We start from the raw sequence: 70518 nt of genomic DNA, 5'->3' as shown, positions 1-70518 counted from the left end.
AAGGAAGATATCTGTAATAAAAATTATATTTTCCATTGATTCAGTACTTAACATGGGTCAGGCACAGTGCTAAGCACCTTCTGTACATCACCTCATTTAATCCCCACAATAATCTCATTATTATCTCCACTTTCAGCTATGACACTAACTACCTAATATTCATTCTTCACATCTTCTTTGTTAATAGAGTCCTGGCTTTGTGTAGGGTGAGTATGTGTCCAGCCCTGAATGATGGATTACAATAATCCTGTTCCCTGCATTCCCAGACTCCCTTGCAGCTAGGAGTAGCCATGTGAGCCTATTCAGGACAGTGTAAAAGAAGTAGAGTCTGTTGAGGGGCAAGGTGTTCTAAGAACGCTTCCATTTCTCCCACATCTTTCTTCCTAACTTAAGGTGTTGTGTTGTCTGGAGCCCTGGCAGCCGTCTTCTAACCATGAGAAAACAAGCTCCATGGTGAAAGTCATCAGACCAAATATTGCAAACCAGAAAAAGAGGAGTTCTTTCCTATTCTGGTCACATTGCTAAACAACTGAGCCAACACCAGAAACCACCTCCAATCTTTTTGTTGCATGAATGAAATAAGACCCTATTTGTCTAAGCTACCGTTAGCCAAATTTTCTGTCACTTGCAAGTGAAAACATTCCTAACTAATAGATTGGGTTTCAGATAACTTTGGAAAGAATCAAACCTAGAGAGGAAGATTTCTGTCTGGAGATTGTGACTCGTGGAAGTTCAGCAGTATAATGACAGGAATTTATGCCCACATTTTGTTATGGTGATTGATACTGAAGACAGATGCTGAAGCCATTACTTTTGAGACTACTTCAAAGAGAGAAGAGGATAAAGGTCATATTCACCACTAACCAGGATGTTATGGTGGATTTCCAAAAGTGACAGAGGGAGATCTATAGGAAAAGTTCGATTTAAAATGCAAGGTTTTGCATTCTGACAGGGTATAAAAGAATCAACATTTTTCAGCATTTACTGTGCTCAAGCACTATGTCAGAATTTTTACAGTATCAGCCCATTTGAACTTCCCAATTGCCTTGCAATGCAGAAATTAACATCTCCACATTGCAGAGGAGTGAACTGAGGAAAGCAGTAAAGTAAAATAGCTAAGAGCTACAGAATCAAAGCAATCCTACCTAAAAGCCCAGCAGGATTTTTTTTTTAAATAAATTGACAAGTTGATCCTAAAATCCATATGGAAATAGGAAGGACCTAGAATACCTAAAATAACCCTGAAGAAGAAGTTAAAAGTTAGAGGACTGACATCTGATTTCAAAAATTATTATAAGGCTACCATAATCAAAACAGCATGGCATTGGTTCAAAGATAAACAAATAAATCAGTGGAATAGATATATTCAATATATAGTGATTTTCTTTCTTTTGGATATATACCCAATAGCAGAATTGCTGGGTCACATGGTAGTTCTATTTTCAGTTTTTTGGTAAACCTTCCTACTGCTCTTCATAGTGGCTATACTAATTTACATTCCCACCAACAGTGTATGAGGGTTCCCCATTTCTCCACATCCTGGCCAGCATCTGTTATTCTCTGTCTTTTTGATAAAAGCCATTCTAACTGGGGTGAGATGGTATTTATTACGGTTTTGATTTGCATTTCTCTGATGATTAGTTATGGTGTGCATCTTTAAATATTCTTATCGGCCATTTGTATGTCTTCTTTCGGGAAATATCTATTTGGATATCACCCATTTTTTATTCAGATTATTTGTGTTTTTTTACTAGGATGTTTGAGCTCCTTATATATTCTGGTTATTAATCCCTTGTCAGGTGGATAGTTTGCAAATAGCTTCTACCGTTCTTTGGGTTATCTCTTCACTTTATTAATTATTTCCCTTGCCGTGCAAAAGTTTTTAGCTTGAGGTATTATTATTTGTCTATTTTTGCTTTTGTTGCTTGTGCTTTTGATGTCTTGCACAAAAAATATTTGCCCACACCAATATCATGGAGCTTTTCCCCTAACATTTTCTTCTAGTAGTTTCATACTTTCGGGTCTTAGATTTAAGTCTTTAATCCAGTTTGATTTGATTTTTGCATATGGTGAGAGTTAGGGGTCTACTTTCATTCTTCTGCATATAGTTATCCAGTTTACCCAGCACCATTTCTTGAAAAGACTGTCCCTTCTCCATTCTATATTCTTGGTACCTTTGTGAAAAATGAGTTGGCTGTAAATGCGTGGATTTATATCTGGGTTCTCTACTTTCTTCCATTTATCTATGTGTCTGCTTTTATTCCAGTACCATACTGATGTAGTTACTATAGCTTTTTGAAGTCAACTAGTTTGATTTCTCAGCTTTGTTCTTTTTGCTCAGGATTGCTTTGGCTATTCAAGGTCTTTTGTGGTTCCATGTAAATTTTAGGGTTGTTATTTCTGTTTTTATGAAGGATGTCTTTGGTATTTTGATAGGGATTGCATTGAATCTGTAAATCCCTTTGTGTAGTATTGTCATTTTAACAATATTAGTTCTTCCAATCCATGAGTGTGGAATATTTTTCCATTTTTAAATGTCTTCTTTAATTTCTTTCATCAGTGTTTTATAGTTTTCCCTAAAGAGTTAGTTCTTTCATGTCTTCGGTTAAGTTGATTCCTAGGTATTTTTTATTTTTTGTTGCTATTGTAAATAAGATTACTTTCTTGATTTCTTTTTCAGATTGTTGTCCGCATATGTAAAGCTACTAATTTTTGTATGCTGATTTTATATCCTGCAAATTTATTGAGTCCTTTCATCAGTTTTTTGGTGGAGTCTTTGTGTTTTTCTAAATATAAAATCACATTGTCTGCATACAAGGCTAATTTGACTTCTTCCTTTCCAATTTGGATGCCCTTTATTTCTTTCTCTTGCCTAATTGTTCGGGCATGAACAACAGATTTTTTTTTACAAAGGCTCGAAAGTAATGCAGTAGAGAAAGAATAGCCTTTTCAACAAACAGTGCTGGAATAATTGGAAAAGCATATGCAAAATAGAGACTACAATAAAGAAGAAGAGGAGGAGAAGGAGGAGGAAGAAAAAAGAACTTGGGACAGGTGCGGTGGCTCACACCTGTAATCCCAGCACTTGGGAGGCCGAGGCAGGGGATCACCTGAGGTCAGGAGTTTGAGACCAGCCTGGCCAACATGGAGAAACCCCATCTCTACTAAAAATATGAAAATTAACCTGATGTGGTGGTGGGCACTTGTAATCCCAGCTACTCGGGAGAGTGAGGCAGGAGAATCGCTTGAACCCGGGAGGTGAAGGTTGCAGTAAGCCAAGATCACACCACTGCACTCCAGCCTGGGTGACAGAGTGAGACTCAGTCAAAAAAGAAAAAGAGAAAGAAAGAAAGAAAGAGAAAGAAAGAAAGAAAGAAAGAAAGAAAGAAAGAAAGAAAGAAAGAAAGAAAGAAAGAAAGAAAGAGAGAAAGAGAGAGAGAAGGAGGGAAGAAAGGAAAGAAGGAAAGAAGGAAGGAAGGAAAGAAAGGAGGAAAGAAGGAAGGAAGGGGAACTTGGAGTCACTCTTTTTGCCATTAATAAAAATTAACTCAAGATGGATCATAGACCTTAATGTAAGAGCTAAAGCTATGCAATTCTTAGAAGAAAACATAGGAGTAAATATTCATGACCTTGTGTTGGTGATTGGTTTCTTAGATACAACACCAAAAGCATAGTCCATAAAAGAATAAGTGGATAAATTGGACTTCATCAAAATTTAAAACTTTTGCTCTTCAAAATGCTCTATTAAGAGTATAAAAGAGACAAGCCACAGCTGAAAGAATACATTTGCAAAGTATGTGTCTGATAAAAGACTTCTTTCCAGAACACAGAAAGAATTCTTAAACTCAACAATAAGAAAAAAAAGAACCCAATTTTAAAGGGGGATAGGGACAAAATATTTGAACAGATACTTTGCCAAGAAGATGTAAAGTTGGCAAATAGGCACATGAAAAGATGCCCAACAGCATGAACCACTAGGGAAATTCAAATTAAAACCACAATGAGATACTACTACATATCATTTAGAATGGCTGAAATTAAGACTTACTATACCAAGCATTGGTCAGTAGGCAGAGGCAGTGATACTCTCATATGTTGTGGGTGAGAATGTAAAATAGTACAACCAGTTCAGACAGCAGTTTGGCAGTTTCTTTAAACGTTGACATATGCCTTCCATATTAACCAGTCATTTCTTTCCTGGGTGACTATTCAAGATAAAAGGAACTATATATCCATACAAATACTTGAACATGAATGTTCCTAGGAGCTTTATTTGTAATAGTAATGATTCTGGAAAAAAAGCCAAATGTCCATTAAAAGAGAAACGAGTAAACAAATTGTGCTCCATCCATACAATGCCATACTACCTAGCAATAGAAAGCAATGAGCTATTGATACACACGACATGGATGACTCATCAAGGGAATTATGCTAAGTGAAAAAAAAACAAAAAACCAGACCAAAAAAAAGAGCCTACTGAATGATTCCTCTTATATAAACGTTTCAATAAGGTAAACTAATCTATAAGAACAGAAAGATGATCAGCGATTGCCCGGGGATGGGGTGGGGGAGAGGGGTGGAAGGGAAGGACTGAAATGCTGAAATTAACAAACTGTTATATGTGGTTTATGTCCATAACAGTAAATAAGACTTGTTGTGTTTTTTGTTTGTTTGTTTGTTTTTTGGGTGTTTGTTTGTTTGTTTGAGACGGAGTTTCACTCTTGTTGCCCAGGCTGCAGTGCAATGGCATGATCTCAGCTCACTGCAACCTCCGCCTCCTGGGTTCAAGCAATTCTCCTGCCTCAGCCTCCCGAGTAGCTGGGATTACAGGCATGTGGCACCACACCCGGCTAATCTCTACAGACGGGGTTTCGCCATGTTGGCCAGGCTGGTCTCAAACTCCTGACCTCAAGTGATCTGCCCGCCTGGGCCTCCCAAAGTGCTGTGATTACAGGCGTGAGCCACCGTGCCCTGCCAAGACTATTTTGTTTTGTTTTGTTTTGTTTTTTGGAGACAAGTCTGGCTCTGTCGCCCAGGCTGGAGTGCAGTGGCGCAATCTTGGCTCACTGGGTTCACGCCATTCTCCTGCCTCAGCCTCCCTTATAGCTGGGACTACAGGTGCCTGCCACCTTGCCTGGCTAATTTTTGTATTTTTAGTAGAGATGGGGTTTCACCGTGTTAGCCAGGATGGTCTCGATCTCCTGACCTCGTGATCCGGCAGCATTTAAGAAATACCCAAGAGTACACAAGGGGTCAGCGGGGAAGCCAGGGTCCTTACCAGATCCCCAGAGCTCAGGAGCACAAGCTCAGGTCACGGTCGTGGGCTGCCCCCCAGATGGCCAAAGTCTGTTGGCAGGGGCTGTGTGTGAAAATTATGGGTGGAATAGCTGGAATTCTTTACATAAATGCCAGGAAATCCAGGGGCTTCTGGGTACCATATGAAAATGTAAGAAAGAATAAGAGGCTCATTTTGTGAGCAAAATGAAGGATACTTTACAGGGTCACGGAGCCATGGAAACGTCCCTGCCAGCCCTTCTTCTCGGTGCTTGTTGGGGCTGGGTGGGTGTTGGGAAGAGCAAACCCCAGTTCTGCCTGCTCTTTCCAGCCAGGGTCTCACACAGAAGCAAACCATGGTGCCCACTGAGGCTGGCAGGAGGGCAGCAGGGGAGAGGGGCTATCCATGGGCATCCAGGGAGGTGAGGCTCAGGCTGTGCAGAGGTGCAGCGCAGCGGAAGCCCCAAACTCAGAGACCTGGGAAGTTACACCATTGAGCAGAGTCAGAACAAGAGCACAGATGTACCCCTGAAGGAGGCCGGTGTCACCTGCAGCTTTCCCTAGTGCCCCAGCTGAGGTGAGGGTGTTCCCCACAAGAGCAAGCTATTCTTGGCAGGTAAAGACACACTCATACCTTACACAGCTACGCTGGCTGTGGGCATGGTAGCAAATTGACTGCTGGTTCTCCTAACCAGTTCAAACTCGGTCAGCAGAGCTTGTCACTTTGAAACCAGGCCTGGACCATATTATCTACTCCTTCTTCCACCCAATGGATATTTATTGTGCCAGGCACTCTTGTAGTCTCTGGAAATCCTGGCACCTGGAACTTACATTCCAGCCAGGAGAACAGACCATATGCAAGACAAATAAGTGAACATACAATGTCTTAGGTGTCGGTAAAGTGTGGTGGAGAAAAATAGAGTTGGGACAGGAGACAAAGAGACAGGAAGTGGTATGGACAGAGCTGGGAGGGACAGGGAAGGAAGTTGCACAGAAGTTCTAGTGTGACCCTGCTCTTATTTTGTCTCCTATGATGGTTTTCCCCTAATCTTGTAGCCGACAACAAAGAATCAGGGTGCACTTTGTTGTTCCCCTGGCAGCGGTATCCAGGAGCCCAGAGATGAGCTAATATCACCAGAACTGAGTACTTTCCTCATCTCTCTTCCAAAAGCCAGTCCTGCTAATCCTACCTCTTAACCTTAGAAAGGTCCCATCCAGAAGTCTGTCATTATTCTACCTTCTGTGTATTCAGGTCTGCTTCTCCACACATGATCACGCTTCAGAAATTCCCATGGCCCTGCCTCTTCTGCTGTGTTCCTCACCTATCATGCCCACCTCCTCCTCAAACACTTCACACTCAAAGGTGAAACTCTAACCCATCCATTTCCAGACTCCCTCCTTGCCCACGTCAGCCCTGTGGACTCTCTTCCTGATCTCTGATAGCACAGTATGTCTGAGCCCCATGATTGAGGCAGTGGTCTCCTGACTGTTGATTTGGTCCCTCCAGCCGTCCTGGTTGTGCCTCCTGTGTTTTCATCTCTTCTGTGTCCCTGAAATGCAAGTTTATGTGAGCTTACAAAAGGTACACCACAGATATAGCTCATTTATCCCTTAGAAACAAGGCTTTGCTTTGTCTAAATGTTCTCCTCTCCATCTGAGAAATGGAAAGGTTTGGAAAATTCCAGCATGGGAGTGTTCAGCCTTATTTGAGTTGTGCAAGTGGGAAAAAATGTGCTTTTCCCAAAATTAAAAAAATTTCCCCAGCTTTTCCTCTGAAAGCAATTCACAAACCTCTGAGCCCAGTATGTAAGCTTGCCAGTTTCTTCACCTCTCTGAGGAATGAATTGTCCTCCCATTTTTATGTCATGGACACGCATGCATTTGTGGGCAAAAGAGGAGGATGGAGTCAGAGTGGAAGTTAACCAATCTTGAAAATGGAGCATGTGACAAGTGGAAAAGGCAAGCTCTTTGACGCCCAAGTCCTCTGGCTTTCCAGTGTATGAAAGAACCCACTGCTCAACAGCAGTAACCCCTGCCTGTTTTTATTCTTCCTCTCCATCTATCCCAATGTTTCTTCCTTCTGATGAAGGTAGCTGCCATGTTGCGAGTTGCCCTATGGAGAAGCCCATGTGTCAAGAAACTGAGGGTGGGCTGGGCATGATGACTCACACCTATAATCCCGGCATTTTGGGAGACCATGGCAGGTGGATCACTTGAGGTCAGGAGTCCAAAATCAGCCAGGCCAACAAGATAAAACCCTGTCTCTACAAAAAAAAATACAAAAATTAGCTAGGTATGGTGGTGCGTGCCTGTAATCCCAGCTACTCACGAGGCTGGCTGAGGCATGAAACTCACTTGAACCTGGGTGATGGAGGTTGCAGTGAGCCAAGATCACACCACTGCACTCCAGTCTGGGTGACAGAGTGAGAATCCATCTGAAAAGAAAAGAAAAGAATAGAAAAGAAAAGAAAAGAAAAGAAAAGAAAAGAAAAGAAAAGAAAACAGAGGGTGACTTCTGGCCATTCAAGGAGGACCTGAGGCCCTCAGACTTCAGATCCATGGTAACTGTAAGTTAGTAAACATTGTTGTTATAAGCCACTAAGGTTCGGGATAATTTGTTATGAAGCAATAAATAACTCATATGCCAACTCTGTGCCAGGTACTATTCTTGGCTCTGGGGACAGAGCAGAGGACAAAACATACAGCATCCAGTGCTCATGTAGCCGATGTCTAATGAGTGAAGGCAGATGATAAAACACATTGACTGCTTTAGTGTCCCCCAGAATTCATGTATTGGAAACTTAGTCTCCAATACAACAGTACAGGGAGTTGGGGGCTAATGGGAGGTGTGTAGTTCATGAGGGCTCCACACTCTTGAAAGAATTAATGCTGCTGCTGTTTTTGTTTGTTTGTTTGTTTTGTTTTTTTTTTTTAAAGGCTTGCAGGCCAGGCACAGGGGGTCATGCCTGTAATCCCAGCACTTTGGGAGGCCGAGGCGAGGGATCATGAGGTCAGGAGATGCAGACCATCCTGGCTAACATGGTGAAACCCCGTCTCTACTAAAAATACAAAAAATTAGTCAGGTGTGGTGGTGGGCGCCTGTAGTCCCAGCTACTTGGGAGGCTGAGGCAAGAGAATTGCTTGAACCCAGGAGGTGGAGATTGCAGTGAGCAGAGATCGCGCCATTGTACTCCAGCCTGGGCGACAAAATGAGACTTGTCTCAAAAAAAAAAAAAAAAAAAAAAGGCTTGCAGACGTGGATTCACTCTCTCTTGCCCTTCTACCTTCCACCATATGAAGACACAGTAAGACGGCCCACACCAGAAGCCAGAGTCTTGATCTTGGACATCCCAGACACCAGAACTGTGAGATAATAAATTTATGTTCTTTATAAATTACCTAGTCTAAAGTATTCTGTTATAGCCGCACAAATGGAGTAAGATAGTGACAGAGAAAAATAAAGCAGTGGAGGGACCTGGGGAATTGCCAGGGTTTAAGGGTGAATGGTGAGGTGGGGATGATAGTGGTTGTAGCTTTAAATAGGGTGAAGAGGAAAGACCTCTGAGAAGGCAGCATTGAGCAGAGACCTGCAAGTAAAGGAGTGAGCCATGAGCTATCTAGGGAAAGAGTGTTACAGACAGAAGGAACAGTCTAGAATGAGTTTTTGTTTTACTTAGCAAAACAAATTTTAGAGAAGGAAAGGCTCTTGGCTCCTCTGTTTAGCCTGTAGAAAAAAATAGCTAAGCACTAGCAGCTCACCAAAGCTGCATTCTAACTTCGCTCCTGCCCACAGAGAGAGTCAGAGTTCAGAGACAAGTTGTGCTTCGTTTTCTTTCTTTCCTACATCCTCAATATAGGCAGTTACACACCTTGGCAGGGGGGCCTCTGTGATTTTGAGGTGGGGAAAGAAGCAGTCTAAGGCCTTCTTGTCCTACCATTTACCTTGGTGTGGTTTTCCCACTGAGTTGGAGTAGAGAATGTAGGGATTGGGGAACTAGGGCCACAAGCTACAGGAATACCAGCTGGAGAAGCCTTGAATGGCCCAGCTCACTCTGGGATCCTTGGGTCCACCCATTCACATTGGGCCAGATGGGGTCTAAGAAATCCAGCCAGGACCGCTCTAGCTGCCCAGAGATGGTCAGAGCCAGGGACACTGACGACCATTCACTTCTATCCAAACAGGCCTGAGGCTTATCTGAGGAATACAAGGAGACAGCAGTTTCCAAATGAGTTGCGCTTGGAAAAACATAGGCCTTAGAAAGTTATTCCATCATGTAGGTGAGAAGGCAGAGTTTGGGTTGGCCCGCTGATCCTCCTTCTCCACACCACCATGCTCAGAGTGAGGCTGGACACTGAGATTCTGACGCCACAGCTGCCTAGGGGAAAATCTGATGTGTAAGAGGAACAGCTAAGAGCAGTTCCCCTTTGGAAATTGGACCAGAGCCAGATCTGACTTTTTGGTCCAAGTCAGAATCAAATAGCTGCCTGTGACTTCGGCCAAACACTGGCTTGACTTGATGCCTCTCATGCCCAGGAAAAAAGAAATGTGAACTTTCCATCCAGCGCACATCCTCCAGCTCTTCACAGTGTCCTACCTTGGAACCCATGGTACTCTGGTTCTTCGCAAATGGCGGAGAAAGTTGCAATAAAGACCTTTTCCAGCCAACAAAAATGGGAAGCTTTTGTTATCATCTAGATATAGGAAACACAGAGCAAAAGGGAAATGACCCCAAATGGAAGCACGGAGATGTAGGAAGGAATAGAAAGCAATAAAACGGGTCAATAGATGAGTAATTCCAAATGATTTACTCATTACAATATGTAAAAGAATAGTAATAATATTTTGTGAGGTTTAAAATACGTATATAACTAGGCTGGGCACTGTGGCTCACACCTGTTATCCCAGCACTTTGGGAGGCCAAGGCTGGCGGATCACTTGAGGTCAGGATTTCAAGGCCAGCCTGGCCAACACAGCGAAACTGCATCTCCACTAAAAATACAAAAATTAGCCAGGCATGGTGGCGCACTTGTAATCCCAGCTACTTGGGAGGCTGAGGCAGAAGAATCACTTGAACCTGGGAGGCAGAGGTTGCAGTAAGCCAAGATCATACCACTGAAGTCCAGCCTGGGTAACAGAGAGCAAAACTCAGTCTCAAAATAAAATAAAATATATATGAAATTAAAATACATGCCAAGAACAGAAAAGATGGGAGGGGAGTGAGTTAAAGTATTCTCAAGTCTTTACATTGCCCTGGAAGTGGCAAAATTATTAATTTATATTAGACTTTTTGTTGCTGTTGAGACAGGCTCTCTCTCTGCTGACCCAGCTGGAGTGAAGTGGTGCAGTCACGGCTCACTGCAGCCTCCAAGTCCAGAGCTCAAGCAATCCTCCCAATTAGCCTCTTGGGTAAATGGGACTATAGGCATGCACCACCACACCTGGCTCATTTTTAAATTTTTTGTGGAGACGAGGTCCCCCTGTATTGCCCAAGCTGGTCTCAAAGCTGGTCTCAAACTCCTGGGCTCAAGCAATCCTCCCTCTGTGGCCACTCAAAGTGCTGGGATTATAGGCTAACACTTTAATAAGTCAAGGCTACATGTTATAATCTCTAGAGTGACCATGGAAAAAAAAATAGGAAAACTATAACTAATAATCTAAATGGGTAGGAATAATAAAAATACTTAATCCACAAGAAAGCAAGAAAGAAGGAAAACAAAATATGTAAAATCAATAAAAGACAAATGGTAAGATAGTGGATTTGAACCCTAATATATTAATAATTTCACTAAATAAAAATGGGCTAAATGTCCCAATTAAAATCAAAGATTACCAGACTGGGTCTTTTTTAAAAGAGACTAACTCAGGGCACCCTTTTGCCTGCTCTGCTTAATCTTGGCCCTCTTACTGCTTGAAGGCTGACTTGACAGCTGGAAGTGCAGTGGTTATCTTAACAACCATCAGGCTAAGTCTAGAAGCTGTGGGCAAAGAAAGGAGGAACAGAAAGATAAAAAGAGCCTGGGACACTAAAGATGCCATGGAGCTGCCACACCAGTCCCAGTACCCACCAGCAGACTTCATGCATTATGGAAGAAAAATGAATCCCTAACTTAAGTTTAAACTACTCTTAATGTGGTATCCAATACTCATGGCCAAACATGATTCCTAATATACAAGGCTTAGGACATTACATCTGCAAAACCCACTGATTGTTTGATACTAACCTCACCCCAGTTAAATCCACTGGGTTGCATTCTACCTGCAACTGATAATAATCACAGTGTGACCACACTGCAAGATATGAGACCACTGGACCAATCAGACCACAGAAGAGTTTAGCAGACCGGGACCAGCCACATGCATACCCTGTGAGTGCCCGCTTCTCAGACTCAGAGGGATATTGCTAGGGTACTTTATAAGCACTTAAATGAGTTGGGGGGGGGGAAAGTGGCTTCCTGTAGGCAGCCACCAAACAAAATGTTATATGGATCACCCCATGACAAAAACAAATGTCCAAGAGTTCATTTCACTCCTTCAGCAAATTTTTATAGAGCACTTACTTTGTGTCAAGCATTATTCTAGCCATCGGGGAGACAGAGACAAACAAAACAGGCAAAACTCCCTGACTTTGTGCTGTTTACATTACAGTGGGGAAGACAAACAACAAAACAATAAATAAGTGAGATGAATAATAGGTAGAATGGTAGTAAGTCAGTGGAGGAAAAAAATGGGGAAAAAGGACAGTACTACAGTGTGTTATTATTTAAATAAGGTGACCAGGGAAGGTTGTGCTAAAGGATGATGTTGATAAAAGACCCAAGGGAGTGAATAATAGACAAAGACAGGGACAGAAAGCTTCAACCTTCTCATCCTAAAGCAAGAGGAGATATTCCCAGAGAACACGACTCATCCTCATGAACAGCTTTGGCAGGGGGTGCTGCTGGCTCAGAACTGCCGTTGAGTCTTAGTGAGGGAAACCTGGCACATGGGAGGTCCCACTGCGGTGAAGAGAGGTGAGAATTTAAAGAACTGCTCCATGAGAAGGTAATTATTGAGCAGGTGCTGGAAACCATTAGATATACAACAATCTTATCTATGAGCTAAGTTCTATTACGATGCTTATTTTGCACAAGATGAGAGTGAGGCTCATCTTTTTGTTCCAGGTGGAAAAGCCAGTAAGAGAAGAGAGAAGCTTTCCTGAGTTGTTCTCAGCACCTTACAATCCCCCAACCTAGACCCATCCCACCATTTCCAGTGACTGCTTATCAGACTAACATGCAGGCAATAGTAGGAATAGAAGAGAGTACCTTCAGCTCAGAAGTAAAAAGAAAAGACCCCTAAGAAGAGTTGGCTCCTCTTGGGAGCCCTGGGCTGAGCATTCCTCCTCCTCTGACTATGTCATTGAGAGGGGCTTTGGGGGCCCGGGGGTGGGTGGCAGCTGCAAGTGTAGGGGGAAATGAGCTGGCCAGGTCTCCAGCATTAAAGGCTTTGCAGTTGCAGACACCAAGGTCTCTCTCCCCTTCCCCCATCCCATTCTACCCCCCAACTCACTCTCCATCCCCTGACCTTCCTTCCTTAGCCATTGTTCTTCATGGAAATGAGGCGGCAGGGAAGATGCCGTCTTGGCACCGCCTCCCAAGGGAGCAGGTCTGGAATGTGCTGGGGACATTAGATCTCCCAGGGAACCCCAGCTGGAGTCTGACTGCTCAGCCACTGCAGTCTGCTGGCTATAAACAGGACAGCCACCAGTATAGGGTGGAGACTGGACCCCAGCGTGTGTCAGGACATGAAGACATACAACTAGGGCTGACCCTGGGTTTCAGATGTTCCCCAGGGCTCCAGTCCCCTGAATGGCGGGGAGGGAGGGAGAGCAAACGAATTCCCCAGTAAGTGTGCGGGGAAGAGGCTGTGTTCTCTTTCTCTTTCTCTTTCCCCATTAATCATGTGCTTTTTTAGTGCCAGGCACCAGGATAGTATTTACATATGTTATGTTGTTTCATCTTCATAACAGCCCTGTGAGGGAAAATCCATCTCACAAAGGAGGGGCTGAGGCACAGAGACGTGAGTGATCGCATGCCCGAGATGACACACCACCAGGGTTGACTGAGGCAATGACCCTGGCTCTTCACCACTGTGGCGGTTAAGAGCCTCTCCCTCCATTTGCCCCTTCCTGATCTGTTATGCTTCCCTCCATCTTCTTCTTTTCTTCCCTTTCTTCTCTTCCTGCCTCCCTTTCTGCTTTGTATTCGTTGATCCAATAAATATTTATGTCAATGTTACATGCCTGGCACTGTGCCTGGCACTGGGAACAAAGCAAAGTCCCTCCTAATCAAGTTGACATTCAGTTGAGGGTAGATTGACCATAAAGAAACAATCCCTCACATAAATAATTAGTTACTGATGAAATGACTTGTTTCTATGCAGAGAACAGGAAGAGTGGTGTGCCAGAGAGTGCCCGAGGCTGGGGATGTTTTAAGCTGGGTGGTCATGGGAGCCTCTCTGAGAAGGCGATATGCGAGATCAGACAGGAAGGAAGAGAAGGCACCAACCATGAGAAGATGTGGAGCCAGAGTCCTAAGGCTGGGAACTGCAGGTGCAAAAACCCTGCAGTGGGCGGGATCTTGGCAGGTCTGGGTCCAAAAGGCCAGTGTGGCTGGAGCCCAGTGACCAGGCAAGAGAGCTGTAGGAGAGGTGCAGAAAAGGGTGGATTCTGGATGGGATTCCAAGAACCTTGGGAAGTTTTGAAGAAGAGGAGCAGTCTAATCTAAGTCATGTTTCTGAAAGAGCACTCCAGCTACAATGCAAAGAACAGGCTGAAGTGTGGCAACAGTGGAAGCAGGGAAATGAGTGAGGACACTATTGCAGTGGCCAGGAGGGAGAAAGTGGTGGTTTGGACCAGGGTGGGGACAGTAGGGGTAGAGAAAAATGAGTCTTTACTGACAGCTACTAAGTGCCGGGTGCCAAGAGATGAGAAAGGCCCAACCCCCTCTTTGCAAGGCATCTAGTAAGAAGTTGGTCAAGGAAACAAGATCACTGAAATCCTGTCCTGGGTGTGAAGACAGAGGTCTACAAGGGCACAGGGGACCCAGTTGTGAAGGATCAACTCCATTTCAGGAGGGAAGGGAGATTGTGGAGAGAGCTTGGTCTCTTCTGAGCCTCCACCTATTGCAGATGCAGATGACATTCCTGCAGCTAGCTTCAGGGCCATGCTGGTGGATCGTACCCATGAGACCAGCGGGGTCCTACAGAATGAAAGTTATTAGTGTGTGCCAAGGGCTCTGACATTTCCTAAGTCAACCTGAAAGCTGTCATTGAAGCTATTTAGGAACTCAGCAAATGGAATTACTCCCAACAGGCAGCTGGCTTTTCCAAAAGTTTAGTAGACTTCCTCCCAGTGAGCACCAAGCTGAGACTTTAAGGATACACTGAGCTTCCCAGGCAAAGAAAGGGGCGACTCAGGGCATTCCCCAAAGATGCATGTTCAAAGAGGAGAAAGGACTGGGGCTTCAAGTCAACAGCCAGCAGCGCCCACCTGCTAGCAACGTGAGTGAGCCACCTAGGAAGTGGGTCCTCTAACCTCAATGAATACTTCAGATAACTGCAGCTCCAATCAACACCTCAACTGCAACCCCCTGAAAGACCCCACGGCAGAACCCCCACCAGCCAAGCCACTCTCAAATTCCTGATCCAGAGAGTCTGCGAGCTATAACTATTTATTGTTGTTTTAGCCGCTAAGTTTTGGGATAGTTTGTTACACAGCAGCAGATAACTAATATAGAAAGAAGGTGAGTGTTGAGACAGTATAGAAGAGAATGAGGAAACCAAACCAAGAGCAAGTTGCTAAGGGTATCCTTACCACATTTGCAGGCTGTATGCCCAGGGGTCTCCCCTCTGTCCGTGGCCCCTGATCAGTCCAGTGGCACATTCTTTCCACCCACAGCCATCCCCATATGGCTGCTTCTTATGGCTGCTTACACACATAAGGACACTTGTAAAACTAGCTTATTAACACACAGAAACTGCTACGTGCCAGCTCTAAGCTAAGGGCTCTCGCATATAAGTTTTTGTTAAATTTTCACAACAAAACTTGGAGGTGAACATTATCATCCCCAGTGCCCAGGACAATATCTATCACAGAGTAAATACATGTATTAGCATGGAGTAAGACTAGTAATAAACAGACCCCAAAATTTCAGGGCCTTAAAGAAAAGAAATGTATTCCTTTTTCACCAAAATCCTAGGAGAATGTTGCCTGTAATGTGAAAAAATAGTTAATATAAGCTTGGCCACTGTATTAATCAGGGTTCTCTGGAGAAAGAAAACCAATAAAATGGGGAGAGAGAGAGATTTTAAGGAATTGGCTCACGCAGTCGTCGAGATTGATTGGTCTGAAATCTGTAGGGCAGGCTGGCAATTATATGTATGTATATATACACATATATATTTTATTTATTTATATAATGTAATATTATATATAAGGAGTAAAAAAGTGTATATACTTATATATAAAGAGTAAAAAATTATATATATTTATACATATAAAGAGTAAAAAATTTCATGGGGGAAGAGAATAGAAATACAACTTCAAGGAGAAAAAGAACTAACTAGAATTTCTGATTCTTATTTAAAAAGAACTCCTTCATGTATTGTTTTTCTAAAGCATAAGGATGGGTATTAAATTGGGATGATATTCAGATTCCCTATGATACATTTAAAAGAGCAACTGAACAGCCTTATTTTTAAATGTTTTTACTAAATATTATATCATTTGCAATGATTTAAACTTCTGAAATAAAATTATTAGTTATTCCAGTGACTTTCCAGCTTAAAATTTAGAGGCAAATATTCCTTAAGAGGATATCAACTATCAATATTTTCAAATGTTGATAAGCTGTTACCTCATAATTTCTGCAAATTTATAATTTAATATTATACCACATACTCAAATTGTCAACTTTTCACAGCACATTACCAAAGTTATCAGGAAAACTGGACTACCGTGACCAAAGATGTTCCCGAGCGCACACTATTCTGACACGGAGTGCCATCATCAAGAAGCGGTTTTCTTTAACAATTCTACTTATAAACAACGTGGGAATAGAAGAAATTTAAAATGTTTAAAAAGTAGTAAATGCACGACTGTGACTGCAAATTGCATTTTGGACGCTTTGTATTATAGGGTATAGACAACCCATCCCCAACTATGGAATGTTAAGCTGACAACCAAGACAGTCAAAGCCCTCTGTAATCAATATGCCACTATTATCTGGCCATACCGAAAAATAAACAATCAGCAAATTACTTTACCTTTAAAAAAAAAAGCGTTTACACTTAGAAGTTGAATGAGAAGGGATTCCCTCCTTCTTGAAAGTGTTTCTGGAGCTGCTAAAAAACTTGCATTTATAAAATAGTTAATAAAAATATTCCTCTGGATTGTACAAGAAGAGGGACAGAGACCACTGCTAGGAAAGGGAAGATAATATCAATCAGAGTCAGCTTCTTTCTCTGGGCTTCATCAGAGCCTGGGCTCTCCTCATTTTTTTAGTTCTTCATTTTCTGCAGGTAAGCTTCTTTGGCTTCTTGGTTAGCCACCTCATCCTGTTTTCCCTTTTGTTTGCTCTTTTTTGTCTGAAGATTTCTCCTTTCCTGCTGCCTTTTTGGGCTTCCTTTCCACTTTAGGGTTAGCTGACAACCTTGCAGGTCTTCTCTTGGGCTCTTCCTTCACCACCCTTTGGCTGAGCTGAGCTAACCTTCCTCTTGGGTGTCTTGGTGGCGGAGAGGGTGCGTGCCAGTTGCCTGCAGCAAGTGGTGCCAAGAGCCTTGGTGAAGCAGGGCTGCCTGGCTGCTGCAGCTCCTCTGGCTTCCTGAGCTGCTGGTACCCCTAAGCAACATTTTAAATTCTTATTTTACACATGAGGAAAACAAGGCTTAGAGAAGCTAAGTCACAGTCACTTGTCCAAGGTCGCCCAGAGAGTAAGTGGCCCATCTCCAACCCAAAGGAAAAGGCAAGCCAGAGACTGGGAGAAAATACTTGCAAAACATACATCTAATAAAGAGCTTACATCCAGAATATATAAAGAACTCTCACAATTCATTAAAAACAAAACAACTCAATTTTCTTAAAATGGGTAAAACAAGCTCAAGCCTGTAATCCCAGCACTTTGGGAGGCCGAGACGGGCGGATCACGAGGTCAGGAGATCGAGACCATCCTGGCTAACACGGTGAAACCCCGTCTCTACTAAAAAATACAAAAAACTAGCTGGGCGAGGTGGCGGGCGCCTGTAGTCCCAGCTACTCGGGAGGCTGAGGCAGGAGAATGGCGTAAACCCGGGAGGCGGAGCTTGTAGTGAGCTGAGATCCGGCCACTGCACTCCAGCCTGGGCGACAGAGCAAGACTCCGTCTCAAAAAAAAAAAAAAATTTAAAGTGGGTAAAACATTTGGACAGATACTTTTTTTGGTTTTGGGGTTCTTTTGAGACAAAGTCATACTTTGCCCTCTAGGCTGGAATGCAGTGGCACGATCTTGGCTCACTGCAACTTTCACCTCCCGGGTTCAAGCGATTCTCCCGCTTCAGCTTCCTGAGTAGCTGAGACTACAGACGCACACCACCACGCCCTGCTAATTTTTGTATTGTTTTAGTAGGGACGGGGTTTCACCTTGTTGGCCAGGCTAGTCTTGAACTCCTGACCTCAAGTGATCCATCCATCTTGGTCTCCCAAAGTGCTGGGATTACAGATGTGAGCCACTGCACCCGGCCTGGACAGATATTTTATAAAAGAAGATGTGTGAGTGGCCAATAACCACAGGAAAAGATGTTCAATATCACAGGTCATCAGAGAGTTACAAACTAAAACCATAATGAAACACCATTACTTACCCACTAGAATGGGTAAAATTTAAAAGGCTGACAATACCAGGTGTTGACAGATGAAGAGCAACTAAAACTCTCACACGTTATTGATGGGAATGTATAACAGCACAGCACTTTGGAAAATCATGTGGTATCTTACAAAGTTAAGCATACACTTTCCACATACCCAGCAATTCCATTCCAAACTATTCACAAAAATAAATGAAAATATAGTCTGGGCCGGGCACAGTAGCTCATGCCTGTAATCCCACCACTTTGGGAGGCCGAGGTGGGTGGATTACTTGAGGTCAGGAGTTCGAGACCAGCCTGGCCAACATGGTGAAACCCTGTCTCTATTAAAAATACAAAAATTAGCTAGGCGTGGTGGGGGGCACCTGTAGTCTCAGCTACTCAGGAGACTGAGGCAGGAGAATCCCTTGAACCTGGGAGGCAGGGCTGGAGGTCAAGGGAGGAGCTTGCCTGCAAGCGTAACAAGGAAACTTTTAAATAGATGGAGAAGCTGGGCGTGGTGGCTTACGCCTGTAATCCCAGCACCGTGGGAGATGGAGGCAGGTGGATCACTTGAGGTCAGGAGTTCAAGACCAGCTTGGCCAACATGGTGAAACCCCGTCTCTATTAAAAATACAAAAAAATCAGCCGGGTATGGTGATGTGCACCTGTAATCCCAGCTACTTGGGAGGCTGAGACAAGAGAAGTGCTTGAACTTGGGAGATGGAGGTTGTTGCAGTGAGCCGAGATCACGCCACTGCACTCCAGCCTGGGTGACAGAGTGAGACCGTGTCTCAAAAAATAAAAATAAATAAACAAATAGATGGAAATGATCTAAATCTTTATTATGGTTGCGGTTATACAATTGCATATAATTACCAAAATTTCTCAAATTATACACCCAAATGGTTGAATTTTATTACACCCTTTTATATTGTCACAGCTTACTAAAAATGCAGGTACAACACCATCCAAAAATATTAATAATTGCGGCCAGGTGCGGTGACTCACGCCTGTAATCCCAGCACTTTGGGAGGCCAAGGCTGGTAGATCACGAGGTTAGGAGTTTGAGACCAGCTTGACCAACATGGTGAAACCCCATCTCTACTAAAAATACAAAAATTAGCTGGGCATGGTGGCATGTGCCTGTAGCCCCAGCTACTCAGGAGGCTGAGGCAGGAGAATTGCTTGAATCCAGGAGGCAAAGGTTGCAGTGAGCCAAGATCGCGCCACTGCACTCCAGCCTGGGTGACAGAGCGAGACTCAGTCTCGAAAAGAAAAAGAAATACTAGTAATTGCTCTTACTCCATGGTCCCTGTCTTTCCCATCTTCCTGTGCTCTCATCTCTGCCTAGCCTACGTTTCTCTGATACTTCCCTCTGACTCCTAGGACAAAACTCTGTGTGCCTCTCCAGGGCCAACCCCTCTATGCAAGTGCTGGATTCCATTTCTCCTCCTGCGCCAGTCACTTTGGATTTGTGCTGGGGTGAGCAAGATGGGTCCTGCCAAAAAGGTCTGAGAAAGCAAGCTGGGGAACCAGGAAACACCAGAGCCCCAACAGAGTTTAGCCAATGACTATCTTAACTAAGACTGCAGTATTCGTGGTCTTCAACACTGGAGCCATCTTATTCTCTACTAGGATGTTAGGCTCCGTACTCCAGTTTGTCTCTTGCTTGATATCCTTTAAGATCATCTAATTTATTTCAGTCTGTCTTCACTTATGTGGGTGCCTTAAACAAAATATGTGGTTTCCTTCCTGCAGGAATTTTCAGCCTCTTCATAGAGATCGATGTCATTGTGAATCTCTAAAGAAGAACACTGATTATGGAATCTCCTTGGTATTTTAAACCAGTGCCCACACAACACACCGTGAGGGCTTCTGCACAAAATAAGCAGACATTATCGTATCTCCTAAGAGACACTCCAGCCCCAACCCTGCCAGGTCAAAGAGCAGAACTTTCCCAAAGGGGCTGAAGCGTAGCTGTGCCCTCAGAAGACAGCAAAAGGTGGGCCTGGAGTAGGCAGAGCTCTCTCCCACCGCCTTCTCCTACGAATACGAAGAGGAAAGGTTACCCAATTACACCCAAAGGCAGCTCTGGGTCAGCCTTTTCCTGGATAAGCAGGTTTGGTGAAGACAAGGTGGTGTCTGAAGGGAGCATCATGCTCCCCCTGGGGTCCTAGGATTAGCCCTGGGCCTCTGCAACCCAGGACCTCAAGTTTTTCTTTGGAAGGTCTTGGCTTTGGCCCTGGAGTGCTGAAGCACAGAGTCCATCCAGTGTACTGCCTTCACAGAAGCATCCCCACCCCTGGGTTTACCCTTGGCGGATGTATGGGAGCCCAGCCCGCAGCATGGAAAGCAAGCCCTGAAGTGGCAGAACCAGATGAACAGCCCTGAGCCTGCCAGCTTCCTGGCCCAGGTGCCCACACCAGTCCTGACAAGGCCTGGAATGAGCCACCTCAGTGGGAAAAAGAAAGAGGAAGCTAAACCGAGCAGTGAATACCTTCACCCTGGCTCTGCCCCAAACTCCGCCTGCTGGAAGGCAAGAGATGAAAGAAAAAGCCAAACCCTTCGGCGAAAGAAGGCAGGAGAGGAGAAGCAGGAGAGGGATGTCAACAAAATTCTGGAAAGGGGGAAGCAGAAAAACGAGATTCTTTCCTCTCTCCCTGCTGAACGTTTAGGGAAGAATCTCCAACAAGCTTAGGAGGCACCAGACACCTCTTTGAAGTGGGCCACGGTGAGATCCAAAACAGGGCTGTGAGTAAGAACCTGAAGAAGGGGAGCACGCTCCAAGATCCTCTCCCTCACTTCATGAAGGGAAGATCAACCCCTTACTCCGTATCCCTCCTCGCTGCCAAATTGGAGAGTTATCATCTGGAAAGCCTAAAGGCAGGGATGGCAGTGGTGGGGTCCTGGTCACGCTTATTCCTTCCAACCCCCTTCATCGCCCCCTCCTCACTCTGCTTCATCTGCCAGCCTCCAGGCAGGAGGCTCACAGGATTCTTCACTGGAAATCTTGCTGGCCCAAGGGAAACGACCTACATATTCTGCTACTTTGGGGTCCCCAATATTAGGGCCAGAATCCTATCCCACCCTTTTTCTGTGAAACCCTCCAAGAATCCAGCTCTGCTCCCACACAGGGCTTCCGTCAGCTGCTAACTGCCTCATTCTTAAATAGGATCAGACAGCCAAGAATCAAAGTCATTTGAGGAAAGCCTTAACTACAAAAAAACAGAAACCAAAACAAACAAACAGAACATAATGAACTTTAAGGAAACAGAGAAAATGTGAAGATCGGAATAAGAAAATAATTTTCATTATAATTACTACCCCCAGAGGGATAAGAGAAGATAATTAACTCAGGAAACAAGAAGATGATGTTATAAAAAAGAACCCTGGACAAGAAACAGCTCTTGAAAATTAAAAATGACAGCAAAACTATAGAAGGGTTCAAATTAAAAAGGGAAGAAATTTCCCAGAAAAGATAATAGGAAAAAAATCAAAAGTTGGAGAATCATTTGGGGAGGTCTAATATCCAAATAATTGAAGTTCCAAAAGAGAGAACTGATAAATTGGAGAAAAGTAACAACTCAATCATCTGAGAAAATTTCCCAGAGCTTAGGGACATGAGATGCCAGATTGAAGGGCTCACCAAAGACTCAGAATAAAGGATAAAAACATATCAAGGCACATTACTGGGAAACTTCAGAACATCAGGCATGCAGAGAAAATCCTGTGAGCTTCCAGAGAAAGAGAAAACAGTTTATATCCAGAGATCATCAGTCAGAAGTACATTATTTTTCTCAATAGCAACACCAAAAGCAAGAAGACAATGAAGCAACTCTTTCAAAATACAGAGGGAGAATTCTTTGTCACCTAGAATTTTATACCCAGGCAACTATCAACAGTGTATGAGGGTAGAATAAAGCCACTTTGAGACACAAGTGGTTTTTTAAAAATTTGCCTCTTGCAGATCCATTCTCAGAAAGCGACTAGACAAGTAAACCCAGAAAGAGGGAGAAAACGAACCCAGGAAATGAGGAACCACACAGAAGAGAATTGAGAGGAAGGGCCACAGTGAAGATGGAGGGCGATCTGAGGATGAAAGCTGTTTGGTAGGACCAGAGAGTGTATCATCCCAATTCTCCAGGTGGGATGCCACGAGAGATAGACCTGATACAACACCAGTGGGTCTACATTCATTGAGGGAAACTTAGAGTTATGTGTGTCGATTTTGGCGCAACTTAATGCTAAATATGTAGAACACCAAGCAGATGAAAAATGAGGCCAAGTTTAACTTCAATCAAGACAAAAGTTGTGTAAGAAAGAAAATTTAATCACAGCACAGTATATGATTCTGTTCTTAACAATGTTTACATAGTCACAATAATATAAACATTGGATAGTAACTTAACCAAAAATGTTGTGTAGCCATGTCAAGAGGATGAAGGAAAGATGTGTGTGTGGTGTACAATCCTAATCTTCTATAGCAGGAATGAGGTAGATAACACCTAAAGCAAAAACATACTAAGAGAAGAAAAATAAGAATATTCTATAGAAATTCAAATGTAAACATAGAACATCTTAAAAAGTTTAGGCCAGGGCATGGTGTCTCACACCTGTAATCCCAGCTCTTTGGTAGGTCGAGGTGGGCAGATCACCTGAGGTCAGGAGTTCGAGACCAGCCTGGCCAACATGGCAAAACCCCATCTCTACTAAAAATACAAGAATTAGCCAGACGTGGTGGTAGGCACCTGTAATCCCAGCTACTTGGGAGGCTGAGGCAGGAGAATCGCTTGAACCCGGGAGGCAGAGGTTGCAGTAAGCTGAGATCGCGCCATTACACTCTAGCCTGGGTGACAGAGCGAGACTCCATCTCAAGAAATAATAATAATAATAATAATAATAATAATAATAAAATTTTAAAAATGTTTAAAGCAATTGTCTCTTTGGAATGGAATTTGGTGGAGGGGGGAAGAGTAAAACAGGGGATTGCTTTCTTACATTATAGAACTATTTGATTTTTTCCCCTTTTTCTTTTGAGGTATACTTAATATATAATAAACTCACCTATTTAAAATGCACAGTTTGATTGGTAAGTTTTGTCATATGTACACCACAGTCAAGAGAGTAAACATATCCAGCACCCTCCACTCAAGTTTCCATGTGCCTTTGTAGTCCTCCTTCCCTCCAGGATTACTCCTAGGCAGGGACATATGGATGACTGGAGATCAATGGCCATCCAAGAATGGTTCAACAGTTCCTGCCATCCAAGAATGGTTCAACAGTTCACTGTTTTAGTGAACCAGGGGTCTGTGCTTCTAGTGCAGGTTCTCCAGATGCCAGCCTGGGGAAAACACCTCACTGTTCAACTTGGCCTTCAGCACTCAGCTTGAGAAATACCTCCTCCAGGAAGCCCGTCATGACTGCCTCCCTGTGCCCATGCTCCCTTCCTTCAAGGTGTAACTCTCCACTTTGTAGTGTACTTGTTTCTTTTTCCCCTGCACCCAGTGGGCATTCCCAGCCCTGCAAGAAGGAAAGCCCCCTTTGACTCACAGGGGCTGGCTCAGAGCAGGTGCGCAGGGAATATTTGTTGATTGAAGGTATAAAATACATGACGGAATAGATATATGGAAGGGTGAACGGGTGAGTGAATGCAAGGTGTTTTCCCACGTCAATGATATGAGGCTGTTTATATTAAAGATGGTATCTCTTTAAAGACCACATGAAAACCCAGCAGAGGCTGAAATGGGAGGAAAGTGCCGAAACACAACTGGAGCCATGAGTCCATTCTTGGAGAGGTCTGAGAGACACCTGTCCCAGGATGAAATCCTGTCCCAAACATCCCTTCCCCTCCCCCTACCCTCACCCCCAACCTCAGACCCAAGACCCACCCAGGGAGCCCTGGGCTGAGCTGACCCCAGCAACTGGAGATGTGACTCACTAGGGGGCACTCTTCCATCACACCAGCCCTGCCCCAGAAGGCACAAACCCTGCCCTAGGCCCTTTCCTGCAAACTCAGGGGCCTCTTCACATTCCCTGCTGCCTCTTGCCAAGAGCAGAGGATCTTTCCAGGCAGCAATGGCACATCCACAATATCAGTATTCACTCAGTATAAGGTAGCTTTGCAGAAAAGGCAGGTGTCTGGGGTTACACTGATATTTCAAAATGGTCTTTCTTTATTCACCCGCCAGAATGTGCCCATTCTTAGATCCTCACCCCATTCCTTCCCAGTCTGATGGCGACCCACACAAAAATAAACTCAAGTGTGCGCTCCTGCATTTCATCCAAGTATTTGCCAATATCCAGACAAGTCTTCCATGCAGGACTGGAAATTGTGAAGGCCCTGGGCAGTTACACACCCTAGAAAAAGGGGAGGAAATGGGAGCACGGTTCAGAGCTCCCTGCCCATTGTGTAACCTCACCATTCATAGGAATCCTCTTAGCCCTGGGCCGGCAGGGGCACCAGAAGGAAGAAAAGGGCCACAGAGGAAGGCCAGGGGCTCAAGGAATGTGTGCAGTTTGGAGAGGCAGGGCTTCTTCTTCCTTTGTTTTTGTTTTTGTTTTTGTTTTTGTTTTTGTTTTTTTGAAACGGAGTCTTGCCTGTCACCCAGGCTGGAGTGCAATGGCGCTATCTGAACTCACTGCAACCTCTGCCTCCTAGGTTCAAGCTATTCTCCTGCCTCAGCCTCCCGAGCTGGGATTACGGGCATCCACCACCATGCCTGGCTAATTCTTGTATTTTTAGTAGAAACAGGGTTTTGCCATGTCAGCCAGGCTGATTTCGAACTCCTGGCCTCAGGTGAGCCATCCGCCTTGGCCTCCCAAAGTGCTGGAGTTACGTGCCTGGCCGCTTCTTCATTTTTTAGGACAACATTCTCTTACCTAAACCATTGTGGGGCCTAATTTCATAAATGCTCCAACTCCAGAGGATTTAACCCCTAAAGACACAGACCCCGTGAGGCCCTTTGTGCTTAATGGAGATTCCAGACCTGAAGCGTGAGAGTGAAAGGGAGAGGGGGCAGCAGTGGAAGGAGAAGATTTGGGGGAGAAAACCTAGAGGGAGTGATGAAGGGAGGGGTGGAGAAGGGAGTGAAGGGGGGACAGGGGTTTGCAGGAGGACAAAGAGAAGAAAGTCCCCCACTTGGGTCTTCTGCTCTTGGAACTGGAGCACTAGAACTTCCATCCTAATGTTCAGATTCTTCCTATGAATTTGCTTCGTGCTCCAGTAGGCTTCTTGTTCCCATAACCTGTCAGAGGGAGTGTCCAGAGGAAGCTGGAAAAGTGAATTTCACAACTAACAGTCATCCTTTGATCTTGCCACCTGCACCCTGGAGCTCTCCTCCACTAAGCAAGCATTTGGGAAGTAAGGGGAACATTTCCTTCCCAGCTGTATGAGAGGAGGCTACTAGGGTCCCACCAAGAGCTCACTTTCATATTCTGGTTGGGTGCAGTGAGATGCAGCTGCAGGGCCAGACTGAGGACATAAACCAGGCACAGACCCAGACCCGGGCTAGGGAGAGGCGATGGTGTGGGTGCCTGAATCCCTTGCTAAGCCATGTACACACCTATGATACAGCCACACCCCAAGGAGCTACACTTCCCAGAGCAAAGGCCTCCAGCCTGGCTTACTCTGAGAATTAGGTCACCTCCGCATCTTTCCTGGGTAGGATTCCTGACCCAGTCAGCCACATTGTCATCTGGGAAGAATCATAACCTGCAGGAGGAAGAGAGGAGGTAAAGGAGAAAGGGACAAAGTAGACTGAGACAAAAGTGGAAGAAGAAAGCACTGGCTCACTAAGAAGCCTCTCTCCCCTCTGCTGTAAGCGAAGATAGATTTGTAGGCAAGCAGCCTGGCCCGCCCAGTGTCCCCTGTGCATACCTGCCTCTGGCACATCTCAACGGTGGTCACCTTCTCAACCAACCACCCTGCAGAGCTGGGATGGCCACCAGCTTAGGCAGGTTCCACGGAGCCTCCCAGCAGCCCGTGCCTGAGAGATCGTGCCCTCCGTTCTTTCTGCAGAGAGAAAGGGAAAGGAAAAATAAAAGTACATGCACATTTCTCATTTAGGTTTTGGGATCCCTCTCCCGCTTCTGTCCCTTTGGGGACAGAAATTAGCAATCATGGGTGCCTGTGTGGCTCCGCAGCAGGCTTGTCGGCTCCAAGGTGTACCTCCTCCACTCTAGCTGCCTTGAACTGACGCCCTTCTGCAACCATCTCAAGAATATTTGTCAAACATTTTGTCAGGCATCCTCCCAAATGCCTGAAAGACAGGACTGTACCATGCCGTGTTTCCCCCGATTTTACAGCCCCAGAGTTCACATGTCCACAACCACTCCCCTGCCTCCACCAGTTATACTGTCCATAAGGTAAGGCCACTCAGAGACCTCTTTCCTTTCACTTCTAAAATTCCTACCTACAGTGGTATACTGATCACAGCTTCTCTTTGTAAGGGGATCCTTGGAAAGCCAAATATCCCTTAGCTTGGCACAAATGATCCATTTGCTCAATCATCTCAGATTCAATCACTATTTGAAACACAGTGTTTGGCTTCTAAGTAAAACACACACACACACACACACACACTTTTTGTGAGTTTCGTTAAAAATTAACAATGTCCCTGGCAATTAAGCTTGCAGAGTTTCCTTGTCCTTGGTTGCCTCCAGTGAATTTGGGACTTGCAAACTCCATATTGAGGGGAGGACCTAGCCAGGGGTAGAAATCAGCCCTGACTATCCTGGTGGACAGGGCCCGACTGCCCCCACCTCACCCCAACTGACTTGTAGAGAGGCCTTGTGTGGTGGGGACGGGGAGAGTGTGTCAGAGCAGGCTTTCTGAAGAAGGAGTTTCCACCTAGCAGAGGAAGTGTCCTGGGGGCAGAGGAGAGGATTCCACGCAGGAGCCACCGAAGTGGGTACAAGGGAAACCCCCTGGCTGGCAGGGGTGTATGGGGAGGTAAAAAAGAGACTAAAACAAGGACAGGGCAGGTGAATAGAGGAGGGCTCCCAGCGTCTGCCCTGTTCATCTAGGGAGCCTGGATTCTGATAGCCAGGGAGGGGTTCTGAGAATAAGAAACCAAGCAGCCCCGTGGCTGATTACCTGGTTCTCGCTGTGTGTGACTCTGGACACGCTGCTTAAGCTCTCTGAGCCCTGGTGTCCTCATTTATAACACAGGAATGATAACAGAACGCCGTTGAAGGGTGGCTTGGCAGGGCTGAATCGGATGGCTGGGCGAAAAGCCAACGGTGGCACACCTTGCGCTCTGAGTAAAGGGGCGCCTATTATCACCTTGGGGAAGAATTGGACAGAGCGCCTGACGACGGGTGATTAAGTTGGGTAGGTGGGTCAAATTGACCGGATTTTCCAACCCAGATTCACACTTCCTGTGGAGACAGGTCGTAAAAGAGCTGGCAAAGGTGTTTGTAAACACAACTGCAATTCAAAGGTTGCCGCTGGGGGTGAAAGCAGCGGGGGTTAGGGGAAAGAGGCTGGGTGGCTGGAAGCATTCACTTCGCCCGGGGCACTGTCCCAGCCCAGAGGATATGGATGTCTTTGCAGTCCCTCCTCCTTTTCCCCCCTCCCCCGGTACACACACACACACACACACACACACACACACAGCCGGAGCCCCCTCCCGCAGCAACCTCGGGACACGCGTGGTACAGCCCTTGCTGTCGTCCCGTCGATAGGTTTAGGGATGAAGGGTGAGAGCGGGTCGGCGACTGGGAGTAGAGACGATAATAAGCCGAGTTGGATTAAATTGTCTCCAGCAGCTCCCAAGGCAAAACGGGGGGGCAGGGGCGGACACAGCGCGGCCTGGAGGGCGCTGGGCGAGGAGGAACGGAGCTCGGGGGCCGGCCCGGCGCTCAGCCAGCAGCGCCGCCTCCCCGGAGGAAGGCGGGGGCCGGGAGGAGGGAGCGGGAGGAGGCGGAGGGCGGAGGAGGGCGGCGCGCTGAGAGGTTATTTGTGGTTCGCTTTGATCCCGAGGGGGAACCTGAAACTCTCACATTCCTGGCATAGCAGCCGCCTCCGGCGCGGGCCGACTCTGGGGCTGCGCGCTGGGGCGCGAACAGCCAGAGCGTCGGCGCCACGGCCGAGAACACATCTCCGCCGCCGAGCTGAGCCGCGCCGACCAGGAGGTTGTGGTGTCTGACTGCGCCGGGCACCCTCGGGCCGCAGCGGTAAGGAAGGCTGCTCCGCGCTCGGGAGAGCGCGCGAGGCCACAGAAACGTGCCCCAGCCAAAGCTGTAGTCTCCTCGCAGCCCGGCCTTTTCCGGGAGTCGGAGCCCCGAGGATCGAGCGTCCTCGGGGCGCAGTGCGCCCTTTCGAGGCAGCCGCAGTGCTGGGCAAGAGCCGTTCCACGCGGGGAGCCCAGCGCCCTGAGCTTTGCGGGGCTCTAGAAGCGCGCGGGTCCCTTGGGGCTGGGGGAGAGGGGAGCGGGCCGACTCCGTGTTTCGGTTTGCGGGTCGGCTGGGGTGGGGGTGGCGGGGGACAGGGATGGAGGCGCCGCTTGGAGCTCAAGTTGCAGGGTCTTGCGGGCTGATTTGGTTAGGTGGGGGTTACAGGTGCCTTTGCCCCCAACCAGTCCAAGAATTCCTCTTTGTCTTCCTTGGAAAATCCTCTCTGGAGCCACGAATTGGCTCTCACTTAGAAAGAATGCAGCCTGCTGTCCAGCCCGGTGACGTCAGCGTTAGAGTATTTGGAAAACAAAGAGGGCTCGAGAGGGAGGGAGGCGGACCCGCGATGCTTAAAGACCTCTCCGGGCCTCGGGCTACCCTCACCGGCTCGCCCCAGGCGTACCAGCGACCTTCGGTGCTCCAGGTCCGCCCGGGCTCGTGGTGGGGCGGGAGCCCTGGCTGGGGTGCGAGAGTCTCCTAGCTTGGAGACTGTCACTTTGGTTCCTTAGGCGAGCGGGACCCCAGGCCAAGGCTGGAGACGCGCGCTGGCTTAGAAAGGCGGCCTTCAGAGAGCGCAGCAGAGGGGCGCGGCCGGGGGCGAGGAAGCAGGTTTTAGTAAAGGCTCAGGCGTTTGGTGTCTGAAAGGACGTGAATCTGAGGGGCTTGGCCGGGACAAATTCGCGATGAGAGGCCTTGGAGGTGTTCCTTGCTCCCAGTCCGGGCACACTGTGGAGCGCCTGGAATCTGTCGGGAAGGCTCCGCATTCCTTCCTGCCGCTCCCCTGCCTCTGTGGGAGTCGGCCCAGAGAGTGATTATCTTAGGAAATGCCCGCAGATAAAACTCCAGGGCGAACTGAATCCCATGCGAATTGAATCCCATTTGCTTGCTTTGCCTCGGGTAGCTCCGGAGTCTTGCACATCTACCCCTCGTTGTGTGCGGGGGCGGGGGGGAGTGCATGACTCGGTGACAGGAAGGATGGGTACAGAGGTGCCCTCCAGACTCATCCCCCACTCCCCACCTCTGGGCAGCTGTAGCCCTGGGGTGGGGAGAAGGGAACGATTGGGAATGACTGCTCTGCTAACATGCCATAGCCCAAACTGAAGCAGGACACTAGGGCTAGTTTAGTGGCAGAGGAGGGGCCACATTCCTCCCACCCATCCCCCAATCGCTGCCCACACACACAGGACCTGTGGCAGTGTGGATTCTGTTTAGTTTTCCCTGGAACCCAGTTTGGAGATTTGTGTTGGAAGAGGCTGTGGAAAGGAAGCTGGGTGAGAGAGGCAGGCAGCTTTCCAGTCCATGAGCCACTGGGAGCCCAGACTTAGAAGGGAAATCCTTTCTCTGATATTATCTCCGAGCACTTTAGGCTCACAGTCCCCTCTCCTCTGCCCCAGGTCTCTCAACCAACAACCTCCCCTTACTTCTCCGGTTAGCCCAAGTCAAGATGGGCTTCCTTGACACTGATGTCAAGAAAGATGCTGAGTGCCTGTCCCCTATGTGCCTAGAGGACCAGTGGGGGCTTTTCCAAGTAGCAAGTGTGTGTGTGTGTGTGTGTGTGTGTGTGTGTGTGTGTGTGTGTGTGTGTTGGGGAGGATAATCATAAAATCAAAGACATCATGCCATCCTTTCTTTTTCCTGGAGCTCTCTTGCAGTTACTGTCAGCACAAAGACTGACCCACTAACCTCAATGGGTGGCACCCTTTTGCCTCATCTCACAATACCATTGTCCTCTTGGAGCATTTTTATTCATCCCTTATTCACCAATTCAGGTGCAATTCCTCCTTCCTCCTGTTAACCTTGTGGAGTGACTGCCAAGGTCGTCCCATGACAGGGAGCCCCAGATTCATTCTGTCAGCAGCGCTTGATGAAGCAGAGTCCAGGCCCATCCTCCAGGAGCTCTCTGGTTCAGGGAGAGTGAAAAAAGTGGGCAGGGGTTCAGCGGGCTAGAGGGTGGTAGGTTGATTGTGCCAAGGCTGGGCTCTGGCATGCCTCAGTGTAGAGGGTCCTGGGGGCCTTTTGCCTAGGGCTTTTCTACTGGACTGCATGCATTTTTTATCACCTGCCAATAAATTGGGGCCCCATCCACCCCTAGACTGAATAGCTAAGTGGTTAGATCTGAACTAGGCCGGCCTTGGAATTGCCCATCAGGCTGTTTGATGTGTAGCTGGCTGTACGGGCGGTGGTTCCTGGTGGGTTATCTTCTGGTTTCCTGTTGTCTCTCTCCAGGAACAGTAAGTCACCATGAATGTTATCACAGTCATTGTTTACCAGGATTTTCACTGTACCAGGAGCTCACAGGCCACTGCCTCTTTTTATTCTCATCTCCATGAGTCAAGCAGAATTCTTTGCATTTTTCTGGTGGAGAAACTGAGGCTCAGAAGTTAGATAACTTGTCTTAATCAGTAGATAGCAGCACTGGCACTTGAATCCAAGCTTATGTGACCTGCCCCACCCCTGCTCTTCACTTTTGTGCTTTCCACCAGAGTAATAATGAAAATCCTGGAAAACCTTCTCCTTTCCCATGGACTCCCACTGATTGCTTTTCTCTCTCTCTGTCTCTCTCTCTCCCCACCCTCCTCTAGGTGCTCTGGGGCCAGGTGCCACCGGCCATTGTCCAGGCAGCTGTGTGCAAGCCAGAGAAGCATGAGGACACTGGAAGACTCCTCGGGGACAGTCCTGCACCGCCTCATCCAGGAGCAGCTGCGCTATGGCAACCTGACTGAGACACGCACGCTGCTAGCCATCCAGCAGCAGGCCCTGAGGGGTGGGGCAGGAACTGGGGGCACAGGGAGCCCCCAGGCCTCCCTGGAGATCCTGGCACCAGAGGACAGTCAGGTGCTGCAGCAAGCCACCAGGCAGGAGCCCCAGGGCCAGGAGCACCAGGGCGGTGAGAACCACCTGGCAGAGAACACCCTCTACCGGCTGTGCCCACAGCCCAGCAAGGGAGAGGAGCTGCCCACCTATGAGGAGGCCAAAGCCCACTCGCAGTACTATGCGGCCCAGCAGGTGGGGCCCCGGCCACATGCAGGGGACCGAGATCCCCGTGGGGCCCCCGGAGGCAGTCGGAGGCAGGATGAGGCCCTGCGGGAGCTGAGGCACGGGCACGTGCGCTCCCTGAGTGAACGGCTCCTGCAGTTGTCCCTGGAGAGGAACGGCGCCCGGGCCCCCAGCCACATGAGCTCCTCCCACAGCTTCCCACAGCTGGCCCGCAGCCAGCAGGGCCCCCCACTGAGGGGCCCCCCTGCTGAGGGCCCAGAGTCCCGAGGACCCCCACCTCAGTACCCTCACGTTGTACTAGCTCATGAGACCACCACTGCTGTCACTGACCCTCGGTACCGTGCCCGCGGCAGCCCGCACTTCCAGCACGCTGAAGTCAGGTAACTCTCCCCACCTTGGGCTTTCCAGTTCCTGGCTTATCCTCCAGCACAGGCTGTCAGGGAGGAGAGCCTCAAGATCACAGCTTGTGTCAGAGCTGGCCAGATCCCCACCCCACCTCCAGCCTTCCTGAGAAGGGAGAGCTATTGCCTGGCAGAGAAGAGAGATGTAACTGAGGTACCCTAAGAAGTTAGTGGCGTCCCTTGCCTTAGTTCAGAGATAGGCACCATTGTCTGCTGAGCTTGAGCATTCTAGTAACTACCGTCCCCAGAGGACACAAATCGCAACAGGCGGTTAAAGGTCAGATTTCAGAAATAACTTCCTAAAGGCAAGGTTGGGAATCATTGCCAAACTGTTTCCAAGTTAAGTAGGAAGAAGGTGGGACCTCCTTCTCTGGAGGCCTTTTAAGAAAATGTGAGCAACTTGCCTTCTATGATTATTGGGAGGCATTCCTAACTAGAAGCTGGAAAGGCCCGGTGGCCTCATTACAGACGTCTCTGCATCTTACACCAGCGCAGGAGCTTCCCTGTCTCTCCTCCCCATTTCCTGCCGTACGCTTCCTGCATCTGCAGCCTGCAGTGGGACAGGATTCTGGGTCCAGGTGGGCCTCTTTCTGGGGAGGCTCAGGAGAGGCTGCTGGGTCAGGGCAGGGACTTAGAGTTTGATTCTGAGTATGCTGGGAGGCCCTCGGGGGATGTGATTTGGTTTTCCTTTTCTAAGTGCTCTTTCTGGCTACCATGCGGAGCATGGTTTGTGAGGGGCCAAAATGGAAGCAGGAAGACTTGGGGGAGGCAAGAAGTCTAGAGAGTTTGGAGAAATGAGTGTTCCTAGAAACAAGACCCCACCTCAGGCTTCTCATTTGGCCCGCATCTTTTCAGAGAAGCAGACACAGCCATCACTGCTGCATCTCCCCCTGTGGGAGTCCAAGAAACCCCACCAAGGAACCCCAAGGATTTCAGACTCTTCCTCTGGTGGCCCAAGGTCAAAGTCTGGTTCTCTTCATGCCTGCTGAGTTTTCCTTTAGTCACCCACTTTCCCACCGTCCGGCCTTTCCTTGCTCTCGAGAAATGTGTGACATGATGGGGTTGGTATGGCGGAACAGAGGATGGAGCCTCTTGGTTTTTCTCCAGCCTCCACCCCCTCCAGACTCGCACCTTATCGCCCTTCTCAGGGCTCGGTCAGGAAGAGTTTCGGAAGCTGAGTGGTGGTTTCTTCTTTTGGACCAGCCTTATTGAACTCTGTCAGGAAAAGATAGTAATCGTGGCAAGGAAGTAGACTGTTTGCAGGAGAACAAAAAGCGGGGGAGGGAGAGGACGGGGAGAAAGGAAAGCAAGTGTGAAGGGAAAGGAGTTGCTATTCTTTCTCAGAGCTAAGTCATCCCCAAAGAATGCCAGTTGTGTCTGCCTGGCCCAGTGCAGGGGGGAGCAAGTTCTTGAAGCAACCTTGAGAATGGCCATTTTAGCAGTGGAATGGAGAGTTTGAGTACTCCAGTGGGGACCCTCTTCCCAGCTCTTACTGGAAGCCCCATCTTAGATAGTAGGAGAAATACATCTGCCCAATATCCCCTTTCGGATGATCTGATGAAGATTATTTGTTAGGAACTTGGGGCTAGACTCCTAGCCTAGGGTCCTGAGAAGAGCAGGGGGGCCATAGGCTGTATGGGGGCAGGAGGCAGGGGCAGGCTGGGTGTGCATGAGTGCTGACATGATGCACCTAGAAGGAGAATTTGGGTTTTGTGGGGCTTCTGGGACTTGGAAGAATCTTTGTGAAACTGAGGCAGTTGTGACGCTGGGAATCACAAGGTCCCAGAAAGGCTCTTGGACTCCCCGTGCCTCTCGCCCTTTGCTCCTTCCCTCAATACAGAGCCCTATGGGTGATGTTACACCAGTGCCAGAGGCCAATAGAACATTGTCCCCTGAACTCAGCAACTACAGTAGTCCAGAGGCAGCCCTTACTCCCAAGGAAACCCAGAGTTTGGGCCACATTTATTCTCTAAACTGAGGGTAAACCGAGGTTCCTACTAGAAGAGATGGAGGATGGGCCACCACTACAGGAGCACCTGCCACCCACCCAGCACCGGCCCTGCACTCTGCCAGGCCTTACATAGCATCATCCTCACAAACCCTGGCGAGGCTGGAGACCCTCATGATGCAACAGAGCAATGCCCTGTCTGTGGGGCTGAGGCACTTGCCCAAGGTTAAACAACTGGAGCAGGGATTTAAACCCCTATTTGTCAGACTCTAGAGCTCAGACTCTTACCCTGACATCTGTCTCACTGTTCTAACCTTAACTGGAGTCTTCTAAAAATGATTCTGGGTGGGTGGGGGCTGGGGGTAGCAGGACTTGAAATAGAAAGGAGAAAATGAGTGCTGCTTTGGCAGTCTTGAAACTGGCCACTCATGTAATAGACATAAGGTTGCTGCTGGGGCCCAGCCACCAAGTTGTCCTGGGGCCTGGAAGGTTATATGCTCAGTCATGATTGACATGGCCTCCAGCCCCAAAAAGAACCTTCCATTGACTAGAAGTGTCAAGGTGCATTTTTCAAGATGACATATTTAAGCAGTAGTTGCTTAGGAGGCCCAGGATTGCTCAGGCTGATCTCCAAGGCCCCAGCCACTGTGAGGCGGGTATGAAACAAGCATCCTGACATTAATCCCCTCCAGCTCTGCTGTCTGACTCTTGAGAGCCTTAGGCAGAAACATTTGGAAAAGGCCTTCCCCACTGGTCCCTGCCTACCACTTGAGGGTTGAATAATTATCTGCAGCAATTTTAATAAATATTAGTTATGAATAATAACCATCTTCCCAATATGCCTAGGAATGGGGCGACTCTGGGCTGCTCCGGGTGGGAACCATAAGGGTCTGTGCTGTCTCTGAGCACCGTCTCTTCTGTTTCCCAGGATCCTGCAGGCCCAGGTGCCGCCTGTGTTCCTCCAACAGCAGCAACAGTACCAGTACCTGCAGCAACCCCAGGAGCACCCCCCTCCCCCACATCCAGCTGCTCTTGGCCATGGCCCCCTGAGCTCCCTCAACCCACCTGCTGTGGAGGGGCCAGTGAGTGCCCAGGCCTCCTCAGCCACCTCGGGCAGTGCCCACCTGGCCCAGATGGAGGCCGTGCTGAGGGAGAATGCCAGGCTGCAGAGGGACAATGAGCGGCTGCAGAGGGAGCTGGAGAGCTCTGCAGAGAAGGCCGGCCGTATTGAGAAGGTAGGCCCTGCTGGGGTTTCAGAGGGGCAGACCAGAAAGAGACCCCGAGGGGCTACCTGGGGAGTGGGTAGTCCAAGGAGAGGCAGAGGAGCCTGAAAACTGTTTGGCTTGATTTCCCCCATCCCTCTGTTCTCCACCTCCCTCACCCCTCATGCACCCTCCTGAGCTGACTCCAGACAGCTGGGGAACAGCCGAGAGGCCGGCAGAGCAGGCCTGGAGCATGAGCAGTTGCTGGCCAGTGGTGATTAGAAAGAGCCCATTCACCAGCTCCTTGCACACTCGCACCCTTGCCCTGCACACACCCCCTCTCATGGACACCTCCCACAGAGAGCCCTTTGTGTCCCCCACACAACAGCAAGTCTGTTCCAGGCCAGCCCTGGCGAAAAAGAAAACTTCTCCTCTTGGAAAGACTTGTTGGAATCACAGGCCAGCTAAGAGCACGTGCGGAACCTGCCAGCAGCCAAGTGGGAGGAGCAGCCGGGGCCCAGCTGGCCCTCTGGGTGGACGGTGATGCCTGGGGGACCAGGCAGAGGTGGCTCAGGCTTAGACCTGGTGCCTGCTTCTTTAGTGAAGGATTACCAGTTTTCTGCTGAGGCTCAGTTTTAGCAGATGGCCTCAGGCCTCCCTTGACTGTCCTGTGGTGTCCAAGTTAGGTCCAACCACCCCGACATGGCTGGAGTCTTTTGGTGCCCACTTCTGGCCAACCGTACTCAGTTTCTTGGTGGAAGCCAGCCAAAAGTAGAATGTTTCCTTCTGGACACTGGGCACAGGGAAGCTATGTTTAGTCACCCTGCAGGCAGCTACTTCCAAAGTACCTGGCCCTAGGGTCACTCAGCATCTGGTCCTTGGGGCAGCCGATGGACCGTTGCTTGCTGGTCCCAGCAGTCCAGTCTACTTCTGGAGGCTACAAGCTTCTGATCATCCCGCCATAGTCATCCCACCAAAACCTGGAGGTTTTGCTCCTGCTTGGTGTCCTCTCATCTGTCACCTTTTCTGATGGAGAGTAGTGGGTCAGCCTGGAATCACTCCCTAGGAGCTCTCACCTTCCTTCAGCTCTGCTGTCTGCCTCTTGCAGCTGGAAAGCGAAATCCAGCGGCTCTCTGAGGCCCATGAGAGCCTGACCAGAGCCTCCTCCAAGCGTGAGGCCCTGGAGAAGACCATGAGGAACAAGATGGACAGTGAAATGAGGAGGCTGCAAGACTTCAACCGGGATCTTAGAGGTGAGAGCCAGTCACACAGGTGGAGGTTGGAGAGCCTCTGCAGAGGGCTTACTTCCTCTGTTCTAGAGAAAAATTGGGAATCTATTACCTGCTAAAAGTGCAGATGAACTCAGAGAGCCAGGCTGAGACCCTCGGGAACTGCCCTGATAGAGAGATGCTTGTCTCTATGTACTGAGTCTCGGATCCCTTCAGGGAGCTCCCATCGTGGGGCCCGGATGATGGCTTCTGACAGAGGAGGCTCCCTCCCATCGGGCCCTGAGCTGAGCCGGGGTTTCCTCATGGCCCATCCCCAATGTGGAGGATGCAGCCCCGTCTTGATAGGATGTCAGGAAAAATCCCAAGCTGGCAGCTTCACCTGACACTAAAACATCTTTCCTTCCCTTGAAACAGAGAGATTGGAATCTGCAAACCGCCGCCTGGCAAGCAAGACACAGGAGGCCCAGGCCGGCAGTCAGGACATGGTGGCCAAGCTGCTTGCTCAGAGTGAGTAGGGGCCTCACTAAGAATCCTGGCCTGTGTGCAGGCAATGGGACTGCTGCACACCCTCTGGACCAGGAAGATTGGCCTTCCCCCTTGCAAAGCAGTACTTTAGGAGCAGGTTTACTGCCTACTGTGTGCCCAACACTAGACTGGATCTGGGGATGGTGGGGAGAAGTGGCTTCCAAAGAAGAATAGGATCTAGTTGTGTATCTATTAAGAAGATCAGTTGACACTAGAGGGAAAGCCAGGGAGCAGTGATTTGCTGAGCTTCCGTGCTGACCATCAGTGCAGTGCATTGGGCAGTGCGGGAGGCAAGGTAACGTTGAACACAGGTGAGGTGAAGAAGGAAAGGTCGTCTGAGAGCTTCCCAGGGAGTTCCAGGCAGCAGAAAGGTCAGGAGTGTGCAACGGGAATGTGAGAGGCAGGGGGCATGATGGAACTGGGCCATAGCAAGCCAAGTGGAGGCACTTGAGACAGCCAAAAATGGGATCCTAGACCTTAACCAACAGATGCATTCTAAAGGGGGTGGTCTAAGCATCTTTGAAGAATGGGCAAGTTCATTGACTAGTCCATTCATGAATTAGCAGATGTGTTTTGAGCATCTGGCAGATGTTCAGGTGAGAATGGGAGCAGGCCCCGGAAGGTACCATGGCAGGGAGGTCAGGAGAGAAGTGGTGAGCTTAAGAAAGGAGCAGGTTCCCACAGATTTAAAAGAACAAGGGGGGTGGTCCTAGAAACTGGTGATTAGGAGCCCCAGTGGCCTGAGAGAGAGGCTCTGTGGGGATGGCAGGGGTGGAGAGCCAGCCAGAGGTGAAGGAGTTATTGGGCCGTTCAAGAGGTACATGGGGTGGGTGGCAAAGGGAGCCTTGAGCTCAGCAGCAGGAGGCTCTAGCAATCAGAAGAGACTAACAACAGTTATTTATTGAGCTCCTACTAGGAGCTTTACTGCCGTTCAGGGTGTTTGCAGAGAAGTGGAATGGGAGTGGTTGGTAGCTGGGTAAACGTGGCTTTGAGGCTTCACAGGAACTCTACTATGAATGGCACCAACAGTAGTGTGGGGTGCAGAAATGGAGGAGCAGCTTGAGGACTTAGCTCTGGCTGGCAGCACCCCTATCTTCCTTCAAAGAGGGTTCAAAGACTAGGGCAGGGAATGGGGGAACACAGCACTGAAGGAATTGACAGGGTGGGGCAGGAGGTAGGCTGGTCTCTACTGGCTGGGTGGGGTGAGGTGGCAGCGGCTTAAGGTCTCTGGGAAGGAGTCAAAGGGAATGAGGGAGAAAGGGGATGGGGCAGCCCTGGGGTTTCCCTGAGGAGTCTGGGGAGGAGAAGCTGCAAGGGCAAGGCAGATTAGGGTGCCTGTGGAGGAAGGCGGACTTTTGGGGCCTGGCTCTGCCAAAGAAAGGAAGCCATGGGGCGGGTTTTTGGGAGCTTGCTGGCGGGTGAGAAGAGGGGGGCCGGCCGGGAGGCGTTTCCGCTCCCCGGGGAGCGAGTGAGCGCCGGGCTGTTCTTGGCTCCTCGCTGGAGCCATTAATCTCGCAGCCGCGGGTGACCTGGATGCCTGGCATTCCAGAGCCGCGAGCTGTTCCGCTCCCGGCCCGCCCCCCGCCGCTCCCTCCCGTGCGCGCTGCCTGGCGCCCTTCGCCCGGCTTTGGGAGGAGGGAGGGTGAGCACAAAGGGAGCCTGGAACGCGGAGGTGGGGGCTCGCTCGCTGCTCAGGGCGCATCCCGGGTCCCCTCGGCGCCTCGCCTGCCTTCCTGCCCGCCTCCGCTGGCCTCCGGGCGTCCTCTTCCCACCGGCACCCGGGCCACTTATTTCTTACTGAGGAGCTCTCCTTCCCGAGATCCCACAGGCCCAGGGCTTTATCAGGGTCCTGTTGGCAGGGGATGGCCAGAGCCCAAAGCCTCCCAGCCCCCACCAAGGCCTTAGAGATTGGACAAAGCTGCAGGAAGCCTCTGGAAGCAGAAGGCTGGGTCCGCTGGCCCCTCCTCCCTCCCCTAGGGTTGGGGAAACCCAGGCAGCTCTTCCTTGCTCCGTAGTAGCTATTGCAAAGGCAGGAAAGATGTGTCTGATTGACCTCCCTTTTATCTGGGGTCACTCAACACTAGGAAAGTGTGGCCATTATCATCAATGCCATCTGCTTTTCCTCCTAGGCAAGCCACGCAGCCCCCCAGCACTGCCTTTCTGGCCCCTCTAGGCCAGCCATTCCCCCTGGGGATCTGGCCTTGAGGCCTGAAGCCGGCCTGTTAGCTCCACCCCCTTGAGAATGTTTCTCTTCTCCCTGCGCCTCGGGTTCTCCAGCTGTAAGATGAGGCAGTCCTTCCCCACAGAGTCACGCTAAGGCTGAAATGAGATGCAGGCCCTGGGCACACTGTGAACGCACAGGTGGAGTAGGGGAGGGTCCTCCCTGCCTGAGTCCAAACCTGGCTGCTCCTTCACCCCACTCAATGGATGTCAAGCCAGCGAAGTATGAACACATACGTTTCAATATTATTAGACTTCCCCTTATTTTCCTCCATGCCACAGAATGATACCGTCCTGGGCTCAGCCTTCAAAAATCCAAAACGAACCAAGAGCTAACCTGAGTTGCCTCTGTGTCCTCTTTGCCCTGCCCCAGGGCCCTGAGTAAATGAATCCTCCCTTCCGCATGCCAAGGTCTCAAGCCTTCACTCTTCTGTTCCAGAACTTGTACTGTCCTATATCATAGGTGCTTAGCTACATGTGGCCCAAGAATTGAAGTTAATGAAAACAAATAAAATTTAAAATTCAGTTCTTCCATCTTACTGGCCACATTTCCAGTCCTCAGTAGCACGTGTGTCTAGTAGCCACTGCATTGGAGGGTGCAGTATAGAACAGTTCCACTCTGGCAGAAAATTCCACTGAATCAGAATGCTGTTCTAGAGACAGTGCCTTTAGGTTCACTAGCGGGGGCCCACAGCCCTGCCCCGCCTCCTGCTCTCTAGCAAGGTAGGCAGCTGACCCACTCCTCAGGGGGCAGCCTGGGACTCTCAAGGGGCAGGTGCCTGGGAGGTGGATTTAAGGCTAGAGCATCAGATGGAGGGCTCTGTGGTCTGGTTTGGGCCTTTCCTGGCCATGCTGAGAGGGCCTCTGAGTAGAGTTTCTTTGGGTAATTAGCAAAATGATACAAAAGTCAGGATAGCTGGACCCTTACACACTAATCCTTGTGCCATAGTCATTTTCATTGTGCTGCAGACTTTGCATTTCTTCCTGAGCCTGGTTGCTTGCATCTCAGTGATCTTTTCAGACCATGGAGGGAAATGTAGCCCTCAACGGACCTCTCGGCCTGGGTCTGCAGAAGGAGCCCCAGAGCTCTGGGTGGCCTCTAAGTACAAACGCCTCACCACGTAGCCAGAGGCAGCCTGGGCCTTTGTAGTGTGGCCAGCTGGGGTTTCCATTTGGCAGCACCATTCACCTCCTATGTTCCTCCGCTATAAGTTGGGGATCCCAAATCCTACCTGGAGGGGCTGGAGGATTCATGGAATAAGATGTGTAAGTGCCTGGTGTGTGGACAGCAGATGGTGGTTCTGTTCCCTCTTCCTTCATTCTCCCACTTGAAGGAGGACCATGTCACAGCCCACCTGAGCCTCTGTTTTCTCATCTGTACACAGGCATCACAGTTCCTACCTCAGCAGTCTCTAGCCGTCACAAGGTTCAAGGGATATTGTGGATGTGTTTTAGACATGGTGGCCCCCGGCACAAGTGGATGGTGTTTGGGGCTGTCCCATGGCAGTGTGTCCCAGTAGAAAGGCAGGGTAGCCCAGTTGTTTACTCCTGACTTAAACCTGAGCCTCGGTTTCTTCTTCCATGAAACAGGGTTAATAAGGGTACCTTATTCGTGTTACTGTTGAGAGAATGAGAAGCAACTGTGCTCATCCAGTGGTCAGCACAGAGCCCAGGAGGCAATGGCGCCAGCCAATGTAGTCACTGTCACTGATCAAGCCTCTCTCTCCCTACAGGCTACGAGCAGCAGCAGGAGCAAGAGAAGCTGGAGCGAGAGATGGCACTGCTGCGCGGTGCCATCGAGGACCAGCGGCGGCGTGCCGAGCTGCTGGAGCAGGCTCTGGGCAACGCGCAGGGCCGGGCGGCTCGAGCCGAAGAGGAGCTGCGCAAGAAGCAGGCCTATGTGGAGAAAGTGGAGCGGCTGCAACAGGCACTCGGGCAGCTGCAGGCAGCCTGTGAGAAGCGGGAACAGCTGGAGCTGCGTCTGAGGACTCGTCTGGAGCAGGAACTCAAGGCTCTGCGTGCACAGCAGGTGAGCTGAGAAAACCTGTGCAGGTGTCCAGGCTAGGGCAGCATCTGAGGATGTCAGCTTCCCTTCGTCCTCGGGGACTGTAGGTTTGGAGGCCAGGGCTGAGGCCCCAGGAGCCCCTAGTTAGATCTAGGCTGCAGGCCCCTTGCAGGGCGGCAAGGATGATTGCTCTCTGCTCCACCTTTGCTGCGTGCTCCCTTCCACTTGTCGTCTTAGCAGAGGCCCTGCCACCTGGCCCACATCCAGCCTCAGGGGACTCCTGTCCTCGGCAGCAGCAGGGTATATTGTCCTTGACCTCTAGAGAAAGTAAGTTAGGAACCTGGATATAGAAGGCCCTCGAGCTTTTTTTTGTTTGTTTTTTTGAGATGGAGTCTCACTCTGTTGCCCAGGCTGGAGTGCAGTGGCGCAATCTCCGCTCACTGCAACTTCCGCCTCCCAGGTTCAAGCGATTCTCCTGCCTCAACCTCCTGAGTAGCTGGGACTACAGGCACGTGCCACCACGCCCAGCTAATTTTTGTATTTTTAGTAGAGATGGGGTTTCACCATATTGGCCAGGCTGGTCTTAAACCCCTGACCTCATGTCATCCACCAGCCTTGGCCTCCCAAAGTGCTGAGATTACAGGCATGAGCCACTGCACCCAGCCACCAGCCAGCTTTTATATGCCTCCCTGAGATTGGGAGGAAAGATGGTTGCCCTAATCCATAGTGCTTAACCTCACTTTGGACTTCTGTGTAAACAACTCTTGGTGTTTACAAACCAAATAGCTATTTCTCCACTCCCAAACCTACCCTTGTGACAGAGTTAGCATGGCTGAACCCCCGGTTTGCCCAGTTCTGTTCTAATTTACACCAATTTTCCCAGTATAATTATTGATAGCACCCCCTTTGCCAGTTTGGAGGATTATTTGTTTGGTCTCTATGCCCTTGGCCATAGGATTCAGGGCAGGGGTATGGGGACCTGTGCTGTACCCCCATTTCGGTAGAGGAAGGATGGGGAAATGTATGCTGTGTATGGCCGAACACGCACATGTAAGAGTGACAGTCCTTGTGTGGAGGCGAAGACCAGTGGCTGCCGCACCCCAACCTCCACCCTTGACCACGGTCTCCACTCCTTGCTCTGCAGAGACAGGCAGGCACCCCAGGTGGTGGCAGTGGCAGTGGCAGTGGCGGGTCCCCAGAGCTCAGCGCCCTTCGGCTGTCAGAACAACTGCGTGAGAAGGAGGAGCAGATCCTGGCGCTGGAGGCCGACATGACCAAGTGGGAACAGAAGTATTTGGAGGAACGTGCCATGAGGCAGTTTGCCATGGATGCGGCTGCCACGGCTGCTGCCCAGCGTGACACCACTCTCATCCGACACTCCCCGCAGCCCTCGCCCAGCAGCAGCTTCAATGAGGGTCTGCTCACTGGTGGCCACAGGCACCAGGAGATGGAAAGCAGGTTCGGCATTGCAGGCCAGGCACCTGAGTTTTGGGAGGCGGGTGGCAATGTCCAGTCACTGCCCTGCCCTTGATCCCTGATAAACAAGCCGCTTTCCCCACACAGCTCAGCAGTCCCTCAAGCAAGCTGAACCTGCATGCTTGGCACACCAGGCGCTGTAAACTTGCATTTGCCTAGAAATACCGAGTCCTTGGTCTACCCAGGAGACTCTTACTGTGGAGGTGTTGGGTGCCGTTTAGGGCTTAGGCCCTGCCTCCTCTCTCCGGAGTGCTGCCCTCCAGGATGAGGGCTGTGCCTCCACTATCATCTGATGACTCTGGAACCCACCCTTGATGGCCTGCCTTTTCTGGTGTGGGAAGGGCCCAGGGCCTTATGCACTGGTGGTTTTCAGAGCCTGGGCTCTAAGAGCATCACATGCCAGAGCTGTGGTACCATTTCTAAGCCCCCTCTAGGTCCCTGCTACAAGCACAGAAAGATCCAGCCTGGCCGGGTTAGGGGAGGGGGGGTGCTTTTCCTCTAACTCCTGTGAGGCGGGAAGGGTGGCTGGATCTATGGGTCTGACAGTGTGGGCATGGCCTCTCACCCCTCAGGTTAAAGGTGCTCCATGCCCAGATCCTGGAGAAGGATGCAGTGATCAAGGTCCTTCAGCAGCGCTCCAGGAGAGACCCTGGCAAGGCCACCCAGGGCTCCCTACGGCCTGCCAAGTCGGTGCCATCTGTCTTCGTGGCTGCGGCAGCAGGAACCCAGGGCTGGCAAGGGCTCTCTTCTAGTGAGCGACAAGCAGCAGACGCCCCTGCTCGGCTGACTACAGGTAAGAGGAGGCTGCTGCTGGGATAGATTGAGAGGTAGTTTCTCCTGGGCCTGAACACAGATTGCCAGACCTTTCCTCCCAGAACTGAGGCTCATGGGAGCCAGGGCTTCCTGATTGTCTCCCAGGGGAGCTGGCTTATTCTCTACCTCCAGTGACTCTACAGCCCATGGCTCTCCTGCCAGTGTGAAGAGGGGTATTTCGTCCCCATCGCCGTAAATTCCATCATGCTTTAGCCCCAGCCACTGAACTGAGAAAAATAGAGCTTCCTGTGCAGATGCACCTTCTATGCAAGCCCCCTCCACTCTTCCTTCTAAGCAGATGCCACAGAAACTCTAGAAGATTTAATCTACAAAGAAGGGTCCCACCACCCAAAACATTTGGAAGCCAATCCAATCTGGTAGTCATTCCCATTTTAAAATAGGAGCATTTTTAGTCTTAAAGTTCTTGCAGATCAAGAGCAGCCCACTCCACCTTGAATCCCCAGCAAGGACAGTTAACTTACAGTGTCCTTCACCAGGGCCACATCTTACAGGTGTGGCAATAACCATCCACCTACCTTCCCAGCAGACAGGGCACCCACAGAGGAGCCAGTGGTCACATCTCCCCCTGCTGCCCATGCCAAACACGGGAGCAGAGATGGGAGCACCCAGACTGACGGCCCCCCAGACAGCACCTCCACCTGCCTGCCACCGGAGCCTGACAGCCTTCTGGGGTGCAGCAGTAGCCAGAGAGCAGCCTCTCTGGGTAAGTCCTCCTGACCCCACTTCTGTGCTAGGCAGGGCCAGGGGAGCACTAGGGTGTGAACTGGAACACCAAAGCCTTTTCTTCCCAGCCCCCTCGGGGTCATTGCCTGTACTCCATGGGGAGCCCTGCGTAGCCAGAGGTGAGCAGCGTGCCTGGCCCACCTCACTGTGAACATGAAGGGTGGCTGGCTGCATGAATAGGGAAATTGGAAACCCTGATTAGAGGCAGATCCAGAATTCAGAAAGAAAGCAACCAGATGGGAGGCACTTAAGCTCCTCTTTCATGGTCTTCCCTACATAGTTAATTTCCAATTTGATTATCCAAGAGAATGGAGCTTGCAAGTCATGCCGATGGCACTCTGGAAGCCTGTTGAGAGTCCGGGAAAGAGAAATCTGAGAAGATGCCATTTCTTTTTCCACTCCCCTTTCACACTGGCCTTTGCATATTTGCCTGTGCCTCCTGATCTCAGAAAACCACAGGCATGAAAAGAATGCTGCAGCCTCCCTCCCTCAGGCTCTCCATTGCTCTGTCTAAGCCCTCCAACCAGTTCAAAGTTAGAAACAAATGCATCTTACACATCGGAGGTTGGTGGGCTGGGCTGAGCACTGAGAGGGTGCAGAGCATTGTGCTTGGTTGGCCAAGTTCTGGGAACCTGGGCAGCAGAGGTGGGAAAAGTTGGTGAAGAAAGATCGTTGTATTTAAAATGTGCCAGGATTTTAAAAGCAATCTAGTAACACTCATTGGCATGTGCCTGTGTTCTTGTCTCTCTCCAGACTCTGTAGCTACATCCAGAGTCCAGGACTTATCAGACATGGTGGAGATACTGATCTGAAGGAGGTGGTGCTTCAGGACTCTGAGCCATTCTCTCCCCTCCTCTGCCCTGTGCCACTCTCAGCCATTTCAGCAGCCTGTCAGCCGCTGCTTTGTCCCTTTCCCCAGCCAGACTCTCATTCCCATTGACCATCTGGCCCCGGGAGCTCAGGAGGAGGACCCCAGGGGAGAGGAGAACTGTGAGAGCACCAGCACCCCCAGAAGACTCTGCTTCTTAGCCCACATTCCTCCCGGCCTTATGGAGAATGAGGATTCAGCCTTGACTTGTTGCCCAAGGCCTGCTACTGGGGTAGCAACTGACAGCTCAGAAAGGAGCTGAGCTCCCTCTGCCCTGCCAGTTGTCAGTCAGGCAGGGAGGGAGGGGCTGTGTTGGTTTGGGGGACTAATTTCCCAGGACGGCTGCCCGTGGACACCAGGCAGACTGGTTCACTAATCAAGTCAGCCATATTGTTCTCTGGCTAAGTTTGGTTCCAGCCAACCTCATCTGCTCTTCAGTTCCTCACTGCCTTCCTGGGATACTAAGACTTGAATCTTTTGGCGACTATTAAGGGTGTTAGTCTTGGAGAAGCCACAGCCTCACCTTCTCACTTGCTGTGGGTTAGGGGCCATTAAGTGGACTGGGAGACAGTGTGCAGTTTGTATATAACTCCCTTTCTTGTGGAACAGAAGACTGAGGCTTGCAGGTTCTGATGTGTCTCCATGGGCTGTGCTCCCCTCTTCCTACTGTCACAGTTCCTGAAACTTCTGACTGGCCTCCCAGTTATGCCTCCTCCTCAAGTTCCTGGCCCGTGGATGTTAAAGCTGCTTGATTCCCAGGATCTCGGCTGCCTTTTCCTCCATCTTGAGCCCTATAAATGCCCACGGGACCCCCACCACCAGCCTCTTGAATGGCTCCACAGCTCCTGTCCCTGGGACATCCTGTCAGTTTGGTCATAAACCCTGAGCCAGATGAAATGAGCCACCTTGAACAGACACCTGCCGTACCCCCAGGTGGGCTGCAGTGGCCCTCCCCAGTACCAGTTCTCTCTGAGAAACTGGAGATGTTGTCTTGTCCGCATAAATAAGTGTCTTTGTTCCCACCTGGAGGCTTTGGGAGAGGAGCAAAGCGGTTGAAAACTAGTTAATGAGCTACCAGAGTCAAATAGTCATCTGAATGGAGCCCCCATCACAAAACAGTGCCCAGGAGGCTGGCTCCTCAAGCTACCCATGCCCAGCGCCCTGAAGCAGGACCAGATGCTTTGGAATTGGGGTGGAACACCCCCATGGCAGCCTGCCAGCAGCAGTGACTCCGACTTCTGGTCTTAGAGAATCCCTCACTTCAGCCCCAGGAGCTATTGGTGGGTTTTAGCAGTTTTGTCTTTACCGTTTTTAGTTCTCCTTGATTCTTTGTGTTCTTCCTTTATCGTTTTTAGGTTTGGTATGTGTTGTTTTATTTCCATGGTTCCTCAAGTTTCCTTTTTAAACATTTGCATTTGCTGGACAATTGCATATTTTTAAAAAATTCCCCTACCCCCGTTTAAAGCTGAAAAATACATTTGGTTCATGTGCATTGTTTACAAAGCAAAAAGAAAAAAGAGAAAAAAAGGCAAAAAATATCGTGAAAGAAAAAAAAAACGACTTAATATATTTTGGATTAATATTTGGTATTTCTTTTAAAGTATTTTTTGTGCTGTGAACGTTTTCTGCCAAAGACCATGATGTGTGTCTGTATGTTTAAGTTATCGTAAATATTTAAAATGTAAACATGGCTGTTTTGTTATGCCACCCTGTACCAGGATTGCTGCCGCATTCCACTGGGTATAACAGTATTTTAATTAAAAAAATAATTAAAAGTGATGTCTTTGCACAGGTGAGACTTTGCACTGAGGGAAGGGAAAGGGTGAGGATTTTGGGGGGCCACCCAAGTCATAGTCCAGTCTCTTCAAGGACCCAAAATAGAATCTAGGAATTTTGTGAAGCTGCATTAAGGACAGAGTTGGAATGAGGATATGGTTGGCATTTTTCCCCTTTCATAGGTAACATTTCTTGAAGACTGGGAGGGGAAGGAGGGCCTGCCAGATGGCAGCCTCCCCAAGTAGCTCTGTTCTAATCAGCTTTGTTTGGCCACATGCTGTGGTCATCCACAGTGGGAGTGGGTGTCCCAAGATGGCTTTATCCTTCCCCCACTCCTTTCCCCACTCCCACCTAGCATATAAAGTCTTGTCCGAAACCGTCCAGAAGGCCAGGCATCATGCAGAGGACATTCAAGGACGTGGTGTGTTCTTAGCCACTGCCTTCCTCCTTTGCTGTGACATCACCACTCTTTCCTGATGCTCAGGAAAGCATATTGCTCCAATTCAAAAAAAGAGAAAACCATTCTCAGTCTTGCTTGTTCTTGTATCAGAAACAAAATACCTGCCTTGTGCTTCTACAAGTGTGGCAGGACACTGAGGTTCCCCGTCAGAATGTGGCCATTAGTCCGCTGGCCATGAGGCAGCAGCAGGCTACCAGACAGCCTACATGTCGAATGGTTCCCCACCATGGCGGTGAGTGAAGTGTCTCCAGGACCAGTGTGGGAACTCGGGAGCCATGTTGATGAGTAACTAAGTTGAGATCCTAAAGAAGGTGTCTTCCTGAGCCAGCCTACCAGCCACAAGTATGGAGACAAGCAGGTGGAAGAATTGGAAACATCCAAAAACGTTTTCAGCAACTTTGCAGATGGTGATAGGCCCCACTGAATGAGGAGCTCTCCATGCAGAGGCATCACACCCACCCCATGGCCACACCTCCACCCAACCCTCCAGCCTGCCTCCTGCCACTGAGGCAGCATCTATGCCGGCCTTCCTCCCATTGAGGCCTGAACTGGAGTCAGGTTACTTACCTGAGATGCAGGCCTGGTCCGAGGAGGCAGCCTGAACAATAGGGCTCCTCACCCTCCCACCACTGCTCCTCCCTGGGCCACACCAGCCCATGGCTACATCTTCTGAGGCTTGCTGTCCAAAACAAAATGTCAGTGCCTGTGGCAGGGAGTTCCAAAGGACAGCTTGGCAACTCAGACCTGTGAACAATAAGCCCTGACAACAGTGCCATCTCACCCCAGTACCTTTGGCCAGGGGCTTCCAAAGCATCTGCACCTTCTGTGAGATCCAGTCTGTGGAAAGTCACGTTAATGTTTCCTTGGCATAGACCAAGGAGAACAGGAAATCAGTCCCAGTGTACCCAGCACATGTACGTGCATGTGCATTTGTGTGCATGTGTGCACATGCGTGCCTCACCCTGTGTCCCAGAGACAGGTGTGAGGGGCACCGATATCTTCTGGCTAGTGTCCCTGCAGGGCATGGGTGCTCTCCAGCCACATGGTCACCAGTGCATCTGAGTGACATTTCCTCTCAGGAAAGGGGATGAGTGAGCTGCTCGGTGCCCTGTGAAATGCAGTCTAATGAAGTTCCGGAACTAGTGAAGCTGCAGGCTGTGGCAGGGATGGTGAGGCCCTGGCGGGGGAGGTGTTTGCCCTCTGTGTCTAACACCTGTGAAGGGGTGGAGCCTGGGCCGGAACCCAGGTGGCTCAGCGGGGCCCTTTGGAGCCCAAGTTCCTCTTTGAGGGGCAGCCCTAACCTGCCTGCCCTGCCTCCACCCAGTGCCTCCACCAACAGGGCTGGGGATGTGGCTCGGGGGCAGCCCATGGCTCCAAGGGCTGGAGGGCAGCCTATGAGTGGCTGCCCCAGCCTCTCTCACTTCTCTCACCTCCTGGTTAATTGTTAACTCTTCCCCTGGCATAAGTATGTGCCAGGCTCAGCAAGCTTGGTGAAAATATGCCAAGATAAGGGCAGAAAAATGGGGCCCAGTCACCCAGAGATAGCCAAAGCCATTTTACAGCCCCCGAAGAACAGCTAGACAGGAAAGCTTGCAGTACCACTCTGCCATCTCCTAGCACAAGTAAGGGGCTGGCCAGGATGAAGTCGTCCCTGAGCAGGCCTTGCTGGGAGTGACTGACCCTTCTGGAGGTGGTCCAGAAACCCCCGCAACCAACAGTGCATTCCTGGACGTGCCATGCCTGGATCTAACACGGGAGAAGTGCCACAGCAATTGAACGCTCAGCATCTTTTTTTTTTTCCAAACAAGATAGAATTCACATACCATAAAATTCACCCTTTTGAAGTGCATCATTCAGTGGTGTTTTGTATCACAGCATCTACTTTAAGCCAGTGGTCAACCACAGGTCATCACCAAATGCGCCACCAGTGGGCCATATGGACACAATTAGAAGTGTTATTGGATCTGCTGCCTTCACACTTGTCGGCTCCTCTTTCCTAGGCTGACACTTTGAACTTTCTATTGCAGACAGTCCCCTTTCACCCATCCTGGGCCCAGCAGCCCCAGAGCACCTCTGCTGGGCTGCAGCCAGGACACTATCTGCTCTGAGCTGGAGCCTCCCACATCTCATTCCCTAGGCTGCCAGGGTGGAGGTCCTGAGGTTTGGAAAGGAGGCCCGTGAGCCCTGAGGCGCCCATGTCTGCTAAGGTTTTCCGGAGTCAAGGAGCATTGGCAGGGGTGGGTCCAATTTTGTGAGGTCTGAAGCTTGTATAATTTAGAGGACCTTCTTTAAGAAAAAGAATGCAAAATGGTGAATACAAAATTAGGTCTAGAGTTTTGGAAGGGGCCTGTTCTAGTGAGCACCCGAGCTACAAGGTTCATTAGCTTCACAGTAAATCTTTGCCTGCCTGGGCATTGGGCATTGTGTTTCCCTGATGGGAATGGAGCTCTGGGAAGTGCCCAGGACTTCGGTTCATCCTTGTCTCTCCCAGGTGAGGCTTGGATCTGGAAGTCAATGAAGTTGGTTTTTCTTCTGCAGATGAAGTGGCTGGTTCTGGATGTCCACTAAAAACAGCCCCTTTTGTAGGGCAGAGGTACCCATAAAGGGAGCCTGGGGTCCAGGCGAATGAAGGGGGTATCACCGCAGAGCCTGGACGAAAGGGCTGACCAGTTCGCTGAGGACCAAACTGTAATTGACTCTCATGTGCACCCTGCTCTCACCCACCAGCCAAACCTCCAGCCCCCAGCGGGAGTGGGAGTGGGGCATATCTGACAGTTGGCTCTCGGAGTGCCCTGGAGAGCCATGCCACTTGCACTTGATTGCAACAGGGACACATTCTACTCTAGTCTGTGGGCCTGTCAGCTTTTGAATCTGAGCCAGCCCGGTGTCATGATCTGTCCTGAGATAAATGCCTCTTGCAAGTCCAAAGGCTCCTACCTGGGGGCACATTCCAGATGTGTTGGGCAATAATTTGGTTATTTCCCTGCACAGGTTTGTCTCTTCTTGCATCAAGTTGGCCTTCTTTTCAAGCTTCAGGAGCCTTGAAAAGAGCCCTGCCCAGTCTCTCTTCTGAAGCCTTTGCTTGCTCAACACAGTGTACTATGGAAATCTTCAGAGCGTGTTGCATTATGGCAAAAATACCAAAATCTCAACCATAGAGTGACTAACTACAAAAACCACAGCTAGTTTTGCCTTGAAAATTACAATAACCCTTTTTAACTTAAAAAGAAAAACAGGCCCCTCTCTCTTTCTTTCTCCACCATCGTAGTGTGTGTTTGGCTCCGCCTCTCGCCATGTCTTCTCACAAGACTTTCAAGATTAAGCAATTCCTGGCCAAGAAACAAAAGCAAAATTGTCCCATTCCCCAGTGGATTCGGATGAAAACTGGTAATAAAATCAGGTACAGCTCCAAAAGGAGACATTGGAGAAGAACCAAGCTGGGTCTGTAAGGAATTGCACACGAGATGGCACACGTATTTATGCTGTCCGAAGGTCACAATCGTGTTACCATGTCAAGCTGAAAATGTCACCACTGTCTGGACAGTTGGACGTGTTTTTTTGGGAGTGTGCTTTTTCTCTCTGAATCTGTTAGGAACACGCTGGTTGACTGGGTTCTGTAATAAATACGTGAGACCTTTCATTTCAAAAAAGAAAAATAGGCCTCCTTCCCAGGGGCTCCGGATTTCACCAGCCTTCTGTGCACGCCCAGCCATATAAACCGCACAGGGGTGGCTCCAAGTGCACTGTGGCCTCTTTGAACTGCAGGCCTTTGCACATCCCAATCCTTTTCCTCGCAATGCCTTTCTCATCTCTTTTCTCCTCCAGCTTGAACATCACTTCCTCCCGGCAGTCGCCCCTCTGCAGCTTCCTTTCTGCTCCCACAGGACCATGATGGGGAGGAGAGCTGGGGCGTGCAGGATGGAGGAGCTCTTGCTAGCAGACATTAAGACTCATGTCTTAAGGTCGCACCCCTCTTGGGTGAGAAGGAGCCACAGGTAAAAAGACATAACCGAGCTTTTCAATGATACAGGTGTTTACTCTTGTCCTTGCGCTGGTGTCACAGGTGGCCCTGCTTGAACAGTAGCCCTGTAGGATATTCTGACCAAAGGTCTCAAGCCCTTCCTCCTTGGCCAGGCACCCATGCCCCTTCGCCATTCACTGAAAGTGAGGTGGGTGGAGTCTTCAGGTCAGAGAAGGAGAAGCTGTGCCCGAGGGCTTGGGGAGCGGAGTGGATGAGCAGGTGGAGGTGGAGGTGGAGGTGGGTGTGTGAGCCCAGAACTGGCCCTGCCAGATGGCTGGTCCCTGAGTCAGGCCCAGGCGCTGACTGCCACGTGGGCAGTAGCCAGCCCCAGTCATGGGAACGGCAGGCGGAATCAGAACTCTCTCCACCCCTAGGAGGGCCGCACCTGCCTGGAGCTTCTCCTGCCTGGCCCTGACAGCCCTGGGCTCCCTCTGGGAAAGGATAGGGGCAGGGGCAGCGGCAAGGGTAGGGTGGGGTGGAACACTTGTTATCAGGGCAGCAGTTCCCAGCCATGCCTTGTAGTGTTAGGGTCCCTAGAATAACTCACAGGGGTTGTCGATCAAGGCCACAAAGATCTGAGCCAGGCAAGGTCCAGGGAAAGGCTTTCCCGGAGCCTCCATGCCATCCCCAGGTGCCAACCTCCCTCCCCTTCCTCCCTGGAAGCCAGAGCACCACAATAAAGGGAGGGGGAGAGGTTGGTGATACCTTCTGGGGAGTGGAAGCATTTGTCTCCCAGTCCCTGCCCCTTCTGTTCCCAAGTTCATGGGAAAGGAGGACCTGTCCTGTGCCACAAGAAAGACTCTGGCCCTCACACCTGTCGTTGTACCTCTACTTGGAGCAGCATTTTCAAAGGCCTGTGCTCCAGACCTGTGCCTCTTTCCTGCAGCCCCCCAGCTGGACCATCAAGGCCTGGTCTTGGGAACAGTGTGGTCAGTTCAGGGGCCTGTGGTTGAACTTTTGCTGCCATCCCACCCCATGTCCAGTGAAAGATATTCACCTCTCAGACCTTCCCTTGCACATGTGCTCACTCAACTAATAGCCGTTAAGGACCCAGCATGTGCCACATCCATTCTATATACTGGGGGGAGTCAGTGGGGAATAAAGCAGACAAAATCCCTGCCCCATGGAACTTCATTCTAGCAGGAGTGGGGTGGGGGAAGACGAACAGGAAACTAAACTTTACAGAGTATGGGAGAACAATAATTCTTAAACTCTCTCTGGTGAAAAACCAGTTGATTTTTTTTCCATCTGCATTTGAATTTCTGAGCAATGTCAAATTTAGAGATCCCCTAGCTAGAGATGTTATGGCATAGAAGCTTCCAAATGCATCCCCTCAATTTCTGTATATGTGTCCTCTTGCAGTGCTGGTCCACACTGTGTGCCAAGGTGACAAGAGCTTTGGGGGAAAGCAGGGAAGGACGAGAGGGATGAGAAGTTTGAAGCAAGGTGGTAGGGCTGCGGGAAAGTTGCAGTTTTAAAGAGGAGTTATTAAGAAGGTGACATTTGAGCAAATATTTGAAGGAGGTAAGGGAGTGAGTCATGTGTGTAACTGAGAAAGGCGCATTCCAGATAGAAGTTTTAATAAAAGGAAAGTTGAACTTCGACTGGTTGAAGCCCCCCGGGTGAGGGGCAGGGGCAGGAAGCAAAGGAGCATTGTAGGAGGGACACATGTGAAGGAAAGGCCCCCCAAATCACGCCAGGCCCACCAGCATCCTGAGTGGGGCTACAGTTACATTCTACCTGGTCTCCCCTCTCCTTTCAGAACCTTCTTTCTTTACAAACCAGCTCTCAACACCTGATATGTGGGTCACTCACAACACAGGCTGTTCTTTTAATAAAATGACATTGTTTGCTGTGCTCAGCGTATCTACCTCCAGCTTTGAACACAAGAGGTGCTTTAACCCAGGAGCTGGTCTGAGTCCTGCTTCTGCATCTATAGGCACAGGGCCATGACTGTGAAAAAGGTTCCATCCATCTGACTTGCTTCTGCATCTGAGCCCAGGTTATATGGCACAGGAGATGCGGCAGGATGAAGATTCCTTCCTCCATTGAATGCAATTCCACACCTGCTCATGCACACCACATGCATACAAACACTTTCACACCAAACACACAGGCATGATATACACTCATGGGCTTGTCCACATGCACACCTGCCACAAAAACCCAGCATAAGCCTCCAGGTACACAATATGGGCATGCACACTTATACACACACGTGCACACACACACACATTTTTGGAGGCTTGAATGCACACCCATGCCCAACACACACTCCTCAGGCAGGCGCTCATGTGTCGCCTGAACATGGACTCACTCTTCCTACAGGAGAGTTTCTATTCTGAGCAAACATCCAGCATCTGCAGTCAATGGCAAACAGGTGAATGGGACAAAATTCACTCATGTGTCCTGGTGGCCCCACCAATACAGCCCTGAAGGAGCAGGCAGCAGGCTTGTTCCCTCACCACCAGGCCCGTCAGAAGGGCAAGACCAGGGTGGGGATCAGGTCTGGGTAGGAGTGCACTCAGAGCTTCTGGGTACTGACTCAAGGTCAGGAGCCAATAGCCTTGTGCGTTCCTGACAAGTAGGTCACCATGACAAGGAGCACTGGCTCACATGCTGGGACCTAAAGTTGACTGGAAAAGACTTGGGAAAATCCAGCTGTTGTGAGACAGCCAGTGTTAGTAGGTGTTGCTTTCCCATGCCAGTGAGTTAGGTTGGGTCTGTGCAGCACCAGAGCTATGGAGTGTGTGTCAGCGGCCAGGGCTCTTGCTCAGCACAGCAAAGACTAGGAGAAGAGGGCAGTGGCGTAGGAGGGATTGTAGTGCTGGGAAGGATGGGTGAGACAGGGGACACATTATGAACAGTGTTATTTTTTTAGCACACCAGCGTGTTAGGCACTGTGCTGGGTGTTTTTCATGTATTATCTTGCAAGATACAGCCCTGCAAGTTAGATTTTATTGCCTCCATTTTACAGATGAGGAGACTGAGGCTCAGAGGGCTTAAATAAATTACTCTAGGTCCTCAGCTAATAAGGGCAGAGCTGCGATATGAGTCAGGGCTTATCTGACTGCAGATCTCAGACTTTCTCAACACCATCATGTTGAAGCTAAAACTTGCATTTTAAACTGTCAAAAGCAAGAGAGACCTAAGGAGACATGGTAACTAAAGGTACAGTGGTATCCTAGATGTGATCCTGGAACAGAAAAAAAAAACCATGAACTTTAGTTAATGACAATTAGCTGTGATACATGTACAATTAATTGTGTTACAAGTACTTTACTAATGTAAAAGTGTTAATAATAGAGGAAACTGGGTGCAGGGTATACAGAAACTATTTATACTATCTTCATAATGATTCTGCAAATCTAAAACTGTCCTAAAATAATAGACTTATTTTTTAAACCTTGCATTTTTGCCAGCAACAGGAAGTAGTAGATAACCAACATTCCAAGGTGCAGCCTGTATATAAGGCCTGAAGAGGCCACGATCCCTGGAAAGTTTCTCAAAATAAGAGGCCATTCTGGACTTTGTACCACTGAGTTCCCATCACCTACATAACTTGAAATAGAGACATTAATTGCAGGGCTGTGATCACAGCCAAGGCCACCTTCCTAAATGGGGCAAAAGGGCACTGAAGTCAGGCAGAGCAGCTGCAAACTGGCATGAATTCCCAAGGTTGTGGCAGAGAATTCTTGCTGGGTGTGCCTGTACCTCCCTGACAATGTGGCCTGGCCAGGCTGATGTCCCTCCATTTTCTCAATGGTTGCCACTAGAATGTAGTGGGAAAAATGTATAACTCTTATACTTCTTTTGTTAATTTATTCTTAAATATCTTATTCTTAGTAATACTACTATAAATGTAATTGTTTTCTTGATTTCATTTTCTCATATTTTATTTCTAGTACATGAAATAAAATTCATTTTTGCATATTGATCTCATGTTTTGTCACCTTGCTGAACTTGCTTATTAGTCTTAATAGTTTTTTAGTGGATTCCTTAGGATTTTCTATATACTGCAAGATTATGGCATCTACAAATAGAGATAGTTTAAGTTCTTTCTTTCTAATCTTGATGCTTTTTATTTCATTTTCTTGCCTAAGTACTCTAGCCACAAGCTTCAGTACAATGTTGAATAGAATTGGTGGGAACAAATATCCTTGCCTTGTTCCTGATCTTAAGGGTAAAGCATTCAATTTTTCACCATTAAATACAACGTTAAGCTGTGGTGTTTTTAAAACAAAAAGAAAATAGTTGCCCTTTATCAGACTGAGGAAATTCCTTTCTATTCCTGGTTTGTTGAATGTTTCCATCCTGAAAGAGTGTTAAATGTTTTTAAATGCTTTTTTGGCATCTATTGAAATTATCATGTGGTTTAGTCATTAATTCTATTAATACAGTATATTATATTGATGTCCAGATGTTAAACCAACCTTGCATTCCTGGGATAAACATCATTGAGTCATAGGGTATACTCTTTCATATATGTTACTATTTCATTGAGTATTTTTCCCACAAGAATGTGATCCAGGAAAGCAGGGCCACATCTGCCCCTGCTCACCACATTGTCCCCATTCCCTCTAGCAATGCCAGGCACAGAGAGTGCTCAGTGAACCTCAACAAATGAATGAAAAAGTCAATCTATAAAACACAGGATCTCACGGGCCTCCAAAGAGTTCACACTAGGAATAGTGACCATCATATTATCACAAATGTCTAAGTATGCATAATCCACATAAACTGTAGAATCAAGGGAGGTTATAAAAAACCCAAACTCAGAATGAAGCCCTTTCTGAGTCGGGGGACATTGGGTGGCTTGCTCCACTACAGTCAAGGGTGTCTCACTTTAGGTTCCAGACTGAGAGGTGGAAGCTTATGGGGACTTGGGGCCCTCTCTCCACATGCAGGTCCCCCCAGCCTAAGGAAACATGCCAAGGTCTCAGGTGGTGACATATGATCTAGGATTGCTATGAGCAAACATAAGACAGATGAGTGGGTATGTTGTGGAAAGCAGAGTATGTTGTGGAAAGCAGGGTCTTGTTTGCTGTGGTCTGGGGATCTGTGGACCCTGTGGCAGTCAAGCTTGTCCCTGTTGACAGGTATGATCCTAATACAACTTCTAAGCAGGTTTCTTAAGCTCATCCTGAGATCACAGCTATTAATCTAAACTCTGGGGGCTGGCATGAGGATTAAATGAGATAATGAATGAAGACCCTTAGCATGATGCCCAACATAGACTAAGTGTTCAGTACATTTGTTTTATGCTAACTTTTATTATTGTTTTATGCTTTTATTATTTTTACAATTATTTTAGAAGGAAGTCCACTGGGACAGCCAGACTCTCTTGTAGCTTCATTTTATTCATAACTTCAAAAATCTGGCAGTCTCTTCCAGTAGGTACCACTTGAGTCAATCCAAGACCCAAAGAGCACAAGGTGCTCCCCAGGAGCAGCTGGCTGGGCACCACCCTCACCTGCTACCTGGGCACAGATGAGGGGTGCTTCAAGACAAAGAGAAAAGAAAGCTTTTCTTTCTCCCTGAATAAAAGCCCTGAGGGCAAGGGAAGTTGCCCTCCCTCTCACCCTCTGTCTCCCTACCACATTTCAGGCTGGCTGTTGATGCCCACAGTAAGGACAGTCCAGTCACAACACAAAGGCCATGGCACAAGAGGGCACCATAGGAAGAAAGCTGGGCACAGCCAGAGAGCTGGGTGCCTGCCTGCCAGCTCTAAGAGGATCCCTGGTTCTTCTCTCCTGTGTGGTGGGAACTCCTCTCTGGATTCTGGCACCAGACTTCTAGCTCCTCATCTCCTCCATACCTGCCTTATAAGAGCAAGGCAGAATATACCAAGAATGTATTTGCTGGTCTTTTAGCAACCAGTGTGCTTGCTGAGCCAGCCTCAGGCCCTTCCCTTCCAGGAAGCAGAGCAGCAGAGCCAGCCAGGCCAGGATTTTGGCTTGAAATGCCCCCAAGACCAACCAGCTGTGCTCTCAGCCCAGGTGAGCTTCTGTGGGACCACAGCCCAGATCACCTCATAGACTCCTTACTAATGATATGGATTCCATTGCAGCCATAGGTGGAGCTGACTAAGACATTGAAGAAAATTGAAAAGAACAGTTAGAAGGCCGGGTGCAGTGGCTCAAGCCTGTAATCCCAGCACTTTGGGAGGCCGAGACAGGCGGATCACGAGGTCAGGAGATCGAGACCATCCTGGCTAACATGGTGAAACCCCATCTCTACTAAAAAAAAAATGCAAAGGGCTAGCCGGGCATGGTGGTGGGTACCTGTAGTCCCAGCTACTTGGGAGGCTGAGGCAGGAGAATGGCGTGAACCCGGGAGGCGGAGCTTGCAGTGAGCTGAGATCTGGCCACTGCACTCCAGCCTGGGCAATAGAGTGAGACTCTGTCTCAAAAAAAAAAAAAAAAAAAAAGAACAGTTAGAAAAGTAGGAGAACTGGGGCACCAATGGGATGTGAAGGCCTGTAGGGGAGGAAGGGGGAAGGAGGATGGGGCCTGAAGAGGCCACAGGGTCTGGCGGTTGTGAGGCCACAAGTGGCTGTCTGGTGCAAACTTTCATAGCTAGAGAAGGTGTTGAAGCTGTCTGTCCAAGGATGTTCATTACAGAATTGTTTATAACAAGGAACCATTGAAAATAACTTCAAGGTCCAGCCCCAGGAGACAAATAAATAAATTGTGGTTCAGCCATGCAGAGGTAAAAAAAAAAATTAGCTCACAGGTTTTGTTTGGCTATGAAGGAGAAGGGGATTGTTTGCGAACATTAAAAAGATTGAGAAGTTTTATGGGAAAAAATCCAGATGTCCAGCTTCTCTTCAACACCGAAAACTCTGGCAACACTAGACCCTCATTTCCACTTGACATGACTCTGGCTGCAGCAAGAAGCAGCTGCGTCCTTCAGATGAGGAAGTCCCTCCAGGTGGCCAAGGTTTCTACCCACCCAGTCTCTCATGCAGTTTCATGTCAGTATCTATCAGTTATGGGTAGAGATCTTGTGCACATTCTTCCCTGAGGCTGGAACATTCTCCTCTTCACCCCCAACCCTGTGCCCTGATAAGTCATTTTGATTCTTCAAAAAATAGCATGAATGTCACCTCTTCAGGGAAAATTTCCCCAACTACCACATAGTGAGTTGGGTCATCCTGTTTTGGGTTCTTCTTGCATCCTTGTAAAACTCTTCACTACTCTCACTAAAGAAGTGTCTGTGACAGCTCCCCGTTACAGAAGAAGTCCACTCAGTGAATACAGAAAGAAATACAAAGTCACCATTAGAATACCAGATTCCCCTGAAGGCAAGATCCACCCATGGATATTAAACTCAGTGGGTGAAAGTTTAAGAAATATGATATTTACATAGTCTCAAAATATTTTCCCCAAAACAAATTTTCATTAATTACAAAGGGGAAAATAGTAACTTGAGAGTGAAGAAACCTAGCAGATTTCACTTTAACCAAGTGACCAAGGTTAACATCACCAGTAATAAGTTGCGTTGACATCCTGCACCCCTTGATAGGATGCACTGAGAAAAGCACGTCACTTCTGTGGTATCTGTCCCAATAAGGCATAACCGCAGTCTAATCATGAGAAAGCCTCAGACAAACCCAAACTGAGGGGCATTCTACAAAACAACTGCCCAGTGCTCAGAAAAGCCTTAAGGTCATGAAAGACAAGGAAAGACTGAGGAACTGACACAGATTGGAGGAGATTAAGGAAACATGACAACCAAATTCAAAGTGAGTCACAGGATCAGATCCCAGAACAGGAAAAAAAAAAGTAGAAAAGAAAATCTGTACTGAATGGCATTATGCCAATATTAATTTCTTAGTTTTCATAATGGTCGTACTGTATAGTTATGTAAGATGTTAATCTCTGGGGAAGCTGGGTGAAGGGTATGTGGAAGCTCTCTGTATCATTTCTGCATCTCCTCTGTAAGTCTGAAATGATCTCAAAATTGAGAAAAATCAAAAAGGTATGTGTGTAATTATTTGCTAGATGCCTGTGCCCCCTCCTGGGAGCCTATAAACTTCATGAGGATGTGGACAGGGACTGTGAATGCACTATCTCTATTCATCATTGCATCCTGACATTATGGAAAGTGCTTTACACATAGTGGGTATTCAATTAATATGCACTGAATAAACAGATTCATAGTTGACACAGAAAAATGTCCTTGGCATATGATTAAGTAAAAAAGCTAGGATACAAAACAGCACAGTGGGATCAACAGTTTGATCCCATTTTTTGCTTTGAAAAATCATATACCAATATTTGTATAAATGAAAAGACTATAATTATTTAAAAATGAAATGTTGACAGTGGTTATCACTGGAAAATAAAGTTATGGGTATTTTTTTCTTCTTTTTACTTTGCTATATGTGTATATATCTTGAGACAGAGTCTTGCTCTATTGCCCAGACTGGAGTACAGTGGCATGATCTCGGCTCACCGCAACCTCTGCCTCCTGGGTTCAAGTGATTCTTGCCTCAGTCTCCCAAGTAGCTGTGATTACAGGTGCCCGCCACCATGTCCAGCTAATTTTTGTACTTTTAGTAGAGATGGGGTTTTGACATGTTAGCGAGGCTGGTCTTGAACTCCTGGCCTCAAGTAATCTACCCGCCTCAGCCTCCCAAAGTGCTGGGATTACAGGCGTGAGCCACCACGCCCAGCCTACTTTGCTATATTTTCTAAGATTATTTAGATTTTCACAAACTCTTTTTATGTGGAGAAAAGAAAGTGTGTATATACACATACATAAAGAATGCCCTGAGCACTGTGCCTGGGTTCCTGTGTGTGTGCAGACCTGGAGCCAGACTCCCGAGGGCTGGGCAGAAGATGCAGGTGTCTGAGCCCTGGGAGATGGTGACCCAGCAGCATGGTGACTGAAGTCAATGGAGGGGCGAGGTGCCAAAAGGGCAAGTTAATTATCCTCCACTTCTCAGCTTCTCCATTCAGTCAGCTGGCACTTCCTACCTAAGCAAAATTCTGAACTTGTGTATTAATTTCCTCGAGCTGCCATAACAGATGGTCACGAACTGGGTGACAACGCAGGAATGTATTCTCACAGTTCTGGAGGCTAGCAGTCTGAAATCAAGGTGTTCACAGAGCCATGCTCCCTCTGAAGATGCTAAGGGGGAATTCTTCCCAGCTTCTGATGGTTCCTGGCAGTCCTTGGTATTCCTTGGCTTATAGCTGAGTCACTTCACTCCCTACCTTTGTCATTACATGGCCTTCTTCCCTGTTGTCTCCTCTGTGTCTCTGTATCCAAATCTCCCTCTCCTTTTTCTTATAAAGACATCAGTCATTGGATTTAGGGCCCACCCTAATCCTGTATGGCCTCGTCTTAACTTGATTACATCTGCAAAGACCCTATTTCTAAATAAGGTCACCTTCACAAGTATCAGGGGTTAGGACTTGAGCATATTTTTTGAGAAGAGACAGTTCAACATACTACAGCCAGGAACTACCCTGTACCCATTTTCTATTACTGTGTAACATACCACTTCAAAACTTAGCTGCTGAAAACAACCATTTTATTTGCTCATAATTCTGTAAGTCAGCAGTTAGGGCTGGGCTCAGCTGGGAGATTCTTTTGCTAGTCTCCCCTGGACTCATTAGTGGGGCTGCAGTCTTCTGGTGGCTTGACTGAAAGGGAAGGTCCAAGATGGTCATATTCATGTCTGACACTTGGTGTTGGCAGTAGTGAGTCAGTCTGGTGAGCCTCAAGGGGGATGGCATTGGTCTACTCCACGTGGCTTGTCATGCTCCATCAGGCTAGCCCAGGCATGTTCACATGTAGATTGGCAGATGCTAAGAGGACAAAAGCTAAAGCTGCAAAGCCTCTTGAGGACTAAGCTGCTGCATTCTAGTGGTCAAAGCAAGTCACAGGCAAGCCCAAATTCAAGGGGTAGGGAAGGAGACTCGACCTTTTCAAGGAAGAAGTAGCAGAGTTACGTTGCAAAGGGGCATGCACATAGGAATGGGAGGGGTTACTGAAGCCATCTTTGCAAACTATCTACCATAGACTTCAAGTTCTGGGAGGATAAGATAAACAGATCCAGCCTTGACCTTAAGAAGCAAGTCTAGCCCCCTGACTAGGCACTGCAGCAAATGCCACGTGTTAGAATACAGGCACAGGAGAAAGCAGTGAATTCCCTGGTGTGTATAGCAGAGAGCTAGTAGGAAGTGAAAACTGAGTTGCCCACTTGCCCTCTAAGTCCCAAGTCAAGGACCTCTCATCCGTGTCTGGTTCTGGATAATGACCTCCATGTCCTGGGCCCTTAGGGCTCCAGATACAAGCTAAAATAATCATAGTTTAACCCTAAAGCAAGGATGGCATGGTCTCAAATCCCCAAAGAAGCAGTTACGTTCTCATGCTGACTGAGGCAAGAAAAGGTTTCCCAACATGAGGTTGGTACACAAATGGACTTAGAGCTAACCCTTGACAGAGTCCCTTTTCCCTCCCTCACAGACAAATGCTTGTCCTCTTCTCCAGTGACTGCTCAGGAGAGGTCTATCTACCTACACTTCTGTGGGAGGAAAAACTCCAAGTACACACATCTAATATGCCATCAGGGGGTGGGAATCCTGGCTGCATTTTTTTCACTTGTAACTTTGACCCGCTTTCCTCATCTGTGAGATGTGGGTTCATGGGACTACAGTAAGAACCAGTGAGAATTATTTGCAAACACTCCAGAAATTGTGCCATTGTCTGTAAGGACATGTGTAGCTCTTGGCTCATTCATTTACTTAATCGTTCCCTCTTGTAATGTTTAACCCCATTTTGTCTGCCCACAGCAACATCCTCCATCTCCCGGGATCCACTCTTCACTCTTTTCTGACCAGAAACTTTGAATGGGAAATGCCATATTCCTGGATACCCTCTTCACAGTGCTTGGTCCAAGGTTGAGCAATTGGCTCAAGTTGGGTCAGTCAGCATTCTTCCCTGAAATTTTTCAGTGTGAGAATGTAAAGAAGTAGCTTATTGCCCCTTTGGATTTGTAGTCAGAAAGTGCTGGAGCCATTTATAGTCAAGTCCTTCACCATGGGGAGGAACTGGATCGAGGGCAGAAGATGTAAGTGAATTCTGGTGCGGTGTCAGTTCTTGGTTCCAGCTGTCTCTGAGGCCCACCCTTCTCTTCCTGCAGTTATGAGAACTTTCCCAGAGAAACTTCTTTTTGCCTAAGCTTGTAACCAAAGGAATCTTGACCAAGACAGACACTTTGTTGAATGTTTATTGAGCAATTCTATCTGCCAAGCCCTGGAGATACAACAGAGAAGACATGGATCCTTTCCTCTGAAATGTCGTAGTGGCAGAGAAAACAACAGGCAGGTGATGGGGGCTGCCACAGTCGTAGTGCAGAGCAGGCAAGCTCCGTGTTGCTTAGGGGAGTCCACAAACATCTCACAGGAGGAGGAGGCGCCTACCCACAGCCTTAGGTAAGACTCACTAGTGGTGGGGCGGGTGTGGATGGGGAAGTGCAGGGCTGTGGGGAGTTGCAGGAGACTGTTGGGATGTGAGGGTAACAGTGTGTATAAAGGCACAGGATACGGATTGACACAACACTACTGGGGAACAGAGCATTTCCTGGGGGCTGGGACTCAGGTGGAGAATGAGACAGCATCAGATCAGAAGGGCCTTGTGGACCAGGCTTGAGAGCATGACAGTAGTGGACAGTTGCTGAGGAGCTGGGTGCAACCAGGGTCACCATACTTGTAGGAAGAGGTGTACCAGGTGAGACACAGGCACTGGGAGGGCTGCTTACATCATGCTAAGGCAGTTACCTAGTTTCTACCTACAGCCTTCGCCCTGCACCTTGGGACACTCACCTAAAGGGGGTCAGCAGGTGCGAATGGAGCTCCCTCATGCAGACAAGCTCAGCCTCCTTCCGAAGCTGGTCCTGTCATTAGGACCGTGGGATCAGGCCAGCCCCTCTGCACATCCTGCCTGCCCCACTCAGCAGCAGGCAGAGGCCAGCAGTCCCATGGTGGACTGGCTTTGCTGTAGGCATCATGCCCTCTGCTCCTGTGAGATCCTGGAGCAAGCTGCCCTGGCAAAAAACATATCTGCTCACAATTGTAAAAGCAGCAGCAACAAGAAGTGAGCCCTTTGGTTCATACAAGAGGCAAACAGAGCATTTAGAGGAGGAGGATCTCTGTGGAGCCCCTCTCAGCTGCGCAGGACCAGAGGGGGCCTCCTTCTAGGGATCAGAGCCCTTCTTTCCTACAGCAGTCCTTGAGTGACAGGCACCTTCTCGGGGGCTTGGTACACCAAGCAGAAGGGCCCCCAATCCAGGGGCAGCCAAGAGATCAGGCCATGTGGAGCCTATGAGCTGCACACAAGAGCAGGTGGTCAGCTCAAGGCAAAGGAATTTCTTGGACACTTGTACCTAAAGCCGTGGTCAGAGATCAGTGAGCACCACAGAAGCTATCAGGAGGTGGTGTGAGCAGGTAAGTAGCTGAGGTCAAATAGCTGGAGAGTTTCCCAAGACTCAAATACATATTCCCAGATGCTCTGCCAGACAGAATCCCATCTACCTGCCATCCTCCACAGCACCTTGCTCTGCCTCCTGCAGTGACAGATAACAAGATTCTGTGAATTCTTTGCCCACCATGCTGTAAGGCTCTGAAGACAGGACCTGGCTTGTTCACACTGCAGCCCCAGCTCCAGCCTAGGCCTGGTGTAGGGCAGAGGCTGCAAATAGGAGTTGGTAGTGAATGAATGGCTGCTTGAGGAGCTTGCAGCAGCACTCTGGGGCAGCAATGCATGTTGGGGTGAGAACAGCCCCAGAGACTGGAGGAGAGGATCTCGGAAAAGGGCCGCAGGACAAGCAGCAAACTCAGATCCAGAAAGCCTGATCTGAGACAAGCTCAGGGAGATGGGAGGAACAATCTGGGCCAGGCAGCCTCACCAGGAGTGTCCCAGCAGAGGAAGCCAAGAGCAGGGAGGACAGGGATGCAGGGAGGTGATGGACCTGGGATGAGAAGAACCCACAGGTGAGGGGACTCAGGACAGAGAATAAGGACTCAGGGCCCCTCATATTCTTAGCAACAGGAAAGATCTCAGCACTGGCCTGGACATCGCCATAATGCCCACAGTAACCAAGGTCCCACACCTAGGCTCAGTGGACTCTCAGGACTGGAGCGGCCAGGATTCACACTTAGGAAGGCTGGATGAGCTGGCCGCTGGCAGAACAGGGTGAACCCTGTCACCAGACTGGTGAGCGTGAGGACCCTGCAGGCTGAAAAGGAAATTGCTGGGTAGAGGCTGTTACTGTGATACCCTCAGTGACTTATCAGGAGTGTTACATCTGGGCCTAATCAGTGGTACACTGGGTTGGCAGGGGAGAGGTGGGAGCTGTGCGGCTGCAGGCAGGGAGTGACTTCTAGTCTGGATGGGAGTCAGAGCCACTTCATTGCTAGAACAGCAAGTGGAGGGTAAGCAGGACTTAGCTGGGTGCTGGGGTGGCCTTTGAGTACCAGGTCCAAGCACTCAGGCACCCAGGACAGAGGGAAATGGAAAGTGACCCACCAGATGGAGAAGAGGGAAGGATGAGGTTGGAGAGGGAATTGAGACCATCCCAGAGGGCTGTGTAGGCCAAGGCCAGAGTTGAATGCTGTCCTGAATGCCTGCAGGGTGCCAGGGAAGGGTTGCAAGCAAGGCGTGGCAAGGTGAGATTAGCATTTTTGGAAGACTTGTAGACTCACCCTGTCTTCCCCACCATCCTCCACTCCAAGGCCTACAGTGCTATGCCCTGTGGTATTTCTTCGGCAGCTATGACCTTGAGCTCTCAACAATGACCTACAAGAGGTCTGGGAGAGACAGACAGGGGTGGGAGCAGGCAAGTCGCCCATGGGCAGCTCCACCCTGGGGCCTCGCTCCAGGAGATTCCCTGCTGGGCAGTGACCATGGCAGGGATCAGGCTCAGGCTTGCTTAGACTCAGAATCCCCAGGCATAGGAGGAAGTGTGGCCACTATGTCTTGGGCCTCACCCGGAATGAAGTACCCTTTAGAAGCCCATTGGCTTCTCAAGGTATTGGGCCTGGCCTACAAGCCTTCCCCACCTGCCTGGCCCTCCCAGCCCTGGCTTCTCGTTGGGCTGGTCTGGCCAAGCTGGAAGGCCCCAGGGCCACATTTTGGGCCCTGCCCTCACCTGTACCTGCGTCAGTGCTGCTGCCAGCCTCCTACCTCGGGCTTAAGGAAAGGGCCCACCCTGGGCCCTGGCTCCTCACCAGCTATCCGGGACTCTCCCGTCCCCATTGCTTGTCAGACAGCCTGGGTTGGGTTGTGCTTCTGAGCCCCATCCTCCCCCATCCCCACCACTGCCCAGCTCAGCATCTTCCAGGGATGCTCAGGTTCCCAGGCCCTGCCTCAGGTGAGGGCCGCATTGCCACTCCTTTGCACAGCTCCAGATGGCAGAAAACAAAAGTGTGCACAGGATAGGGGCTGGGATCCTTAACCCTTCCCTGCCTGTACAGGCACCCTGCCACCCCCCACTTGCTCCCTATGACCACACCAACCCATAATCTATGGCACTTCCCCTGCACTCCTGAGAGATTTTTTACCACGTGGGGACTTGGCGAGAAGTGATTCATTACTTTCAACAACAGAAGGATGATGCAATCTACAGCTCCCCACAGGAGAAGGGAGGGAGGGGGACACCAGGAGCAGGTCCAGGGTACAAGAGGGAACAGAGAATCATATGTCCAAGCGTTGTTTTTAGTCCCTCCTATAATATTGTGCTGGGCACAGATGGCGCAGCACTCTGCCTTGGAGGAGCTCAAGCTGGCTGGAGATAGATGATAGGAAGTTGATAATATGTGGAGCAGGTGTTTATGAAGCAGGAAGCAGAGGTTCCAGGAACAGAGACCTGTGATCTAGGGGCAGCCAGAAAATCTCAGAGGAAGACCATCCCAGCTGAGGCCCACAGGTTGAGTTGGCCAGTTAAAGAAGGACAGTGAGGCTAGAAGGAGGATGAGCCTGGGTGACATGAGGGAAAGGAAGGTACAGGGAGGACAGCAGACCTTTTTTTTTTTTTTTTGAGACAGAGTCTCGCTCTGTCACCAGGCTGGAGTGCAGTGGCAAGTTCTCGGTTCACCGCAACCTCCAACTCCCTGGTCCAAATGATTCTCCTGCCTCAGCCTCCCAAGTAGCTAGGATTACAGGCATGCACCACCATGCCTAGCTAATTTTTGTATTTTTAGTAGAGACAGGGTTTCACCATGTTGGCCAGGATGGTCTTGATCTTCTGACCTCATGATCTGCCTGCCTCGGCCTCCCAAAGTGCTAGGATTACAGGCGTGAGCCACTGCGCTGGGCCAAAAGTAGACATTCTACATGGCTAGAGAGTGGAGGGCCAAGTGGTACAAGACAGGCCTGGAGACAGAGTGGCCAGGATCGCATGGGCTCCAGGAAACATCTACTGCCAGGCAGGGTGCTTTTTGGTGAGATGTCCCTCGACTGGATAGGGGGATGCGGCTCCTGCCAGTGTCCTGTGTATACAACCCAGAATAATGCCCTCCAAATGGCTCACTCTTGCTTCTGTCCTGTGAGCCCTGGACCATACTACACAGTTAGAACCACAAGAGTTTCCTGTATGAGCTATCCTGTCCTCCCAGGACCCCAGCCAAGCCAGTGCTTTGCTTTCACTGACCACATAATAACTTATTTTGCAAATAGGCATCTGAGATTCAGAGCAGACAAGGAACTTGACTGAAGTCATGGGGCACACCAGAGGAGAAGGGGGTTCAAGGCTGTCCAATGCCAAAGCTTTGGGCGATGTTAATGGATGTCGCACGCTACACAAACAGGCACTTTTCTGCAGGACTTTTCAGAACCTTTAATGTAACAGCAGATGAAAGGCTTATATAACATGGAGAGACACATTTTCTCCTTTTGTCCCTAATGGACACCTTTCATCCCCAATGGACCCGCTGTCTCCAAGGAGCCTATTCTGGGGCCTGCTGTCTGAACTGTAGGGTCAGAGACAGGATTTTGGAGGCCTCCCTGCTCTATGCTCTCTGTATGTTGACTTTAGCACTGTCCTTTTTTGATTTTCCAATTGCATTTGGGAAGATTGGCTTCTAATTGGAGGTTTACATGAGCATGGGTGAAGGAGAATGGGGAAGTTAAGCTCCCTTGACCTCCAGCCTTCACAAAAGACTTCTTCATTCCATGCACATTACCTGAGGCCTTGGATCACCTATGTTGATGTGTCTGTGGCTCAAGAAGGGACATTCCCAGAGGAAAGAGCCGCTCTGGGTCACCAAGCGTGCCAGCATGTTTTGGGAAGGCTTCCAGGAAGTGGTCGTGTTTTATTGTGAAGGAAAGGTGGGAAAAGAACAAAAGACTAGAGCAAAGGCATAAAGGAAGGAGTCACGGTTACAGGAAGTGCAGGGATCATAGGTCCTGAGGCTTGGAAGAAGTCAAGAAAGGAAATCAGTACTGGTGGTAAAGGCCTTGTAGGCAATGAGGGATTTGGACTGGGATCTGGAGGTGTCAGAACCATAGAAGGCACCTGAGACAGGGATGACTAAATCAAATTCACAAACAATTCTAGCCTGGATTCACTGCCAGCAGAAGGGATTCCAGGCATTTCTTCCTCCCTGGGAGCTCGACTCACTCTTGCTGCAATGTGCCAGCTCTGACACAGCCCATGCCACCTCCTGCCTTGGCCTCCTTTCCCGCAGCCTCCTTGGCCTGGCATCTCTGTCATCTCTGCTCCCCTGCAAACTCCTATGGACAGCCTCACATTGTCCTCACTGAGAACCTTGCACCAGGTTCTTTCCATTGTTCCCGTGCTCACTGCAGGCTCCTCAGCTAAGCCATCTGCGTCCCCCATCTTTCTGCTCACCAGGGACTATCCCCAGTGCCTTTAAAGAAGGGTGGTGCCTCTGGGGCACAAAGCAGTGGCTGGGGCATCAGGAAAATGCTGGCAGGTGCCCCCCTACTCCAGAGAACACAGGATAGCACTCTTTCCTTAGCGCAGTCTGCTCTCCATCCCAGCTTTCCTGGAGCGCATCCCTGGTTTTGGGGAAAAAGAAACATTCAACCAAAACAGAGACTAACCCTCAGGGTTACCCTGACCAGGATACTGGATGCTCATTTCACTCCCAATAGGCAGATGCCAAAAGCTGCCTGGAGGAGAGTGTGGAGACAGAAGAAAGGGGCCTGACTGGCAGCATTAGACCACAATAATCTACCACCCCTGCCCCATCCTTGGGACTGTGAAGGATCCAGATGGCTGGGCTAAGGCTGCTGTTATCTCTGCCCTCTGGGCCGGGCTGGGACAGGACTGGCTTCCTTCAGGGCTCTAACTGACACATCTTTTCTTTGATGGGCTAATTCTTTGATGTGGTTGTCCTTGGCCTCAGAGTGGTGACTTTTCCCATCCCTGCTGGGATCCTGGGGATGGGGTCGCTGTGATCAGCCCATGACAAGCACTGCCCCCTCCAAATACCTAACATGCTGTAACATGCTCTTGGAATTCTCTCTCCCTTGGCTTCCGTGAAGGGTCAGAATCTCGTGAATCTGCTGTTTAACTCCCTGCTGGCATGTTAGGTATTTTTACAATTGTTCTGAAATCCCATTATCTCAGCCTTCTGAACAGGCTCAGTGTCTCGTGCTGACTGAATACGTGACTGGCCACCAATCCTCTACTGCTGGCCTCACTCACGGGGATGCCAGAGAGCCCTGGGCTGCGGGCTCCCCAAAGTCTGCTCCTCCGACTTCAACACACTCTCTTCTCCTGAGGCCAGGGCCGTGGGAAAAGCACAGTGATCGCAAAAATAGAATGGAATGGTCTTGGCCACACTGGATAATTGTAAACACAGAATGATGTTTCAAAGAAAAACAAAAGTAAAAATTATAGAGTTGATGAGCTGGGAGGAGCTCAGTTAATTTTACTCATTCTCTGTAGCCAGCACTTCCCACAGGTGTAATTTTACACTTACCTGTGTTATTATTTGTTATTATTTGCTTAATTCATTCCACAAATATTTATTGAGCACCCACTGTTCTAGATGCTTGCGCTACATCCATTATCAAAGACCCTGTCGTCCAGGGGCTTCCATTCCAGAGGATTAGTGGGGGAGGTAGAGGACAGCAAACAATGGACTCATAAATCTCAAAATGACAGAGCATGTTAAAGGTGATAAGTGTGGCTCTGCACGGTGGCTCACGCCTATAATCCCAGCACTTTGGGAGGCCGAGGCAGGTGGATCACCAGGTCAGGAGTTCGAGACCAGCCTGGCCAACATGGTGAAATCTCTACTAAAAATACAAAAAAAAAAAAAAAGTCAGGCATGGTGGCGCGTGCCTGTAGTCCCAGCAACTCAGGGGGTCTGACACAGGAGAACTGCTTGAACCCGGGAGGCAGAGGTTGCAGTAAGCTGAGATCGCGCCACTGTACTCCAACCTGGGGCGACAGAGTGAGATTCCATCTAAAAATAAAATAAGATAGAATAAAATAAAATGATAAATGCTAGGGAAACAGAAGCCTAAGAACAGATAAAGCATTGCTGGGGAGTCGGGGAGGTCGTAGCTCTCAACAGAGTGAGCTAGGGGCAACCTCTGCGGGGAGCATTCCAGAAGCAGCAACTAGCAGAGGCCTGTGGGAGGAACAGGCTGGAGCCAGGCAGCTGGAGCAGAGCAGAAGGGAGTAGGGGGAGAGGAGGTCGGGCGGGTACCAGCCTGGTCACTGGCTCATTGTAAGGCCTTGGACCTTTATGAGAATGAAACGAGAGCACTGCAGTGAATGGGAGTGGTGTCCTGTGAGAGCTCCGGGAGGGCAGGGTCTGCAAACCAGTGCTTAGAACAGGGCATGGCACCTGGCAAGAACTCAAAAATTCCACTGGAATGAATGAACGAATTAATGAATCCAAGCAGGAGACTATGCCCACACCTCCCCAGAGAAATAGGACTGTAGGTACATTTGGACAAATAGACTTCCAGTCTGGTCCTTGTATCTGAACCATAGCTTCATATCCTTATCAGCTGGGGAGCTTTTCTAAGTCCTCATACCCAGGCCCCTTCCCAAAACTCTTAATTATCAGGATGGATGGAGGAGGGTCCTGAGAGGGGCCCACATGAGGATGTGATTCTCATGTGTGCCCCCTCCCTAGTGAGAAACATCAGTCTCGACATTCTCAGCTATTTCCAAATACTCAACACCTGGCATCGTATCCAGCCCCAGGGCACACATTTAATGAATGAACAAATGTTTGTTGACTGAATTCATGGGCATTTAAACTCATGGACAGAGCTAATTGACTGCCTTTTTTCAATTTTCAACTC

At 49.1% G+C, this 70518-nt stretch overlaps 2 protein-coding genes across 5 annotated transcripts; both read left to right on the top strand.

Annotated features, from left to right (window-relative positions):
• Positions 1–27740: 27740 nt before the first annotated feature.
• On the top strand, positions 27741–46735 carry AMOTL2 (angiomotin like 2). 4 transcript variants are annotated; one of them, XM_050779598.1, is made up of 10 exons: positions 27741–27835; positions 31111–31905; positions 34803–35109; positions 36185–36329; positions 36720–36812; positions 40784–41079; positions 42200–42513; positions 43104–43324; positions 43892–44068; positions 44842–46735. In XM_050779598.1, the coding sequence occupies exons 2-10, from the start codon at positions 31172–31174 to the stop codon at positions 44898–44900; spliced, it is 2346 nt and encodes a 781-aa protein (XP_050635555.1). In that variant the 5' UTR covers positions 27741–27835; positions 31111–31171; the 3' UTR covers positions 44901–46735. The 4 variants fall into 4 exon arrangements, with proteins under 4 accessions (XP_050635555.1, XP_050635554.1, XP_050635556.1 ...); XM_050779597.1 differs by having other exon boundaries at positions 43889–44068; XM_050779596.1 differs by lacking the exon at positions 27741–27835 and adding an exon at positions 28640–28952 and having other exon boundaries at positions 43889–44068.
• A 1789-nt stretch (positions 46736–48524) lies between these two features.
• LOC126948164 (putative 60S ribosomal protein L39-like 5) lies at positions 48525–51363 on the top strand. Its single transcript, XM_050779673.1, has one exon. The coding sequence runs from the start codon at positions 50486–50488 to the stop codon at positions 50639–50641; it is 156 nt and encodes a 51-aa protein (XP_050635630.1). The 5' UTR covers positions 48525–50485; the 3' UTR covers positions 50642–51363.
• Positions 51364–70518: the final 19155 nt, after the last annotated feature.

This window comes from Macaca thibetana, chromosome 2, assembly GCF_024542745.1.
Source record: "Macaca thibetana thibetana isolate TM-01 chromosome 2, ASM2454274v1, whole genome shotgun sequence".
Lineage (NCBI taxonomy): Eukaryota > Metazoa > Chordata > Mammalia > Primates > Cercopithecidae > Macaca > Macaca thibetana.
This window is presented reverse-complemented; position numbering and strand designations above follow the sequence as displayed.

Coding starts and splice junctions, on each gene's coding strand:
- AMOTL2 (XM_050779597.1), top strand. CDS start 31,172: ATGAGGACACTGGAAGACTCCTCGGGGACAGTCCTGCACCGCCTCATC. Junction 36,330..36,719: donor CTTCAACCGGGATCTTAGAG/GTGAGAGCCAGT, acceptor CCCTTGAAACAG/AGAGATTGGAATCTGCAAAC. Junction 43,325..43,888: donor CCCTGCTCGGCTGACTACAG/GTAAGAGGAGGC, acceptor CTACCTTCCCAG/CAGACAGGGCACCCACAGAG.
- LOC126948164 (XM_050779673.1), top strand. CDS start 50,486: ATGTCTTCTCACAAGACTTTCAAGATTAAGCAATTCCTGGCCAAGAAA.